The 72089-nt window shown below is 39.8% G+C and overlaps 1 protein-coding gene and 1 non-coding gene across 2 annotated transcripts; one reads left to right on the top strand and one right to left on the bottom strand.

Annotated features, from left to right (window-relative positions):
- Positions 1-40367: 40367 nt before the first annotated feature.
- Positions 40368-67378, bottom strand: RAP2A (RAP2A, member of RAS oncogene family). Its single transcript, XM_036456462.2, has 2 exons — positions 67064-67378; positions 40368-42283 (listed from the first exon to the last, which is right to left on the bottom strand). Exons 1-2 carry the CDS (start codon positions 67375-67377, stop codon positions 42046-42048), a joined length of 552 nt encoding a protein of 183 aa, XP_036312355.1. The 5' UTR covers position 67378; the 3' UTR covers positions 40368-42045.
- On the top strand, positions 50711-50814 carry LOC118730986. Its single transcript, XR_004991708.1, has one exon. It is a non-coding gene; the product is annotated as a U6 spliceosomal RNA (small nuclear RNA).
- Positions 67379-72089: the final 4711 nt, after the last annotated feature.

Below are 72089 nucleotides of genomic sequence, written 5' to 3'. Positions count from 1 at the left end.
ACCTCAATTTTATTTCCTAGGGGAAACCAATGTGTATCCCTTCAAGTGCTTTCTGTGCCTCTGCGAACATTTCTTATACATCATGCATGTATATTTTTATATACAAATTATATATTTGCATATTTTTGGTGTTATCTTATGACACAAATGCAACATAGGATCATCATCCAACCTTGAAATTTATTTTTCTTTGTTTTACTGCTCAACACAGATCATGCATTTTTGTGCTTACCTTTCTTGATTGAATTTAAGAGTGAAAACTAAACTTAGATTGGTAGACAACCAAACTTAATACAATGGAAACAAAAGCATGAACTGACTGAGTGTTTATAAATTCCTAGGGAGTAGGATCAAGGTCAACAGTTGAGTTGGCATTCATAGGCGATAAGAAATAGGGAGGAAAGAGGGCTTTCTAGGAAAAGGAAGCAGTGGAAACAAAAGCTTGGAAGCACATTGATGTGGTGTAGAATTTGGAAATGAAAATTATGGGGTTGTACAACTTGCATAAGTCAGAATGGAATTCACAGAGTTCACTCTTGGTTAATCATTAACATTTTCTAAGTGACCGAATGACATCCTCATGCAATAAAAAGTTTGCTTCAAGTTTTGCTTAACAGATTTAAGTTTTCTTGTTAAGCTTTCTCTATTTGTCCCTAAGCTCTATTTTCAGTGTGCATTATGATGAAGGAGCATGGGTGGAAAATGGATTCAGGGAAAATTTTATTGGAGGTATTTTTATCTTTGCCAATAACCCTGGAACAAATCTGTTAAGAAACCCCCCAGAGGAAGACAGACAGGAGTTTGTAATTTGAAGTAAGTTACAATATTTTTCTTTAATTCCAAACAAAGTATTGGGCTTTCACTGACCTTGCCATTTTTCTCTGGAATTTTGGTTAGGCTGAAAGCAACCCAGAGACTGTCTACTAGGCAATCTCCTTTTACAACTATGTCTGACTCTAAAGAATGCCCTCACATGTCCCACTGCTAAATAAATGACTTTCTGCTCCTGTCTTTATGGTTAATTTTTATTTATTTTAATGTTATTGTGTTTGGGGCTCCATTTTTCTACCATGGGATAATTCAGGGTACCTCTTATAAAGTAAGTTTGAATTTCATTAAATTACTGATAGTCCACCTTTTTTGGTAACTACAAAATGGCAGTTTCTTATTATTCAATCTAATATATTTAACCATATTATTTCTTGTCATTAAAATTGGGGTTCACAAATACTTTTATTTCACAAATACTTATTAGTTTTCTCATTTACAAAAATGATTTTAAAAATGAATTTTAGAGATAGAAGGCAGGAAAGGGAGAAATAAATATATTGATGTAAGAGAGAAACGTTGATTAGCTGCCTCTTGCATATGCCGTACTCCTAGGGATCAAACCTGGGTATGTGCTCTGACTGGGGATTGAGCCAGCAATCTTTTGGTGCAAGGCAAGGGATGATGCGAAACCTACTAAGCCACATGGGCCAAGGAACTAGTTGTCTTACTTTTAATTTCAAGGTTAATAAAAATGAATTTTTATGAACTTCAAAACATCTCTCAAATTCATCCTCTTTCTTCTATTTGATTGTTAGCATACTACTTCAAGTCCCCTTATTTTTACCTAAATTATTTGAAATGTCTTTCTACCTGACTCCCTGGCTCTTAAAAAAATTGTCAATTTTTCTTGTCAGTGTAACCTTTCTAAAGCACAATTTTTTAAATCCTCGCCCAAGGATATGTTTATTCCTTTCTTGGAGAGGAAAGAATAGAGAGAGGAAAGAGAGAAAAAGAGAGAGAGAGAGAGAGGGAGGGAGAGAAAGAGAGAGAGAGAGAGAGAGAGAGAGAGAGAGAGAGAGAGATGAGAGAGAAACATTGATTGGTTAACTGGGAATTGAACTCACAACATAGGTATGTACCTTGACCAGGGATTGAACCCACAACCTTTTGGTGTACAGATGACACTCCAACTGAGTCACCTGGCTGGGGCCCTAAAGCACAATTCTTTTTTTCTTTTTTTTTTTTTAAAGCACAATTCTTGATGACATAACACTTTAAGATCAGGTAGGAGGCTCTCATGAGATAATCCAGCTGCTTCTCTTCTCTGTTCCTCTTCCTTAGCCCATTCCTCTTATCTTGCAACTCTGAGTTCATTTTTGGTTACTTCCATTTTGCTACAGAGCTTACTTTACCTTGTATTACCATTGCTTCTGTGCAATCTTTTCCTCCCCCAGACCATGAGTTCTTTGAGGACAGAGTCTAGAATGATAGTCACCACATAAAGCCGTGCAGACTTTGGACAGCACAGTCCAGAGGAGGCCATTCTTAGAGACCATATTGAAATGGCTCCCCCAAAAGTCATGCAATGACGTGGCCACTTCTAGTACAGTGGCATGCACAGAGTAGATTCTCTATAAGTACTCACAGAATCTCAATTTAGATCCAGCCGTAACAAGTGCTTCCAAAGCACTAAAATCACCCACCTTCTAACCTGGAGTTCCACTCTGATGTTAAATGGAAACAGACATAAATGGGGAAGAGATGCTGACTGCAACATCTCCACTTAGTTCAAGAAGCTCCTGGATCCTCAATAAAAACCTGTTGAGCTTTGGCCAGTTTTTCAGTGGTTAGAGTGTTGTGGGGTCGAACCCTGGGTTCAAAATAAGACCACCGGAGGCTGATTAATTAATTAAAAAAAAAAAAAAGCAGGCAAGGATTTATTGAACTGGCCAGGACAGCCACAAGAGCACCACATGCAGGTGGACTCCAAATGACTGCACCGTTTCAGGGGTAGGCAATTCCTTTTAAAGGTTTAAACCGCAAGAATTTTCCTTTTGTTCCTAAACCTTAAAGACTAAATTCTAAAGACTGGGGACAGCCCTCAGGGTTAGTTCCCAGTCACATCCTGCTGGACATTGGAATGTGACCCTATCTTGCGACAGCGATAACACAGGCTATCTACAGTTTCTATCCCTGAAGCTACTGAGTCCGTGGGAATCATTCTCCTGTGGTCCTTGTCCCAGGCAAGGGAAAATTGCCTTAGCCTCCAGGTCTTCACCTGGAAGCTGAGGTAAGTACCCTGTGTTTTAATCAGATGCAGAGGCCAAACTAGAAGGGTTAAAATTCAAACAGCAGTTTTTACCAAAGTATGGTTGCCACTATATTTCATAGAGCATTGGCCCACAGACTGAAGGGTTGCAGGTTCAATTCCAGATCAAGGGCACAGACCTCAGTTACAGGTTCACTCCCAGGTTAAGCTGTGTGTGGGAGGTAACCAGTCTATGTGTCTCTCTCACAGGAATGTTTCTCTCTCTCCCCTCCTCCTTCCTCTTTTCACTCGCTCAAAATAAATAAAATGAATAAATGAAAAAATTATCCTTGGGTGAGGATTTAAAAAAGGAAAAAAAAATATGTTGACAATCTCTCCAAGATTCTAGGATGGCCCCTGGGCCTTAGGCATGTGGGAGAGGAACAATCTCAAGGTTCTTCTGGCTGCTCTAATAATCACCATGAGATAAATTAGCAAGTGAAAATAACCAAGCTTACTATATACATATGTATGGGAACCCCAAATACATCAGAGACCCCAGATGCAGGAAAGGTTAAGAGAGATAAAGGGGGATTGAGGTATATAAGCCATTCTGAGCTAATGATAAAGTAAGGAACCTTGGAGTTTCAAAGGGTCATTGCATTGCAGGATGATAAGAACAGATATTTAGTACAGTAAATAGAAGTTTGTCCTGCCCTATAATTTTTCTTGTTGTTAATCCTCACCCAAGGATATTTTTCCATTGATTTTTAGAGAGTTGAAGGGAAAGGGAGAGAGAGAAACATCCATGTAAGAGAAACACATCCATTGGTTGCCTCCCACACACACCCGGACCAGGACCAAGGATCAAGCCTGCCACCAAGGTAGTAAGTACCCTTGACTGGAATCAAACCGGGAACACTTCAGTCTGCGGGGCGGGTGTGCTATCCACTGAACCAAACTGGCTAGGGCTATCCTACCCTATAGATAGGTTAAAAGAAGTTATCTCTGAGAATCCCTTATTGTGGGCAAGTCTCCTGATCCATGCTCTTCTAGGTAGTTAAAGGGAGGGGCAGAAACTTCTTTTGAGCCTGAAGCTAATACTGCCTTTAGCTCAAAGTAATCTGCACACCACAGAAGCACGTCTTGCGGTGGCTCTTTCTAAAGATCCACAGGCTCCTCAAAACAAAGGGCTTTCCAGCTGCTGCATTCTGTTCCAGTTATCTGTTCTGCAGATATCTGCGGCGTTTTCCCGCTCACAGGACTGCATGACAATGTGAAGTTAAGAGCTGTAGCTCAGATAGATGTGCTTCATTGGATGATTCTGATGGCTGACAGGGCAGATATAAATTAGTTGGTTATATTTTCTGACTCGTCCTCTCATCTCCCCAAAATGAAGAATGAACACTATAAAATGATCCTCCGGAGTCTTCTCACTGGAACCACTTTCTGCGGGTATCTGCCACTTCTAGTTTATCTTGATCAAGTCCCTATCTCCTTTTGTTGCTGTGTTTCATGTATAACTAGGAAACACAATCTGGTAAACTGTTATTGGCTTTAAGAATTTCGGAGGTGGGGGTGGGGGTGGGGGTGAGGTGAGGGAAGAGTTTGTGGAGGGATGGGGAGCAAGCTGTATATTGGAGCTCTTGTTAAGGGAAAATGATGAGTTTGAACCTAGGGGAAAAAATTTTTTTTAAATGGAATCCAATTAGCTTTTGGAAAGGCTTCTTATGTGTAAAGAGGAGCCCTGAACCAGACAATAGCTGAAATTTACCAAGCAAATAAGGAAACGGGCTGCCATTGATGAAACCATGTGGTGCAAAGGAAAATGTCTTGCACTGCTATGAGGTGTCAAATAGGGGAAGGATATTAAGAAGTTAGAAAAATTCCTTAGCAAGTGGAATGAGGAAACTGAGACAGATAGCTGAGCAAACTGGCTAAACAATTTACAGCCAGATATAGAGGGTCACCAGGGTGGAAAGCCCTGGGTGTCTAGCAATGGGCAAATCTGGCAATGAACTTTGCCCCTAGGCTGGCCTTTCCTCCCCTTTCATATGGCTGGCCACATGATTTTAGAACTCCTGATTTTTTATCCCTAAAAATAACACCTAGGCCTCAGTTGTTTTTCAGCTCCTGGCCCAGAGAAGTAGCAAAACCAGGTAGGCAATGCCAGGACCAGCTGCAATGACAAATAACCCTATACCCTAGTGCCAACCAATCAGTGAAAACCACTTCCCTCAAAACAAAGAACACAGCACATGCTCTCCCTCCCAGGAGCACACACCTTCGCCTTCCCTTTCCATCTCTTCTTTCCCTTTCCCCTTTTCTTCCCCCACAGGGTGCATCTTCAAACTCGAAGGGTCCTCATGAGACTTGCAATCAGTGGAGCAATGGGCAGTGGCAGCTGGTCCTGGACTAACCCCTGAACCTGTCTCCAGGGTTCCTTTTCTCTGACATCCCAGTGAACTGACAGCAGTTCTGTCAAGGCTCTCTCTTGTTGCTTCCCTATCCTAAACTCTTCCTTGTTTCACTATCCCCAGCTTTAATAAATATATTTTCAAAATCACCTGGCCTTGTGTTGTAAAATATTTCTTGCACGAAGTCAAAAACCCACACACTACGGTCAGGCCCTAGGCAGACCCCTCTGGGAGGGCCCAGTACTCTTTCCAGTTAACAAAATTAAGAACATATCCATAATGAGCTGCCCAAGGACTTGCTAAAGAGGGCAACAATGGGGAACATCATGATTGATTTAGGAATGCACACTAACTGTAAAGTTTCCTGTGGGAAAAATAAGCAAATATTTAAAACATCAGAAAGAAAATGCCATGGGGAATTTCAGCCCTTCTTCAATACAGTGTGTCTTGGCACAAGTACAAGAAGAAGGCTGGAGTTATTACTGTTCCCAAACAGGGCAGATGTAGCCCACATGACCCTCTCAGGCAGGATCACATCCAAATGTTTAACTGGGGGATTGCAGGGCGGATGTTGTTGGTATACATCTTTACAATCTTAAGAACAATTTTAGGTAGCTTGTATTCAAACGTGGAGTGAGAATGGGGTGAAATGAGGAAGGCAAGAAGCTAGAAATAAAAAGAAAAAAAATTTTTTTCTGCCTTCAGTGTGGGAAAAGGCAATAGTCCATGGGAGAACAGCAGGACCAGGATGGGTATTCAGAGGGCTCTGAAGGCTATTGGTGGGACCAGCTGAGCTGGAGAAACCCTAAGTGCAGAGGCTGCAGGAAATTCTGAAGTTACCCTTGTTCACTTCTGGACTGTGTCCCAGGCCTGGGAAATCCTAGCTCCTACCCCCACACTGTGAAGGCTTGTTGGCTCTGGTACAAATCGGGGAGGTGGAGACCAGGCCTGGAAAGGGGCTGTAGAAACCAAATATTCAACTGGCTCCCATAGAACTGTGGGAGCCAGTTATCCCCAATCCTGTTGAACATCCTTCTCCAACCTCACCTCCACTCCCAGGAACATCCTTCTCCAACCTCACCTCCACTCCCATTCAGCACATTGCCTGGGATTCTTGGATTGAGGAGTAGATCATATAGCTCCTTTCCACTTTTCAAGAGATGGAAGTTTAGTTTTCATTTCAGTTGGCACTGAAGGCTCCTCTCATTGTCCAGAGAAGGGGAGATGGTCAGATGTTGATGCTATGTACTCATCTCTGTACAGTTGCTCCTGGAAGTGGTTTTCTGAAAGATTCAATCAAATTGGCCAAACCAATTAAGTTTTCAAGAAGATTATTTTTCATGAATTTCAGTGTGTTAAAAGTATTCTTTAGCCAAAACTGGTTTGGCTCAGTGGATAGAGTGTCAGCCTGCAAACCGAAAGGTCCCAGGTTCAATTTTGGTCAAGGGATTATACCTTGGTTGCAGGCACATCCCCAGTAGGGGGTGTGCAGGAGGCAGCTGATCCATGTTTCTCTCTTTGATGTTTCTAACTCTCTATCTCTCTCCAATCCTCTCTATAAAAAAATCAATAAAATATATATTTTTAAAAAGACTATACTTCAAATGTAAGCCCTGTCTTTTTTTTTCTAAGCACCGGGTCCTTCCATCTGTTTGGGAAATTCCTAATGGAATGAAGGGAGTGTGAGAGAATAGTTCTCTGGCTCACACAGGTTTCTGGTCCTGATAAGAAGCTGTCTACATCAGTTTGGCTAGACCAGTGGTTGGTTGCAAGCCACATGTGACTCTTTGGCCCCTTGAGTGTGGCTCTTCCACAAAATACCACGTGCTGGAGCTCACATACAGTGTGATTGAAACTATGTGGCCCATGTGCAGAAGTCGATTTTCGGCTCTCAAGAAATTTCAGTCATTGTACTGTTGATTTTTTGCTCTGTTGACTAATGAGTTTGCCGACCACTGGGCTAGGCTATCTCCAAATAGCCAGCATCAGGCACTGTCTGTGTTCTGTTTCCTGATTTTCTGCAACCAGAGTATAATCTCCACTTGGCCCAGTGTGTTATATCAAAGGTGCACACAAGAAGTTCAAGGCAGGGGATGAATTGCCACTATAACAGCATTGACAATTTTGAGCTCCAGCAAAGCTGAGTTTTCTATAGAAATGACTTTTCCTCTTTCCTCCCTGAAGTGAGAATCAAATAGCCAACTATTTTTTTCTAGTGGAATGATGATGTTTCTTCTTATAATATTAAAAAAAGAAAAGAGTGCATTTATTTACCTAACACCATGAATCAACAGGCATATACAACTTTAGATTATCAATAGATATTTCAAACACATCAAGAGATATTCTACTCAAAATTTCCCCCATTTGCAACCTAGGACCCTCTATCACCTTTTCTTGCTTAATTTTTCTCCATAGAATTTATTATCTGACATATTGTGTATTTTACTTATTGTAGACAAAAAAAAAAGTTACCTCTCTCCCTCTTACACACACACACACACACACACACACACACACACACACACCAGAATGTTCACAAAGGTAAAATTGATTCTTTTGTTCACTGCTATGTCTTCTGAACCTAGAAGAATGCTTGTCACAAAAAAATGCAGCCACTAAGTATTTGTTGAATGAATGAATGCCTCAGAAGACTGTTTTCTCTGAAGTAGATATTTTGAACTTCTTTTCTAACCTGTGTAGATGGAAGCTAGGTCACGTGATTGCAGTAAGAATTGACCCTTTTTATAGCAAAGTCTGAGAAAGACTTGGCAAATGGCTCAGGAATACAGTCCAGCCTGAGGGTCAGAACCACTGATATACCTTCTGGGCAAGCTTGGGTTTAGTCTTTATACACTAAATCAATACTCCAGACACACTCAGAAACAAAACCAGAGAATAGAGGCTGGATGAGAAATCCACTCACTCCATGCTAGACTGCCAATTGCTCCTTTCTCTTCTGCAAACAGTTCCAATCAGAATTTTCAAATAAAAAATGATAAAGAACAAAATTCCAAACAAAGCCATGAATGGACAATGCAATAACATTCCATGATAGATGGATGCTTTATGTTTATTTAAAGCAAGGGTGGGGAATGTCTGGCCCTCGGGCCGTATAAGACTTGAGAAATCACTTGGTCTGGTCCTCCCAAGACATTAGGGGTAAGTTAATTAAATGTTTTACCAAAAAGAGAAGGCTAATTTTTTGGTTGATGATTTTGTGTGGCCCACCAATGATGTTATAAAGATCCAAATAGACCTTGGCAGAAAAATGGTTCCCCAGCCCTCCTTTGAAGGAAAGTTTCTTTGGAGAAGGTGTTGGGTCTAATGCTGTCTGTTCATGTATACATGCTCTGCAAAAGGAAACATTCATTCCTTCACTCAGCAAACCTTCACTAGGCACCCTACTGCCCTAAGCCCTAAGAATCACACGCAGCTATAAACAAGACAGACGTATTTGCTGCCCTTCCCAAGTTGGAGTCTAGTTAGCCTACGGTTAACTGACAGTGACCTCAAACGCACCCATGATGTTACCACACATCACATCCCCCTGTAAAAGTGAACCTAATTCAGGGATGGCAAACTTGATTGTAAAGTGCCAGACAGTAAGGAAATACGTAAGGCTTTGTGGACCATACAGTATACGGTCTCTGTCACAGCTACTCAGTTCTGCTGTTGCAGCATGAAAGCAGACAACACACTGATGACTGACCATGGCAGCAGCCCAATAAAACTTTATTTGCAAAGACGCAGGCTGGATGTGCTTCTCAAGCTGCTTGCTTGGCCCTGCTCTCAATGCTTTTTTGCAGATAAAACTATTGTTTTGGTTTCAAATTTCCTTTTAGTTCGCATGCAAAGATTTATGAAAATATGGGATGATCAAGGAGTACAGACTTCGAATTTTCAGATGAATAAGTTCTGGGGAGCTAATGTACATCATGGTGATTATAGTTAAAAATACTATAGTATATACTTGAAAGAGAGTAGTAGATCTTGTATTCTCACCACAAAAAAGAAATAGTAGTTATGTGACATGGAAGTGTTAGCTATCACGCGAAGGAAGACAATCATTTCACAATATATAAGTGTATGAAATCAACTCATTTTATACCTTAAACTTACATGATGGCTTTTGTCAATCATATCTCAATAAGTGGGGGAAAAAACATTATTATTTCAAGAGTTTATAATTGCTCTCTATCAAAAAGTTAGTCTAAAAAAGGTAACTAAAGCATTAAAAAACAAAACAAAACAAAAAAAAAAAACAACAACAAAGAAAAAAATATAGGTCCATAAAATACTCACTGGTAATTTGCAGTTCCTCAGCAAGTATTTCTGTCAGGATGAGGAATACAGGTTATATGCAACTTTGCCTCCTTGATTATAATTGTCACATCTGCCTGTTTATCCCTGGACCCCAATAGAGATAGCTTTGTTTTGTCTCCAGATGTTTCCTATACATCACTTAGTGCAATGACCAGAGGACACACTGACCCACTGACCCCTAGCCACAGGCTGTATTTATAACTTGAGACTGCATGGCTATTTAACCATTCTCAGCTTATAGTTATTTTGGCAAAAAGAGAACAGGGCCATCTTGTCATGGCTCTTGATTCATGAATCATTGTTCTGACATCCCAGTCTCCTCTGCTGATTCTCTTTCTTACCTTCTATAACTGGTGTGGGCTCTACCTCAGCCTCTATCTATAAATAATCTACTTGACGCCTGGGTTGAATATTTTTTATTTTCCTCTCCAGACCTACTCTCCATCTCCTCCCACTGTTCTCTGCCCCAGAAGACTGACTCGTATGGATCAAAGGAATCTCAACCTCCCTTGCTTCCTTTTGGGTCCAGCCAAGGAGGATTCTTGGCAAGACATTGAAGGAAGGAAGAGAGTGAGGATGGGGTATTTATTCCTGTAAGGTCACCTCAGGCTGGCTGCATCCCTTAATTGAAGGTCAATGCTCTTTGTCTAATCAACCAATTGCCTTGAGATTTTTATCAGATGCTGTAGCCACTTCCGGGGTGTAGGGACTGGCACAACCACACTGCTACTAGCTCAGGTTCCTGTATGAACCCTGTGCTTCCCCCATGCCCCACCTTCACATTTGCACCTTAGTCACTTTGTAAATAAACCCTTCCTGGATTATCCTCATGTAATGGTACCGACTGTGCCTGTGGGGGACCTGATGGATGCAACAGCTTTGGGCTGTTGGCTTCACCATTGCCGTACCCTCTGGCAGAAGGCAGAAAAGCACGGAGAGATTTCTAGGAGCTTCTTACAAAAGCTCCCTCCCCTCTGATACAGTATCTCTAAGGGTTAAGTCATCCAGATGTTGAATTCCTCTGAATGCAGCGTTTTCCCTTCAAGCACAAGCCTCCAACTAGATGTCATATTGGTCTGCAGGGTGTGCCTCATGGCAGCCAGTGCACAGGGCTGTGAGTGTGACTGTGGCCACAGGAGCACCTCCTCATGAGGCTGAAGCCAGGAGCCTTCCCAACTCAGCACCATGCAGTCTCAGAGCCAAGCACGGTTCTCAAAGGAGAAGGTAGACCCTGGAACAGTTTCTGGAAACAACTTGTAGAATTTAGCTTAGCTGGATCTTAATACCAAGTACCCTATAAAGAGGTGGTGTGTGTGGTGACCAAGGACAGATTCTGGAGCCAGCTTAGTTCTGTCCCAGTTCTGTATGATGTGACCTTCAGAACACACCAGTGATGGGACCTTAAGCAAAAGGCTTAACCATGGTAGGTCTCTGTGTCCTCGTCTTTAAAACAGGGGCTTCTGCAAGAATTAAGAGGGCTCATAGTTGTAAAATATTTAGAGCAGTGCCTGCTACATAGTATATATAGCAGTCATTAGCTATTACTGTTGTTGAAGGAGAAACTCTCCCCACCATCTTCTGTGTTGGAATCTGCTTGGCTACTCTTGCAAGAATGACTCCTCACCCAAAATACACTTTAAAAAATAAATAATAAAGGGACCTATTATAAAGCACAATGACCCAATATGCTTTGCAGGATTTTTTAAATGGGGTCACAATTTCCTTGTTTAATTCAACCCTCTGTCAGTAAGCATAGAATGTGCTCATCCTCATGGTGTGTCCTGCATCATGCTATGTCTGACAGAATGCAGCCATGAGCAAGAGATCCCAGGCCCCACCTTCATGAAAGCGCTACAGAAAGATACAGCTCCGGCTGGCTGGGAGCCAGATGTCTTCACGATTGTATTTAATTTGAAATCAGGCCACTTGAGAAAATTCATCTGTAAGTTTGGCCTCCTCTCTTCTCTCTGAGCACAGAGCAACTAGGTGCAAACTGTGACTTACTCAGACTTTTCCCATCAAGATTCAGGTTCCTTTTACTGAAGAGTAAATAGAATACCGCAGGCCCTTAGCACCTCTACTCTGAAAGCATTTTCTGGCAGCACGAATGGATTTTCAATTTAAAATGCTTGAAATAAGCAGAAAAGTCTTCTGGCGACTTTTCTACAATGAACATGTGCTGTTTTTGTAGTGAAAACTAAAGATTTTTTTCATTTAAAAAGTTTACAGTTGCAATAGCTAGAGTATCCTTATTGAATTCTAGTGAAGCACATCATCCATAGACACACCGAAGGCAACACTAATCACATTGAATAATATGTCCAAAAACAAGAGGGAAAATTCAAAGGTGTTTATACTTTAAAAAAATATTTTTTTTATTGATTTCAGAGAGGAAGATAGAGGGATAGAGAGATAGAATAATCAATGATAAAAGAGAATCATTGATGGGCTGCTTCCTGAATACCCCACCTCCCACCCCCACCCCCTGCTCCACTGGGATCTAGCCTGCAGCCAGGGCACATGACCTGACCGAAAATTAAACCATGACCTTCTGGTTCATAGGTCGACACTCAACCACTGAGCCATGCTGGCCGGGCTATATATATATATATATATTTTTATTTTTTTACTTTTAAGTTGAGAATTGGGAACCCCAGGCAGAAGGGGCAGACTGTTGAAGACTACACAGGCATGGGATATATAAGATGATCTCCAAGGAAGTTAAAGGAGCCAACAAAAATACTTTTGTTCTTATAGTAAATCATATAACCTTCAGAAAATGCAGTTAAAATTGCATGACATTTCTTGTCACTTGCTTGGTTTGGGAACGCCTTGCAGAAAGTTGGACTCAAGAGCTGTAATCTAACTAAACTTGGTCCATTTTTCTTCCACTCTTGTTTTCTAGCAGAAGAGAAAATTCCTGCCTCTACCAAAAGGATCAATGGTGGGTCCTGGATTTCTTGGATCACCCTTTTCTTTCTGGTTCAAGGTCCGTTGAATCTTTACATCCAAAGAACCAAGTATAGTGTCTTTATATGTTGTCAATGCCAAATAAATGTTTGATAGATAAATAGGTAGATGGATGGATGCATAAATGAAGATAATAGAATTTGGGGTTGAGGAAAAAAGTTAAGGTAACTAAGAGAATGGTTTCACTACTATTTGACATTGGGAATATAGGAAAAGGAATAAATTTGCTGTCCCACATTGAGCTTAGTCTGGGCCATCGCCTTGTGGAACACCTATGAGTCTTGTGCAGTTGTAAAAACTTCAAGTTCTATGATAGTAAGTATACCGCAAAAGAACGAAGAAGAGTAGAATTTACCAAAGTTTAATCATGGTTTTAAAATGTGAGAATTCTTTATCATTAGCAAGAAGGCAACTGGGTGCTAAATTTTTTAAATGTTTGGTTTTATGATACCTTCTTCATAGTAATACGTTCCATTTGCATTTACACAAAAGTGAATTCAAATTGATTCAGCAGAGAGTTCTTTTTTTTTAACTTATTTATTTTTTATATATATTTTCTTGATTTTTTTACAGAGAGTTAGAAACATCGATGAGAGAGAATCATTGATCAGCTGCCTCTTGCATACCCCCTACTGGGGATGTGCCTGCAACCAAGGTACATACCCTTGACCAGAATTGAACCTAGGACCTTGCAGTCCGCAGACCAACGCTCTATCCACTGAGCCAAACCGGTTTCGGCCAGCAGAGAGTTCTTGACATACTTGTCCAACATGGTGCAAAACCTAGTCTGAAAGCTTTTCTTTTAATCTTTGCACTGGTTTCTAAGGGAGATTGAGAAATGGCTTCTAAGAAATCCTTCAACCAAGGCAGGCCACAACAGTGGATTGATTCATTAGCATCCAACAGATAAACAAGAGGATTGCTCAAATCTCTCTCAACCCTTGAATTGTTTGGTTTTTACAGTCTCCACCTTCTGCCACTGAGCCAAGGTTTTGGTTGTCCAGGCCCACTATTTTGCAAACTCTACAGCTCTTTCTGCCAAAACCAAATGCTATCTCTTTTCCCCCTTTAGATGATTAAATCGCACAACCTTGGACCAAAATATACATCCACATGCCAGCAGTCAATGTTTTAGCTCCTCTTCCTTCAACATTGTCTCTCTGCCCAGGGCCAAAAAAGTCAGGAAGACCAGTGCCAAATAGTACTGTGCTTTTATATTGATTCTCCTTCTTAAAATTAATTTCCTTAGAGACTTCTGAATATTTTGTTTACATTAAGTTTTTTTTTTTTCCTCTTGAGTTCTCACTAGAGGGTGTTTTATCTTTTCAAATGCTTTAAAGACAATGGGTGTGCATATAAAACATGTTCTTCTATGTTCCATTTATTAGCCTAGTTCCTGGAGATTTCTGACTTTCAAAAGGTCAATGTACACATTTACAACACAAATAACCAAACAAAAATGCCACAGTATTTGGTTTTTATTCACTTTTCAAGGCAACTGTCCAAAGCAGAGTCATTTTATTTTTTTTAAATAAATGATAGATTTAAATCCTCACCTGAGGATATGTTTTCATTGATTTAGAGAGAAAGGAAGACACACACATACACACACACACAGAGAGAGAGAGGGAGAGACAGAGAGAGAGACAGAGAGAGAGAAAGAAAGATAAGTGTGAGAAAGAAACATTGTGCCTTGAACAGGATTGAACCCACAAACTAGGTATGTGCCCTGACCGGGAAAAAAACCCACAACAGAACCAACTGGCCTGGCACAGTGGGGTAATTTTAAATATCCAAGACTTCTGGTCCTCTGGGTAGATCCACACAGTCACTGGGCTCAGCAAAATTTGCCTTCATTTGTTTCTGATTATATATAGGAGATTCCTAATGTGTTGAACATATCTTTTTCAATAGCTATATAAGCATAATATTTGATGTCACAAACTCCTATTCCAAAAGTCCACAGAAAGAAATAAAGTGAAAATAACTAGGTTTTTATTTATCATATTGTGCAAATGTTGTTGAATTGACAAGCCAGGACACTATAGGATCTTGAGTTAATGTTTGAATCTGCAGATATTCAGATACAATCTATGATTCACAATCTATGATTATGTTCAGAGCAGTTTCAGATGAAGTATCTTGGTTAAAAAGATTTTAGCTATTATAGTTTGGGGATGTTCTACTGACATAGTCTGGTCTCCCTCTGCAGGAGATGACAGGGCTGATCAGGAAAAAGTGCTGTCCCCATCACCCCGCTGCTGCTGCCACTGCTGGCTGCCACGGCCGCTGCTGGCCTTTGGCCTTTGCTTTTTAGTGCTGATCCCTCTCCCCATCCACTGGTGTGGGGGGACATCTGGGGCCAGGCCATCTGGGAAAGGGGCTGTGGAAGGTTGAGACACAGCAGGTCGCACCCCATCCAGCCTCTGCAGAGGCGTGGTGCTGGGAAGGCCCATGCTGCCACCTCTCCCACACCGCTGACCCTCACAGCCACTGTGGCTTTGTCTGGAAGGATGTCCAGTCTATCTGGTCTAATTAGCATATTATCCTTTTATTAGTATAGATGAGGGAATCAATTTACCAGAAAACTCAATTGCTAACTATCCTGAATAGAGGGAAGGAGTGAACTTGGGGCATGGTAGTGGGACAAGGAAGGATGGGGAAGGAAAGCCTTGAAGAAACTAAGCTAACAAATCTAGCTTCAAATATCTTTCTGGTCTCTTATTCCAATTTCAGTCATTTATTTTTGCTACCATGTTCTAAACTTAGGATTTTTTTCTGTGCTGCTATAAGAGCACGCTCTGATCTTAGAAATACAGCACTTTTAAATTGTACATTGTTTTTTGTTTAAAATTTTGACCTTTAAATTTGGCTCTCTGGGGCAAAGCCTAGCTTTTCCAATCCTAGCCACAAGTATGTTAGGAATTATCTCAATGCAACTCCTAAAATTGTCCCCATTGCTTAGCTGAGATAACAAAGGGCAGTAGAGGTAAAATACTTTGGACAAAGCCATAGAAGTAAGCAAGTGAAAAAACTGGAATTTTCACTAAGATTTGATATGTCATGAGGTCCATGCTTATTTTCTTCAATATTTCAGGAAATTATTATATATAGGTACTCAGATTTTCATTAGATAAACAATCTTCATTAATAAGAATCAAATGAATGTGATCCTCAATTACTTTTTAGTTGAATTCCTTTTTTAAAAAAGAAAAATAAATTACAAGAATGGTAACTCTATTAACAATAATTAAAACATAAACTTATATACATACAATTCCAGACACTATTCTGTCATTCCCCTAAACATATTAGGTTTAACATTCTACTTTTTAATACTGTAAATATTATAGAACAATTAATATATTCAGAGATAATCTCAGGGCTTTTTAAAAGCTCAAATAAATGCCAAAATACTAAACTAGTTTAACACCACTAAAACTGGAAAGTAGATTTATATATTTTATTTCATTTAAAAATGTTTAGAGCTCAGCCTAGCCGGTGTGGCTCAGTTGGTTGGACATTGTCCCATGCACAGGCCAGTTAGATTCCTGGTTGATGTCGGGTTGTGGGCATGATCCCCAATGGGGCTTGTGCAGGAGGAGGCCAATGGGTGTTTCTCATGGATGTCCCTATCTCATTCTCTATCTCTCTCCCTTCCTCTCTCACTCTAAAATCAATAAAAACATATGTTAAAAAAGTGTTTAGATCTTAAACTTCTTCAATGTTTTTATGGTGGCCTTGTTATCAGTTGGGTGCCCTCTATGTCCCCACTTTTTGCCTGTGGAAGTTAAATTCTTGGGGTGCTGCTGGAAAAGAATTTCCTAGGCCCCCGTGGGAGGATGGGGTATCATGGAAAGCTTTATTACTGGTGTAAAATTAAGAGGGGTCCCTTCCAAGGCCCCATTTCTCTCCTTCCTGCCAGGGGAAAAGCCCAATCTTGTCTTCAGCAGGGCTAGGATTAAAAGCCACTCACTGCTCAGAGTCTCTGCTCCATAATAAAGCACAGACCACCACCTGGCTAGCTTAGCATGTGTTCCCAGCTGCAGTCAATTGTGTGTGGGGTCTGCAAGACCACGGGTCATGTGACTGCTTAAGGTCTCATGGCTGTGGAGAGAGGATGGGCGAATGTGGTTGAAGGAGCAAGCGAGTGCAAGGGAGCGAGCAGGAGGGAAGCAAGAGCAGCACAAGAGCACGAGAACTCTTTATCTCTGATTATAAATAACCAGGAGCTTAACCAATTAACCCTCAGTATCTCTTGCACTTGCAGTGACTCTGCCCCTCTAGCCAATTATCTTTTTCCCAGGTTAGACTGACAGGCAAGCACCTTCCCTTTGTCACCCTAACTTCACAGAACATGTTCCCATCTCCCCGTTTGCTTTTTTCCTTTTATTGCTATTAGTAAACTAGCTAATCATGATGATAACAGCCTCACTGTTCTGAGATGTGTTGTTTTAAATAACCTATATTTTCTCTTATAAAACAAGTAATTGCTTATTGTAGAACATTTAGAAGATTCATAAAAACAAATAAACTCACCAGTCCAGAGATAACATTATATACTTTTTTTCTGCCATGTGCAGGTATAGATACCTACATGATTTTAATTTATAAAACTGAGCATTCTCTATTCTGCCATTTTACCATGTTATTTATAGTTTATTTGCATAAATATATATAGCTTTAAAATATTCTCATGAGGGTAAAGCATATTTTACTTAATAGTTTCTCTGTAGCATACCTGAGTTGCTATATATAACACAGCAATTATATTTTCTCATATCCATTTTTCCCCAGGTTAGATTCCTAGCATATAGTTATTGCCTCAGTGGGTGGAGGTATGTTTGGTGCTCTTGTAGGTGTTGGTAAGTCTCCAGTAATGTTGTACCATTTTTCACTCTAGGGTCTACCTCACCAAATTATAGCCAGAAATGGGTATTATTGCAGCCTGTAAAGATTTATAACATGGTTTTATCATAAATTATTTGCTTTATCAGCTTTAGAAAATTACCCTCTTTGTGTTCATAGAAAATGTTTCCCTAAAGTTTCTGTTGCCTAATAAAAATAAAAATATGACAGATCTTGTTTTAAAAGGTAAAAATAACTCTTAATTCTAATCACAGTTTATTACATATACTATTTGAATAAGTATATATAATTACATATTTTAATATATAAAAACCCAGGGTCCATAATGACCAACTGAAGGCTCAACCAAACACTGCAAATCAGTCCTGCAGTCAGTGCTGGGTTGCCATGGTAACCCAGCACTGACTGCAACAGGCGGGCACAGTGATCCTGCACTGACTGCTGTGGGGGCTGCGGATCAGGCCCAGAGAGAGGCCCAAAGAGAGAGGCAGAGTCTGATCCACATCCTCTGTGGCAGCTGTTGATCAGTGGCTGCCTCTCTCTTTCTCTCCAGGCTTCACCAGCAGCGTGCCTCTGTTTCTCTCCAGGCCTCATGGGGGCTGCTAATCAGCCCCACTCCTCTGATCAGGCCCAGAGATAGGCCCAAAGATGCTGACTGCCATAGAAACCAACCAATAAGAACCAAATCTGGGTGAACTGTGAGGAGCCAACAGCTGCTTGGGAGGTGGAGCTTTTGATGCTGAATGGCATGGAAACCGACTAATCAGAATCACATTGGCTGACAGAAGAAGCAGTTGGGGGCAAGATCAAGCCTGCAGGGAACGGTAGTTAGGGGTGTTCAGGCAGGCAGAGGCAGTTAGGGGTGATTAGACCGGCAGGGGAGAGCAGTTGAGGATGAGATCAGGCAAGCAGTGGAGAGCCATTGGGGGCAAGATCATGCCGCAGGGGAGAGCAGTTGTGAGTGAGATCAAGCTGGCAGGGGAAGGCAGTTGGGGTCAACCAGGTCGGCAGGGGAGGGCAAGTAGGGGTGATCAGGCAGACAGGCAGAGGCAGTTAGGGATGATTAGGTAGGCAGGCAGGCATGTGAGCAGTCCCAGTTTGCAAGAGGGATGTCCAACAGCTGGTTCAGGCAGACATCCCCAAAGGGTCCCCAATTGGAGAGGGTGCAGGCTGGGCTGAAGGAACCCCCCCTCTGTGCATGAATTTCATGCACCAGGCAACTAGTATAATTATAATAATTTTCTATATAAAAAGATTGTTTTAAACCAGTTTAGCTTTTTGCACAAGATAGCAGTTAAGAGTTGGCACAGTTTCAACCAGTTTCATCTCTAATACATATATAAAAATTTATTTAATTTTTTCACCAGACACTTTAAGATTTATCACTCCAGCATTTCTCATAATATTAAATATCTGATCTCTTCCTTTCCAATTTTCCAGATGAACTACATAATCATTTTATCAATTCCCTCAAAACTGACATTTTGAGTGTTGTTACATAGGGTATATATTAAATTCAAAAAAACTAACATCTTCATGGTATTGGATCCTTCAGCCCCTCCATGTCAATTGCCCATTTGCTATTTTCCTTCAAATATAGCTTCTTCATCTCTTTGTTAAGAATTTTTTTTGTTTGCTTTTTTCTTTTTTTATAATAATGAGTGGGAATTTTTCTTTATTATATTTTAATTGACTAAAGCAGTTAGCACTGATTTGTGTTCCTTAATAGTTCACTATTTGATTTCTTAAGGTTTCCAAATATACAGAGAATTGTGTATCTGCAATATTTTTTCTTAAGTTCTTATCTCTGTCTTTTTATTATTTTATTGAACTGGTGAAAACTTCTAGTACAGTGTCAAATATTAATGATACAGTAATTACATTTAAGGAACATCTGTTTTTGTCCTTTACCATACTGAGATTATTTCTAGTATTTTGCCTTTAAGTTAATGTGTGTGTGTGAAAATTGTAGTAAAGTATAGGAAGAATGAAGTTAGTGGAAATGCTATCTTGACTTTGGCAATTTGTCAGTTTTTAGTTTTCAGTATTTTTATGGATAATTTAATGGAAGCAATGTGTATGAAACTCCAAATTTGCTACTATTATAACTTTAAAATGAACACATTTTAGAAAGATTTTCAACAAATGGTATATTGTATTGCCTAATTAACTTTAAAATTCAATACATTTCCCTAAGCATCTCAGTCCTCTGAGATAAAATTATAATTGGCTTTTCCTAATTAGATTTATCTCACACTCTATTATTTTCCATGATACATGCTATTTCTACCTCCCATTAGAATGTATAGTTTTCCAGACCAGGACTAGAGAAAGTCAAACTTACAGTTAATAAGAAAAAAGCTCTTGAGCTGAAGGTCCATTATCCCCCCACCCCCACCCCAGTGCCCTAGAACCCACTGACTTAGGCTGTCAGACAGGAGAACTTGGTTCTGGCTATTCCCAAAGCCTGAGCTCTTGAAAACCTCATGAGCAAGCAAGTCTATCCACAGGACTCCAGGAACTGGGATTTCCTGAGAATAAAAATATATGCTCTTATCCATGGATGAATAAATAAATTAATTCCAATATATAGACATATAATGGAATTTTATTCAGCCATAAAAAGAACAAAACCTTGCCATTTGTGACAGCATAGATGAATCTTGAGGGCATTATGCTAAGTGAAATAAGTCAGACAAACACTATATGATCTCACTTACATGTGGAATCTAAAAACAAAAATGTAAAACATGTTCAGAAGTGCAGCAAACAGATTGGTGGTTCCCAGAGGTGAGGGTAGGGCTGAATAAAATGGGTGAAGGCAGTTAAAAGGTACAAACTTCCAGTTCTAAAACAAATGTCACAAGGACATAATGTACAGCTGGTGATTATAGTTAACAATACTCTGTAAGACAGTAGATCTTAAAAGTTCTTATCACAAGAAAAAAAAATCGGTATCTATGTCTGGTGACGAAAGTTGATTACTTTTTGTGATGATCTTTTTTTGCAATATATACAAATATAGATTCATTATGTTGTACACATAAAAATGAGTATAATGTTATATATATATCAATTAAAAAACATAGGCTCATAGTGGGGAACACATGCAATTTTACATTTGTCAAAACTCATAGAATGTACAATACCAAGAATAAACCCTCATGTAAACTATGGACTGTGGATGATAATGGCTTGTCAATGTAGGTTCATTGATTAGAACAAATGTCCTACTCTGGTGTGGAATGTTGATAGTGGGGGAGGTCGTGCATGTGTGAGGCAGGAGGTATTTGGGAACTCTCTGTACTTCTCACTTTTTCTGTGAACCTGAAGTTGCTCTAAAAATTGTATATGACATGATACATAAAATTTATATAATATTCCATATCATTATCTATTATAATAAAAGTGTAATATGCTAATTAGACCAGGCATCCTTCTGGATGAAGCCATTGGAAGTGGGGGCTGAGGCAGAGGCAGCATGGAAGTGGGGACCAAGACTCTTGCAAGAATTTTTTACATCAGGCCTCTAGTACCCAAATAATATAAATTAAAAAAACAACAACACATACACAAATACATATGGGCTTAATGGTCCTCAAACATTAACTCAATGTCATGCCCAAAGAGCCCAGGGACTCCATCTCTGCCTCTTGTTGAATGCCTAGTATCTTCCCACAGGACATCCTCAGTGTTACCATGTAGGATTTTAAATCCTCCTGGGCTATTTTTCTGCCCCTATCTCCTTTTGTTTCTTCTTTTATTCCTGCACTTTCAGCCCCACCATTCCCCTTATTATGGGGGATCTGAAGAGGGTCCTTCTATAAAATAACTTTGGCCCCTAAACTCTAAGACAACTTTTGAGAGTCCTTTTCTTATTCACTTCATTTTTAAAAGTTTACTTACCTGCCGGAACCAATTTGGCTCAGTGGATAGAGTGTTGGCCTGCGGATTGAAAGGTCCTGGGTTCGATTCCGGTCAAGGGCATATACCTTGTGGGGGGTGTGCAGGAGGCAGCTGATAGATGATTCTCTCTCATCGATGTTTCTAACTCTCTGTCTCTCTCTCTTCCTCTCTGTAAAAAATCAATAAAATATATTTTTAAAGTTTACTTACCAGCAACTGGTATTATCACTGGCTCTGAAATCTGAAAGTAATAAACATCTTCATCTTTTGATAATACTCTATGCAGAATATTTCAAAACCTGCCCTCTTGCTGAAAATCCACAAAATTATTCCATAAACATTAAGCATTGGGAAAAATAAATGAGTGACAGGGATCACAGGACTAAACAGGACATGCAGTTCTGTGGTGGATAGTCTGATTTGCTACATCATACTGTGCTCCACTAACGGGGATCCATGGGAACATCTGGAACAAACCTCCAGAGTTGTCTTTGTCTTAAGGACATTTGAAATCCTATAGTTTTGTTTTCCTCTTGACTTTGGCTGCCAGGGAACTCAGAATCAAGTGTGAAGAGCTCAGCTTTCAGAAATGCAGGATATTTGGCATGTGTTGTAAACAATAATGTTATCCCTGTTTGGGGGGTGGGTTTTTTAAAAATTTTAATTTGTCTATTTTATATTCCTTTTGCACCATTTCCTGGTCAATTTATGCAGTGTGCTTTCCTGCAAGCCCCCAAGAGATTGAAAGGAGAAATAAGTACTTTTTAAAATGACATTTCAATTCTCACTCTGAGTGTCTCTGGCTTTGCAAATTTCATGCCGTTTTCTCTGTCCTGGAGTACATACCTAGGTTATACAAGCTCACAGAACACAACACCAACACATACTCTAGTTTAACGCAAACATAATTAAGCATCAAATTTTTCAGAAAAGTACCTCATGTAATGAATTCCCAATGTAAGCAAAAACGACTTTGGCATTTACTGTATTATTATTAACACTGTTATAGTCTGTGCTATTTTTTTCTTTTTCTGGCAGTTACATTCAAAAAACCTAACTAAAATTTTCTTGGAAGAAAACTTTCTCCTTCATGCCACAGTACATGAATCAGTCAGAATTGGTGCTACATTCATCCTGTTTTTATTATTTTTGTTTTAATTGGATCATGAAAACATGGTGAGTAACTAATAAGTCTTGGATGATACTCGGGTTGCATTTGATTTTTCCTCCTGTATCTGCTGTTAGTGTTGGGTTGGTCACAGCATGCAATTTATCGGACAGCAACAGTAGGTGTGTGCCACATAATTTTTCATTCACACCTGTTACAGTGTCTCGTATAAAACAGATGTGTCACATTTGTTGAATACATGATTGTGAGAATAAAGGATTGACTGGATAATGAATAAAACTAATCAACTAAAGCTCAAGATGGGCTCTGGCAAGACTGTTTAAGGGGAAGGAATTCTACTGTGAGCGACTCTGAATCCAGGTTAGAAAATGCCTGTTCATGAGAGAATCCAATTCTCCCTTAATACTGGAGGTGCCAGTCTACAGCTGTAGGCTTCTAGAGTTCCTGGGAATAGATGTTATTAAAAGCCAAATCCCCAATAAAGATCTCTGTTGAGATGGTCTGAAGGATTCCAGGCACTTTCATTTTATCCCATGTGCCAACTGTCCTTTCTTATTTTCTACAGATGGTAGGAAAGGAGGTGGGAAAAACAGTAATTGCAAGGGAAAGGAAACAAAAAACTCAGCACCCAATCTATCTCCCATGTGCAGACTGGCAACGTAATTTGAAGAGCCCACTATATAAAGATAGAGTCTCTTGTTCATTACGAATAATTGTCATCTTTCCAAAAATCGGGACTTTTTTCAAACCCCGTGGGACGCAGGACAAATTGTTAAAAATCAGGACTGTCCCGCCAAAAGCGGGATATCTGGTCACCTTAATTTCAAGTTTGTGACAACAGAGTGTTAAACTAAGCATGGGGTCCTCCTTAAGTGCGAGCTATTTGTGACTCTACAGGTGACACACTTTTACAACTAGCCTCGCACGAGTGTTCTTAATCTCTTGTTTCTGAGCAAAGACAGTGTAACACATCAGATACAAGCAGTTTTTCTTGTCACTTGGTGTCATTCAATAGAACTTTCCTTGATGATGGAAATGGTCTGTCAATACATAGCTGCCGACTACCGACACTTATTGAGCACTTAAAATGTGGGCGGTGTGACTTGAAATTTGAGTAGTTGTACTGAAGAATTACATTTGAACTACATTTAATTTTAGGTAACATAAATTTAAATAGCTACACGTGCATATGGCTGCCATATTGAACGCAGAAGGTAAATGAATTAAACAACCCATAGACATGAAAGAGAATAGTTCCTTATAGTATTTGGAACAATTTTATAATTGTTTTATAAAACTTGTAGCATTTTGTAACAATGAACAGCAAACAATGCCTTCTATGTTAACTGCTTTGAGCAACTGACAACAGCTAAGTTTGCATGTTATTCCAATGGAAGGTTGGAGCATCACTTCTAAACTCATAAATAGAACAAGAAGTTTCTTTAAGACACAGAAGTGTGAAACATGGAGGAGATCCCTGCCTCCAAACCTTCCTAAGGATAGAGAGTTTCTATGGCAACGAAGAACCCATCCAAATGTAATTAAATGTGAGTGACTAGGGTACTGTGTATTGTTTAGTTCTAGGACATTTTACCTTTCATTATGTTTTTCTAAGCCACTGACGTGCTAATACGTCAGAGAACATTTTTCCAGGACTGAGGCAGACTAGTCATTGTACGAAGAAAGAGGACACCGTCATCTTAAAGCCACATTTGGAACGGAGCAGGTAGAATAGAACAAGAAGAAAAGATTCATTCTTTTGTTACTTTTTGTAACCCCATAGAGGGGTGACGAAAAGGCCAGCCACTATTTTAGGGTTTCCACTTTTAGTATCACATTTCCCCATCAAGGACACCTGCCAGAAATCACCCATTAAGCACTCTCCCTTGAGCCCCAAGAAGCACCCACCTGTTCCCTATCCAGTTTGGGTTCCAGAATCTGAGCCCATCCTGCACATGCATCTGGGCTTCTTGTGCCCATCCCACCCAGCCCAAGGCCATAGCCCTGGGCAGCTTTGGGAGGTCCTGACAGAGAAGTTCTGGCAGACACACAGCAAACATTAACCATCACTGTCTCCTTGGTTTAAAGTCAATGACCAGAAATTGGTTCTCTTATATTGATATTGGGGGGGGAGGGGGTCTTTAAAAAAAAGTTATACATTAGGGCATTAACTTATGAACAAAAAGATAGATACAGAGACAGTAAAGCATCAGACAGACTGTCAAATTACAGCGGGAAAGTTAGGGAGATGTGGGGGAGATAAGAGATCAACTGAAGGACTTGTATGCATGCATATAAGGATAACCAATGGATGCGAAATTCTGGGGGGTGAGGGTATGTATTGGAGTGGAGTGGGGGGGTGGGACAATGGTAAGATATGTACACATATAATACCTTGATAAAAAAAAAAGAAAGAAAGAAAAAAAAGAAAGAAAAATTATACATTAGGGGGTGAACATACAGATGATGTATTATAGAATTGTATACATGAAATCCATATAATTATATTAACCAATTCACCCAATAAATTCAATAATATATATATATATATATATATATATATATATATATATATATATATATATATCACCAGTGGTTTGAGTGATAAGAAGAGGTTTTTATTTTGTTATGTTTTACTTGCAAATCACATGTCCCTGAATGGTGAACGTAAATGAAGGCAGTTGCTGAAGTGAGCTGATTTACTGCTAGAAAAAACAACCAGAGCCTGGCCGGCGTGGCTCAGTGGTTGAGTGTTGACCTCTGAACCAGGAGGTGACAGTTTGATTCCTGGTCAGGGCACATGCTTGGGTTTCAAGCTTGTTCCCCAGTAGGGGGCATGTAGGAGACAGCAGATGGATGATTCTTTCTCATCACTGATTGTTTCTATCTCTCCCTTTCCCCTCATCTCTGAAATCAATAAAAACATATTTTAAAAACAACAACAAAAAGAAAATCAGAGCAACTACCTATTCACATAAGAAATGTCCAAACCTGTGGAGAATTTTTATAAGTTTATTTGAGCCAAAACTGATGACAATTCCTGGGAAACAAGATCTCAAATGCTGTGGAGAGTGACAATTTTGCAGTGTTGTGCTTTCGAAATCAAGGAGGGAAGGTAAGGAAGATGACAGAAAGATGGGAGAAAGTGAGGCAGGGATCTGATTACAGGGAAGTTATCAAAACTGGGCTCTGCTGAGGGTCACTTTAGGAGGAGGGAAAAGAGGTCTTTCAGAGGTGTGTTAACGTTGATGTGCAGGGCTTGCTTGAGGCAAAGATAAACCTTTTAGCCCAGCCTGCTGTAGCTCAGTGTTTGAGTATAGACCTGTGAACCAGGAGGTCAAGGTTCAATTCTCAGCCAGTCTACATGCCTGGGTTGCAAGCTTGATCCCCAGTAGGGGACGTGCAGGAGGCAGCCCAATCAATGATTCTCTCTCATCATTCATGTTTCTATCTTTTTATCCCTCTCCCTTCCTCTCTCTAAAATCAATAAAAATATTTACACACACATACTCCTTTTACTAAAGAAGTTGTATGCCTTGCGCATCACTACCCACCATGACCTGCCCAGTTAGGAATTTATGGTCAAATCATCCTGTGAGGTTATTTCCATTGAACATATAAAAACATATGTTCCATTCACACACCAAGTGAAAAATCATTCCTAAAAGGAAATAATGTTAATGATTTAAATAGCAATTGTCCATATTTAGGCTGTGGAGAAAGCTCAGCTATCTGGGCTATGGAAGCTACTGCTGGCAAAAAGGAAGGGATGAAAGAAGGAAGGGAGGGAAGAAGAGTGTAATGAAACTGAACTGGTTTAAGGTAGAGTGGGGAACCTTCTTTTCTGCCGAGAGCCATTTGAATATTTATAACATCATTGGTGGGCCATACAAAATCATCAACTAAAAAATTAGCCTTGCCAAAACCGGTTTGGCTCCGTGGATAGAGAGTCAGCCTGTGGACTGAAAGGTCCCAGATTCGATTCTGGTCAAGGGCATGTACCTTGGTTGCAGGCATATCCCCAGTAGGGAGTGTACAGGAGGCAGCTGATCGATGTTTCTCTCTCATCGATGTTTCTAACTCTCCATCCCTCTCCCTTCCTCTCTGTAAAAAATTAGCCTGCTATATGTGGTCAAACATTTAATTAACTTCCCTCTAATGCCTTGGCAGGGCCAGACAGAATTATTTTGCTGGCCTTCTATGGCCTGTGGGCTGGACATTCCCTACCCCCGGCTTTAGGGAACAATTGGTATCTATCCTACATTTTTCATTCGGGTTTCACAGGGTAAACTCCAAAATTACCTACTTGCTCTTGCTTTGGCCACAGGGCAGCAGAACCTGGCTCTCATAGTTCACTTTGGTCAGCCGTAGGGTAGCTAAGAATGAGAAGTCCAGCTCTCTGAGCTGTGAGTAATATGAATATTATGTCTGCTCAAGAACAAGCCCTAACGTAACCCAGGGATTCTCTGCAGGAAGGAAGTGGAGGGCAATCTGCAGGGGAAGGATGTTCGAAATCAGCGGAAAGACTACATTTTTCTGCAGGGATCCACAGGGAGATTGTGATGCAGAACCTTCAGGGTAGGGTCCCTTTTCCTTCTTTTGAGACTTTCTACCTGCAATAAAAATGTGCCTGTGGAGACACGTTGTACATGAGGATGAGAAGGCAGAAAAATGTTGGGGCATTGTTTCCTTTTTCCCCCCTTAAAGATGCCTTTCAGGCCCTAGCTGGTTTGGTTCAGTGGATAGAGTGTTGGCCTGCGGACTGAAAAGTCCCAGGTTTGATTCCGGTCAAGGGCACATGCTTAGGTTGCGGGCTCAATCCTCAGTGCGGGGTGTGCAGGAGGCAGCCAATCAAGGATTCCTCATCATTGATGTTTTTCTCTTTCTCTCTATCCCTCTCCTTTCCTCTCTGAAATCAATAATAATAATAATAATAGTAATAATAATAATAATAATAAAATGCCTGATAGTTTCTTTAAATGTATAACAGCACCCCACTCCACCCCACTAGTTTTATCTGTCTACACAAACATGTTTATAGCATCCAAACCTATTTTTGTGGACTGTCCCACAATGTGGATTTGAGTGATTCTGGGGTGGGAGGTAAGGGGGGAGGGGGGAGAGACAAATTTTCCCCTTCCCTCAAGGTTCATCTGGCCTGTCTAATAATCAAATGGACATGAGGCAGGTTAGCAAGAGAAAATAACAAAGTGAAATACATACATGTACATGTATAGAAACCCCACATACAGAGTCACAGACAGAAAGAGGGACTGAGGTATAGAAGATGCCCTGAGCTAGGGATGAGGTAAGGTGCCTTGAGGGCTTTCATGGGATATTGCAGGATGATGGCCCTGCCCTATAGATAGGTCAAAGGAAGTTATATATGATAATTCAAATTTTTCTAGGTAGTTAAAGTGAGGAGCAGAAGTTTATCTGGAGCCTGAAGCTAACATTGCCTGTAATCTGCATACCACAAGGCACATCTTGGGATGGGTCCCTGTGAATCCCAACACTTCCCAGTGATTAGATTCAGGTTGGCTGTTCTGGGCCGGAATACCACATTGGTGACATGAGGTGCTTGTCATTGTGTCAGAGCAGAGTTCTGTGAGAGATTCGGTTCACACTTCTGGTGGTGCTAAGTTGGATCAGTTCGTTCAGTTGTGGTCAGCTAGATTTTTCCATTGAAAAGCTACTTCTTACCCTTAACAATTAAGAAGTAATTATCACAGGCCCTAACCGGTTTGACTCAATGGATAGAGTGTTGGCCTGTGGACTGAAGGGTCCCAGGTTCAATTCCTGTCAAGGGCATGTACTTTGGATGCTTTGGTTTTGGGCACATCCCTAGTAGGGGATGTGCAGGAGGCAGCTGATTGATGTTTCTCTCTCATTGATGTTTCTAACTATCTCTCTCCCTTCTTCTCTGAAAAAAAAAAATCAATAAAATATTATTTTTTAAAAGAAGTAATTATTCCAGTTTCCTCATAACTTTTCTATCCAATAATCTTAGCAACCTTGCCTAAACTTAATTTTATATGGAGGATTGCAAAATGACGATTTCCTGATTCTATCACTCTTTCTATATTTGTTAACTAGAATCCCTCTATAGCAAGGTATACAAATAAATATATAAAAATGAGTTATTCTTAATTTTAGTACTATTTAAAAATGTAACTAAGGACTCTGGGATTCAGTTTTGTGACCTCCTTTTATGTTGAACATCATAATTTTATCTTAGATATATTTACTAAACTAGAGACCCATGAAACACCAATCCCGTGAAATACTCTGAGGAAAAAAGCATTCTGTAGCCAGATAATTTGGGGGCAGAATGCAACTACTGTTTTTGTGTGGTTTGTTTTTTTTGTTTTTTTTTGTTTTTTTTTGTTTTTTTTTTTTTTACAAATAATAGTGTACATTAGGATACTGGAGACTCCAAAGGGGTTCTATAGTAAAGAACATGCTTAATTTTGTTTAACCAGGGGTTTCTCAAACTCATTTGATCATGGAATCCTTTTTCCTATTCAACACAGACTTAGTACTTGGTGACATACATTTAGGGAAACACTGGTCAAGAACCAAACTTGTCAAGTAAAAGTTTCAAATTCAAATCAATAATATGAAATAAAGACTAATTCATGATGATAGTGGTATCTCTATTACTTCAAAAACTTATATGATTAAATTAATTTTTTTATAATTATTTTTTATATAAGGTCAACTCATCATATTAGAGGTAAAAAAAAAAATCCTAAATTTTCCTGGCCAGTGTGGCTCAGTTGGTTGGAGCATAGTCCCATGCACTGAAAGGTCACCAGTTCAACTTCTGGTCAGGGCACATACCCAGGTTGTGGGTCCCATCCCCGGTTTGGGGTGAGCTCAGAGGCAACTGATCAATATTTCTTTCTCTCTCTCTCCCTTCCTCTCTTTCTAAAAAATCAATTAAACATATTTTTTTTTTTAAAAGAATAAGTGAAACTACCCAGCGAAGCTATCATTTAGAATTGAAGGTAAGGTAAAGAGCTTCACAAATAAGAAAAAGCTACAGTAGTTCTTCATCACCAAACCAGTATTATATGAAATGTTGAAGGATATTCTTTAAGAAGAGGAAGAAGAAGAAAAAAGTAAAGATAAAAAATTATGAACAACAAATACATATCTATCAATGAATAAAAATCTAATGAACAGAATAAACTGGTGAATGTAATAGAATCAGGGGCATGGAAATGGAACAAACTGACCATTCTCAGAGGGAAAGGGATGTAGCGGGGAGTGGTGCATGAAGAGATTAGACAAAGATCTTACATGCATGTATGCAATTCCTATGGACACAGACTGTAAAGTGGCGAGGGCCTGGGGTCGGGTGGGACCTGGGTAGAAGAGAGCTATGGGGGCGGGAATATTATCTGTAATAATCTCAACAATAAAGATTGAAAATAAAAATAAAAGAACAACCCTGAGGTGAGGAAAGATTTCTTTAAAAGAATACAAAAATAGCTAATCATGAAAGAAAAGATTGGTACATTGACTTCATTAAAATTAAGGACTTTTATTTATGAAAAGACTCCAACAAGGTAAAAAAAAAAAAAAAAAAAAAAAAAAAGGCAAGCTTCAGGCTGGGGTAGTATATTTACAAATGCAGATTAGAAAATATAAAGAATCCTACTATCTATTTTATTTGGATGGGCCTAGAGAATATTGTGCTAAGGGAAATAAGCCAGACAGGAAAAAAAAACACACACACACACACACACCATATAATATCATTACTTATATAGGAATCTAAAGAACAAAATAAACTAACAAACAAAATACAAACATATGATACAGAGGAGACCAAACTGATGGAGGCCAAAGTTGGGGGTGTTGGAGGACAGGGTAACAAAAGGTGATGGGATTGGCAGTTACAAAATAGGCATGGCGGTGTAAGGCAAGGCATCGGCAATACAGTTAGCAGCAATGTAATAAACTGTTGTATATATGGTGCCAGCTGGGCACTTGAATTATCAGAGAGAGCACTTTGTAACCTATGTGAATGTCTCCTATCTGCTATGCCATACATCTGTAACTAATACAAAGTAGTGTTGAAAGCAAACTGCAATTGAAAAATAAAATTGAAAAGAAAGGATTCCTACCAATATACAAGGAAAAGACAATCCATTTAAACAGTGGGCAAAAGACATGTTCTTCACAAAAGAGGATAACCAATGGCCAACAAGCTTATGAGTTCTACTGACCTTAGAGAAATATGGAGGAAATCCACAATGACATACCACTACACACCCACCAGGATGACTAAAATACAAAACACTGACAGCATAAGGTACGGGTGTGGGTGTGTGGTAGACACTGCCTGGAGCTCCTTTCAAGGAAGTAATTGTTGCCCCCGCTGCCAAGAGTGCTGACAGCCTCCATCTCCATCCTTCAGTAACTGCCTGGCTGCATCTTATTCAAGGTCACAGTGACAGATGGCCCAACGAGGAACAATTCTGAGAGGCCGTTCTAACGCCCCACCCCAACTCTACTTCCTCTGTCCAATCTTACTTCCTACTACTCCCTTCCACAGGAGTTGATCCCAAGGGCACTCCGTCATAAACATCCTGCACACTGAGCTTTGACCCTGCTCCCTATGGAATCCGTCCTGGGACATGGTACAGTGAGTTCTCACATATTGCTTGGTATTGTGTAAACTGGTTTCAACCACCTGAGAACATTACCCATTGTGACTTAGCAATTCCCTTCGTAGCTAATTACCTAGAAGAAACGAGCATTGTGCCTGTCCATTAAAAGTCATCTGCAAGCATGTTCACAGCTTTATTCATAATAGACCCAAACTGGAAACAGCCCAAATACTCATCAGTTGTAGGCTGTATCAATAAATGTATGTTTTTACACAGGAATACTATACAGCAATAAGAAAAATCAAACTACTGTTATAGGTAATAGCATGTGTAATCTCACAGACATTATACTGAACAAAATATTCTAGACACAAAAGAGTACAGACTTTGTGATTTGATTGATACGAAGCTCAAGAACTGGCGAAACTAACCCTTGGTGATAGAAGTGAAAACAGTGGTTACTTCTGGGGTGTGGCTATAGACTGAAAAGGATCACAAAGGAGCCTTCTGGATGACAGAAATGTTCTCTCTCTTGATGTGGTTGGTGGTTTGGGCATCTTACTTACTGGAAGCAACCGATTAATGTTTCTCTCTCTTTACCAGATCCTCTTTCTCTAAAATCAATTTAAAAAATATATCCTTAGGTGAGGATTAAAAAATAACAAAAAACAAACCTTAAAGGTAAACTCTTTATTAACCCACTAGAGGCCTGGTGCATGATTCTTGCACTGAGTGGGGGGGAAGGGGGGGGTCCCTCAGCCCAGCCTGTGCCCTCTCACAGTCTGAGACCCCTTGGGGGATGTCCACCTGCCAGCTTAAGCCCGATTCCCCTGGGGATCTGGCCTAAGCCGGCAGTCAGACATCCCTTTTACAGTCTGGGGCCTTCGCAGTCCTTGCTCCTTAACACCTACCTGCAGCAGAGGTGGGAGAGGGTCTTGCCACTGTTGCTGTGGTCACCAGCATGAACCAGGCTTCTGGCTGAGTGGCACTCTCCCTGTGGGAGTGCACTGACCACCTGGGAGCAGCTCCTGCACTGAGCATCTGCCCCCTGGTGGTCAGTGCCTGTCATAGCAACCAGTTGATTTGCATATCCTTTTACTATATAGGACTAGAGGACCCATGCACAAAGATTTGTGCAAGAATGGTCCTTCCTTCCCCTGGCTACCAGCACTGCCTTCACTCCAGCTTGGAGCTGCCTTTCTGCCTTCCCACCTTCCCATGCTCCCAGAGGCCTGGAGCAGCCAGGGGTGTGGAATGTCTGTGTTGTTGCCATGGTGATGACATAGGTGTCCTGCCCTATGTCCTGCTCAGTGCCTGCATATGCAAATTAACTTTCCATACTTGTTGGGTTAATTTGCATAATCACTCCTGATTGGCTGATGCAAAGATATGGTCAATTTGCATTTTTCTCTTTTATTAGTGTAGATTGCAGATAAACTGATTTATAGACTAAATTTGGTTGAGGTGATACAGTAACCTATGGTCACATTTCACAGATAGTGGGGTTACTAGTCCTGACTAGCTCATTGACTGGCTCCCTGCAGCAGAAAGAAGCTCTGGTTGGGGAGGAGAGGAACATTCCAGGTTTCATGCTCCTCAAAACAGCTCCTCCCATCTGGGTATCTACCACCAGGTCTTATCAGTTGCCTCTTTATTACAAAGGCTCTCTGGGAGAAAAATCTCTCTAGGAAGAAAGATAATCTCATTTCATTGGCCTGTTAAAATAATCCATAAACCAAATCGGTTAATGGGCAACCAGGTCTGCTTCTCATTCTAGGTTCCTTGGCAACCTGAGTGTGTGAGAGTACAGTCAATGCACTTGTATTCGTCACTGCAGTTCTACAGTGAAATCTCCAGCAAGCAATTGCTATCCCCTCATCCAGGTGTCTCCGTGTGTGTGTGTGTATGTGTGTGTGTGTGTGTGTGTGTGTGTGAACGTGGTACACAGGAGTTTATATCTCTCTTACGGATGACATGGGGATGATCAAGGGTAAGATTCAGGGATTTCTTGATGTCAGTGCTTTCTTTTTCTTTCTTTTTCTAATATATTTTATTGATTTTTTTTACAGAGAGGAAGAGAGGGATAGAGAGTTAGAAACATCAATGAGGGAGAATCATTGATCAGCTGCCTCCTGAAAACCCCCTACTGGGGATGTGCCCGCAACCAAGGTACATGACCTTAACTGGAATCGAACCCGGGACCTTTCAGTCCGCAGGCTGACGCTCTATCCACTGAACCAAACCGGTTCCACCAGACAGTGCTTTCTTAATGGTATCCTCTCATCATTTCCTGACATTGGCCAAGGTCAAGGACACTGTTGAGTCACAATGCAATGAGATGGGTACACAGTGTGGGGAGTAGGTCCAGGCTGCTATCTCCTAAGAAAAAACACTGTTGTGAATTGGCCTAAGATTAGTCATACATCTTCTTTTTTCTTAAAAAAATATATCTTCGTTGATTTCAGAGAGGAAGGGAGAGGGAGACAGAAACATCAATGATGAGACAGAATCATTGCTCAGCTACATCCTGAATGATTGAGGATTGAACCGGCAATCCGGGTATATGCCCTGATTGGGCATCAAACCGTGACCATCTGGTTCAGAGGTCAATGCTCAACCACTGAGCCATGCTGGCCAGACCCATTAGACATAAAGACCAGCCACTATAGGCTTTAAGGAGAAAATAGCCATTGTTTAGACGTGACTTTTTTCTTTCTTTCTTCCTCTTCTTACCTTTTTCAAGAAGGTAAGCTCTGAGGGCAAAGGTTAAGTATGAGTCTGAGGAAAGTGGACAGAGGCCTTAGTGTGCTCACCATCTCTCTCTATCCGTCACTCTCCTCACTAGAGTCTCAGCTTCACAAGTGACGCAGGTCCGAGACCCGGACAGGGTCCCCACAGCCCGTTTTGGAAGGCAAATATCTACAGCACCATTTCCCAAGTTTTGCTCCAGAGCACACTACTATGTATTACATGAAGATAGTGTCCCAGGGTCAGGTTAGTTTTAGAAACATCAGTAGATCTTTCCAGGCCTTTTCCAAGAAGTGAGGTATATTATGTAGTTTTCAAACTTATTTGACTTGTCGAATAATGTCCTGCAAAGCATTTCATGATATAAGACCTCTTCAGAACACACTTGGGGGAAAAGTTACCCAAAGAAATAAAGAATGTCCACGTGCTAGAATGTTCCATGGCAGATCTCCATCCAGAACCAGTCTCACAGACTGTAGGTCATGGCTTTTTCACTTTCTTACCACGGAGACATGGCTGAGGGCTAAATAAATGAAGTCCCAGTTACTTGGGTTTACACTTTTTTATTAGCTGTCTGACTCAGATTTTGTGATTCTTTTCACAGAAATTCTGTCCTTCCACTAAGAGTATATAATTTCTTGGCTTTCATAGTGTTCCTCACTTATAAAATGATTTATTTTTTTTCAATTTATTTCAATAGCTCTAAGTATATGTGAATCACCCCTCATTTTGTAGGAGCAGCCTAGAAAGTGCTTTCCAATCTGACATTTTTAACTAAAAATCTCACTAAAATATAAAAATGTTGCCCTTAGCTGGTTTGGCTCAGTGGATAGAGCATTGGTCCTTGGACTAAAGGGTCCTGGGTTTGATTCCTGGTCAAGGGCACATACCTGGGTTGCAGGCTCGATCCCGTACCCTAGTGGGAGGTGCATGCGAGAGGCAACCAATAGATGTTTCTCTCTCTCTCTCTCCTCCTCCTCCTCCTCTTCCTCTTCCTCTTCCTCTCTTTAAAAATTAATGGTAAAATATTCTCAGGTGAGAATTAGCAAACAAATAAATTTTTTTAAAAAGTCTAATTTTTAACTGCAGGCATGGGCCCAGGATTTATTCTTCATTGTAGTATCTGATATATAAATCCCTCTGACCCTCAGCTTTGCTACTGTCCCAATTAGCTCAGTGCCCGGCTGTCCACCCTCCAGGAGCTGGCCCCTTGCAGATCCCATTGTTAGCCTGAACACTTCCTTAGGAAGTAGACACATCCTATAACAGCGGAGCCCTGGAGCTCTGTTGCATTGCCATCCACCCCCACCCTCCAGCATCCAGATGCCTCAAATTCTCAGAATGGAAGAGCTCATGCTAGTCCTGCTGGCTGATGAGAGAACTGAGCCAGCAGCAGCCTCTGTGGGCTGTGCCCAGGACTCCGGCTTGGCCTGCGTTACTGGAGTACTGGTAGGCAGAAGTAGAAAAGGTACAAATGAATGATTTCTTGCCAGTAGGGCTAATTTGTATCTTCTTGAGGTAAAGGGAAAAGCAAGGAGACAAGACTAGTGCCATATACTAGTATAGAATGAATGGCTGAATCCCCTCAAAATTCATACCGTGACACCTAACCCCCAGTGTGATGGTATTGGGAAGTCACTAGGCATGAGGGTGGGGCCCCACATGGGTCTAGTGTCATCATTAAAGATACCTCAGAGAGCTGTCTCTCTCTTCCTCCAAACGAGGTTACAGTGAGAAGTCAGTCTGCAACCTGGAGATGAATCCTAACCAGACACCAGATCTTTGTCACTTAAAAAAAATGTATTTTTATTTATTTCAGAGAGGAAGGGAAAGGGAGAGAGACAGAAACATCAATGATGAGAGAGAATCATTGATCTGCTGCCTCCTGCACCCTTCCCACTGGGGATGGAGCCCACAACTAAGGCATGAGCCCTGACCTGGAATTGAACTGTGCCCTCCTGCTTCTTGGTGGATGCTCAAACACCAAGCCACACCAGCAGGGCTACATATGTCAGTCTCAATTATAGACTTCCCAGCTTCCAGAAGTGTGAGAAATAAGTGTTTGTTGTATAAGCTACCCAATCCATGGTATTTTGTTATAGCAGCCAAAACTAAGCTGTATATCAGGGATTATGTATTTCCTATTTGTGTATTGCTGCATCATGTTAAACGGAGGTGTAACTCTCAATGAATAAGAGCTGAATGAGCCTGGGTTAATTCACTATAACAATTAACAGTGAGGAAAAGATGATTTAAAGTTAGAAGCTTGGGTCTGCACCTTAACTCTGCAACTTTTTTAGTCAAATGACCTTGGATGATTTATCGCCAGTTTCTCATGAGTAGCATGGAATTATTCATCCTTCTACCTATGTCTGTGTGTATCTACATAGAAATATATTTGGAATGATTTACAAATGTTAATGTTTTGTTTTGTTTTCACTAATATATGATTTTTTAAAGATAAAAATCTGTTATAGCCCACATACTGTCATTGTAAAATTGTAATCATATGATAAAGCAATGAAACATGATACCTTTGAGTGTTTTTTGTTTTTGTTAATCCTCACCAGAGGATATTTTTCCCATTGATTTTGAGAAAGTAGAAGGGAGGGGGAGAGACAGAGAGAAACATCAATGAGAGAGATACATCAATTGGTTGCTTCCCGCACCCTCACACCGATGATCAAGCCTGAAACCAAGGTAGAAGCCCTTGACTGGAATCGAACCCGGGACCCTTCAGTCTGAAGGCCTGAGCCAAACTGGCTGGGACTGATACTTTTGAGTTTTTGAAATGGGAGCTTATAAAAAATTCCCCTAAACCAAGTATCATTTCTTTAGCTTCCGTTTTTCCTACTTTGTGTGTACTTAAAAAGGTGTTTGTATTTAATTTTTTAAGCAGATAATCTTCTCCCTTCTCCACTAGTAAGTCCTGGGAGGAATTCTTAGACACTAACATGAAGATCAGTTCTAAGAAAATATCACAAGAAATAACACATCACCTTACACCTGGAAGAGCGGATCTTTAAGAATCTAATACCATAAAAGATTTAAAACTAACAAACACCAGAAAAACAAAACCAAACCCATTTAACCAATGAAGTGCCACTACGTCTTATTAGTACTTATATGGAAACAGGGATATTTGAAATTAAGAAAGGTCCCAGAGGTCAGATGGGCTCCAAATCGGGTGGCACCTTATTTCTTCAGCTGCTTGTATGTCCACTCATGGACCTCTAACAACCAATAAACTGTGTAACTTGAATTTCAAAATACTATTTTTTTTTTTTAAATTTTTTGTCACAAAGAAATTCTTCCGCAGAAACCGGTTTGGCTCAATGGATAGAGCATCAGCCTGTAGACTCAAGGGTCTTTCTTGGGTTCAATTCCGTTCAAGGGCATGTACCTTGGTTGCAGGTACATCCCCAGTGGGGGGTACGGGAGGCAGCTGATCGATGTTCTTCTCATCGATGTTTCTAACTTTCTATCCCTCTCCCTTCCTCTCTGTAAAAAATCAATAAAATGTTTAAAAAAAAAAAAAGAAATTCTTCCAATTGAAAGAATTTGATTAATTTAAATACTTGACAAATTCTTCAAATGAGAATATAAAAGCTAACCAGCAGATATTTATCTACGGTGCTAAAACATGGGCAACATTTTCCTTTAAATATTTGAGGTTCTGTGGACAGTACCTCTGTTATCTTCGTTCAAATGATTCTTATATCCTAAAACAATAGAGCTTCTACACTGGTGGAATGTTGCCAGGGGATTTCAACAGAGATTGAAGGCAACATAACCAAAAGGCGTAGTTTAAATTGGCTTGGGAATGAATGGGCTGCTTATCAGAGCAGCTGAAGCTGTATATAATTAACAGCATCTGTCCACGTTCACTGGGAGGGCCCGTGTAGAACAGGCAGGTCCCCAGCTCTGCAGGGCAGCTACTCCAGCTTCTGGCCCCTCAAACTCCTCAAGACCAGAAAGATAGCTCCGATCCATCACTGGAAGGACACTGATAGTTTTGGTGACACTTGCAGGACCATAAAGCAACTGCTAATTAATGTTACCATTACCTAGAACAATTCTGTTAAGATTAGCTTTGAGATTTCAAGTTAGCCAGATAGCATTATTTTGTGTTGAATAATCTTGTGGGCAGAAAATGAAAATAAAATATGTATATCGATAAAACTATTTAGGAGATAAGTTTACTTGTATTTGTGATTACTGATTTTGAAATCTTGTTACTTTTTTATAAAGGGTATGAAAATTATATCCTAACCTCCCTTTTAATATGATGAATTCTCAATTTTATTCAGCTTGAATATCTCTGTATGAAAAGTATTAATTTCATTTGGTGGCAATTTCTACTTGTTTTGTATGTGGCAAATACATATCAATCATGAACTTGTACAAAACCAAATAAAATCCAGAGAAAATTTCATTAAATAAATTTATTTGTTAAAATAATTTAACTCCAAATACAACTGTTGAATTTGCATTGAGTTGTAACTACAATTCGTGTTTTAATTGAAATGTCAAGGTTTAACAACTGACATTGTTACAAAACAATAAACTGTTGTTAAATTTTAAATGGTCAGTTGTATTAGAGCTCAACAATTAACTGTGAACTATATTTATCTCTGGGAAACCCCAAAATAATAATGTTAAGTCTGTTTCCAAAATCCACTGCAGTCATTCTTGAAACCCTGATCAAGATTTAATAGATGCACAATGACACGTTAATTAAAAAAAGAAAAGACCCCCTATAGTCTTTAAGATTTGATTGGCTAAGGAGACATTTAAAGCTTACCCAGTGCTAACATAGGACTACTGAGAAGAATAAAAAACTAAAAAACAAAAGAAACAAAAACCAACAGCAATGAACAAAATAAGCACTTTTATATTGACATATAAACTGACAACATTCCCACTGGACAACTCTTAAAAACAAATAGCAGACATCCTTAGGCAACATTTTTTTTTTTTATATAGAAAAGCAAATATCAGTAGTTTTACCACAGAAAAGTGATGGCAACTGTAGTAATTAGAGTCACGCTCGGTCCTAATTCTACAAACCAAAGGAGAAAATCTTCAAAGCACCTTTCAATTGTGTAAGGAAGAATTTGATGTAATACTTTTGATCAGATGCTGGCTTGTTTTGTGTAAGTTGAACAAAATGAAAAGCATCAGTTACCGTCACTATCACAGTTTAAAGGAACCAAAAAAAAAGCTGCAACATAAAACAACAGAAAAAATTTAACAAATGTTGCCTTTGTATAAAAGTAAAACAAGACAAAACAAAACCAACAAAACTTATAACTAAAAAAAAAAAAAAAAAAAAAAAAAAAAAAAAAAAAAAAAAAAAAAAAAAAAAAAAAAAAAAAAAAAAAAAAAAAAAAGTGGGTCTTTGGATCAAACCATAATATTTTTAAGGCATGTTAGAAAAACTCCCTCTTAGTATCTACAATAGTTGCTAGTCTGATCAGGGCATAAAATAATAGTGACACAAGGTCACCAACTTTTCTCTGTAGCCAGTATTATTTCATGTGCCAACAAATTTAAAACTCTTGTTCTTAAGCTTTTTATTAATATCTCAACAAACACATTCATTCCAGCTGGAATGCCAACAGTAAGAGCACACGAGGGTTTCCACCTTTCTGGATATCACTGCTGACGTTCTGTCACCAGGTACAGAGGAAACACTGTGATCAGGCAGCCAAGCCAGTTACTATTAACATCTTTACAATGAAAGCCCACCTTACTGTCTGACATGAACACTTCTAAATCCCCAATTTTAAAATAATTTTTTCACCTTACATTTTGCCATACCTTTCATATTATTAAACTTATTTTTCTTATCTGTGTAGCAATCTTACTAGGTAAAACTGTAGAATCTTTATAGATGTTTCTAATATTGAATCTTAGTTGTCATAAATTGCTGTTAAATGTGGAATTCTATCATTCTGAGAAGTTAGAGGCTTCAGAACTCAACCAATTCACTAACAAATATTTATATTTCAGTAGAGAAATTACACTTCTTAAACCTTTGATTTCTTTACAGGTTGAGTCAAATCAACTTTTTTGCACAATGAAATCTGCTTCAATGAAGTTAGTTAGCACTTTTTGTCCTATAAACAAGGTGCTTCATAATGGGGGGTTCCTAAAAAAATCTATATTGAAGAATGGGAACATTCATAATTCAAAGACTTAATAACCCTGGCCTGGTTTTACCCACACACTTGTTTTCTTGTCTATAAGAAGTTACTATTCGCCTTTTTTCTATCCTTTAAGCTTAATGCCAGTTTACTAAACACTGGGGCCTACCAATAATTTCAATGATGTTTAATAACACGAAAATAATTTAAAAGAAAAAGATGTTTTTGATACATTATATTCTGCAGCACGGATTCTCAGTATAGGCAATCATCTCTGACTTGTGCCAAATTCTTAGGAACGATAAACACACATGCACACACAACACACACTATTCTCTCAGTTACACACGTAAGACCAGAGGTTACTCGCACAAGAGTGTGAAACAAAATGTGGGGAGGTATGTAGGCCACAGGCTCAGCGATATTGCAGCTCCGAAGGCCAAATTTACCTTTCGAATCAGCTTAAGGTATTCTCTTCAGCATTTATAACTCTGAGGTTAGGTAAAAACCCTTCCTATGCTTGACTGTATAGGTTCTTCCTGTGCCATTAGTCATGCAAACGATAAATACTTCACGGCTATGCAAATCAGAAACGTTGAAGCTTGAGCACCTTTTCAAAACAAAGTATTCTCTAGCTTTATTTGCCACTTCAGTAGTCAGGGCAAAATTGTTATAGGAAAATTTTTAAATAATTCTCCAGAAAAATTAAAGATAAAAGATTTTTTTTTTTGTCTCTTACCTTCCATTTTATAATTTATGTTCTATTCTTAAGCCCAAATTATTTCACATGGTTATTCAATCTTTTTAAATGCCTGCAATAAAGCTCTGCTACAAGCCAACTTGATTTGGAAAGCAGTTTAACCAAGAATCACACCACAACCATAGCCCTTAAAGGCAAGAAGGAATTTGCTGCTTTAACAAACATAAAAATGCAAAATACTTGTACTGTCCTGTGAGGTTTCTGCAAACGGGAACATGTGGATGCAACATGGCTTCATTTTCCTTACATGATGGTACTAGTTCAGCTACTACTAGAACGCTTCTGGTTAGTAAGGCTGCGCAGTCTCTTTGCATCACAGTTGTTTCCTTCTTGTTCAAAAATGTAATAAAAACCATTATCTGCTTGATTACCAGAGGGTGGGTTTGGGGTTTTAATTCAGATCAAACCCTTGTGAGAGCCTCCATTTTCTGTGGCAAAGCAGGTGACTTTACACTTCTAAAGTGAGATTGAATGTTTTCAAAACCTGTTTTGACTTTTGCTCTAGCAAGGACTGATGCATCAGTTAGTTGTGTGTCACAAATTAGGATAACATCTACAATTAAGCATCAATTTTGAAAAACAGAAATGTGTCAGTTGAGCAAAGAATCTCTCCCTGTAATGCTGTTGGCAGGTCGGCTGTTATCTTACTTGACAGAATACATTGATTAGAAGCACTATCTCAATTCCTGAAATTCAGTACTCTTGTAGGAAAATATTTCTCCTTTACTTATTTTTTTTTTACAGAAGATAAAATATTTTAATTGTAGTGGTCATAGGAATTCTTCCGGTTTCTCTCTCATGATTACTTTTAATTTATACAATAGTTGCTTCGGTCAACTCAGCGACAATGCCATCATTGCTTTCAACGGAGATCACCCTGTAGATCGATTGGCTAGGCCTCAAAGTTGCAGGTGCGTATAGGAGACTGAGGACAATGGTGAAAACTGTAGGTATTGAACCCAAATGTTACTCAGAGATATCAATGGACAATCACTGCTGAATTCTGAGTGAGGGCTGCTATTTCACCACAGATTCACACCACACATCCTGCAAACTCTGCCATCGGGCAGACGAGGCTTGTATCGCCCATGATGCTGGGCGAAGCCTGCCCAGGATAGGCATTTCTGAATGCTATTGTATGTTACATGCAGAACAGCACGGGTCATCTTTGTCAGGTTGCGCAGCATAGTTCATTTGCCTCACGATTTCTGCGAAGAGTTCGTCCACCATTGTTTTGCTCTTAGCAGAAGTCTCCATAAAGGGGCAGCCCCACTCTTCAGCAAGGGCTCTGCCTTCACCGGATGACACTTCTCTCTCACTTTCCAGGTCCACCTTGTTCCCAACCAAGATGACTGGCACTTTCTCATACCTAGGAGAGAATAAACAAAATACACATATACTGTAAAAGTTAGCACAAACTTCAGGTAAAATATATTTTCTCTATATTCTACTACAAATATTCTCTTTTGTTACATGAAAAATTATCTGCCCACTGGCTTGACAGATATCTACCTCAGGGCATTCAGCAGAGGCTCCCACAGTGAATCATATACAGGTTTTTTAAAATGATGTCTTTTAATTAATTACACACCCTTTAAAATCAATTTACCTTTCCAGATATATCTGGCAAATTATTCTCAGAAGAAATCTTCTTAGATGGATTAATTTAAACTTTTTTTCATTATAAGAGATGCTTTCTCAATATTATTTAACATTTCAGTTGATGAGGTAATATACTTGAGTAAACAATTTATAATTCTCAGCATTTTACTATTCTCCATAATATACAAAATCGATCATGTTCTACTAGTTCCAAAATAAGAAAAAATCTCGTTGAAATCAATAGATGAAAAACATTCAATAGAAGCTACACTCTATCCCTTTATAAAACTACTAGAGGCCCGATGTATGAAAGGGGGTTGGCCCTCGCAGTTCGGCTTCCTCCAAAAGGTCGTCCAGACAGTTGTTCCACTGTTTGGCTGTCCAGTCTAATTAGCCTATTATGCTTTTATTATTATAGACTAGAGGCCCGGTGCACGAAATTCAGGGGCTCGGCCCTCACAGCCCCAGCTTTGTCCAGAAGGTCGTTCAGCTGTCCATTCTAATTAGCATATTATGCTTTTATTATTTTATAGTTTAGCCAGTTGAAAGATAATTAGGATTCTTTTCAGCCTGACAAGGATTAAGCATTTCAATTTGATGTTATCTCTTCTTTTCCTTCCTAACTAGAAAGGTGTGTTAGAAATTGAATGTGTGTGTGTGTGTGTGCCTCCCCGACCCCATTCATATTCTGAAATCTAATACCCAATGTAATGGTATTTAGAAGGTCAGGCTGTTGGGAGGTCATTAGGTCATGAGGGTAAAGCCCTCATGAATGGGATTAGTGCCCTTATATATTAATAAGAGACTCTCTTGCCCCTATAGCCAAGTGAGGACACAGCAGAAAGATAATGGTCTGTGAACTAGGGAAGTGAGCCCTCACTAAACACTGAATCTACCAGAGCTTTGATTTTGAACTTTCCAGCATCCAGAACCGTGAGAAATAGATTTCTATTGTTTAAACCACCTAGTCTATAGTATTTTTGTTATAGCAGCCAGATTAGACTAAGATAAGGTGTCTCTGAATGAACATGTCTGGTAAATGCTAAACTAATAAAGATAACAAATGACATGAAAAGAATAAAGCAAAAAGATCCTAAATCACTTTGGAACCTAAAGATGGTTCTTTCTACAATTCACTGTATAACAATTTTACTTTAATTGTTATACTGTTATTCACTATACAACAATTTTACTTTAAACATCATTTTAAAAGCTGTTGTGATTGCAATATAAACCAGTGTGTGTGTGTGTGTGTGTGTGTGTGTGTTCTTTCCCTTAAGCAGCATGCATCTCTAATTTATAAAAGAAGTAATCTGCAAAACTGCACACAAGTGATAACAAATGTGACAGGACACAGCTAATCTATCAGAAGAGAAAACTACATAGCCAAGCCTTCACTGAAGCAGGAGTCGTATAGAATTTTTATCATTCAGGAAAAATGGGCAGGAATGTTAGCAACAATAATTCTACAATTTCATCATCCTTTCAAGATGGTTCTCTCACTCACCCTAACATGTAAAACAAACTATATTCCCAACAGAATCTCTTTTTCTTCCTTTGGCACTAGATCAAACTTAGAGTGGTCTCAATATGAGGGCATATTCTAGGCAGTGAGCCATTTAGCAATCTGAAATATAAAAACAACTTCAAAATGAGTGGGGAGAACAACATCCACAGTAAAAGCTAGAATTTGGATATTACCATCTTGCAGGAAATGGGTTTGGAAAATTTATACCAAAGAGCTTTATATGAATGTACTCTTTACCAACTGTGCCTATGCTTGCTGGTCTCAGGTCACACAGAGACCTCTGAACACAGGACACAAGGGTTTTCCACATCCAGGACTCTGACAGCATCAATTGTGTGTATCCTTGGCCTCTGGGTGGACAAATGGCAATGAGAACGAAGCTGCATAACAAACCTACGCATCAGCTGCTTCACACACAAGCCTTCTTGACCTGCTGTACAGAGAAGCTCTGTGGGGAGCAAACACTGCCTATCGTGTTAGGACAATGTCAGTTCCTAATCTGTTTTAGTTGCAAAGATATAACTGCATTTTCTTTTTCTCATGAGAATGAATATATATATATATATATATATATATATATATACACACACACACACATATATATATACATATATATATATATATATATATATATATATATATATATATATATATATAACAGTATGCTTTAGAATGCTTTGTTTGGTAGGGAAGTAAAATAAACATTAATACAATTCAGTAAAACTGGTTGAATTTAAGTTAAAAATTAATTTCAATCTGTTTACAATATGTAATAAAAAAAGTGATAAAACATCACTTTATATTATTAAGTGGTAAATATTGTAACAAATACTTCTTAGTTTCAAGAGTATTATACGTAAAGAATATTTATTACATTTTTATTAAATATATTTTATTGATTTTTTACAGAGAGGAAGGGAGAGAGATAGAGAGCTAGAAACATCAATGAAAGAGAAACATCGACCAGCTGCCTACCGGGGATGTGCCCGCAGCCAATGTACATGCCTTTGACCGGAATCGAACCTGGGACCTTTCGGTCCGCAGACAGACGCTCTACTGCTGAGCCAAACCGGTTTCGGCTTATTACATTTTTAAATGAAAACTAAAAATACGTAGATTTTTCAAAACTTGTGAATTGGTATACTGTTTGAATGAAGACTGAATAAATATTACCAACAGATTCTCAGAAGGGCAACAAAATACTTCAAACATAAGTCTACATTTAATAACATTTAATAATTGTTAAATAAAGATGGCAATTTAGTCAGTATCAGAACCTAACCTGTCCATTAGATCACTAGCCAAACTCAGTGGTCTTTTTTTTTTCCGTTCTGATTTTGAGAGTACGTTTACTAAAGCTGGGGACAGTGAAACGAAAGGTTTTGGATAGAAGAAGCAACAGGAGAGAACCCAGGCAGGGCTGCTTTGACCCTCTAGAAACAAAGAAGTGAGCCACCCAGGTCAGTGTGGACTCACTGAGAAGTAACAGTCAAAGTAACAGAAGTGAGCCAAGGTGGGGCTGCTGTTAGTGCACTGAAAAGTCAGAGGAAAGGGTGCATTGCAGGCAGGTTCAGGGGTTAGCCTGGGACGAACTGCCGCAGCCTGCTGCTCCTGTGATTGCAAAGTCTCGTGTAGATACTTAAGAGTTTGAGAGAGAAAAGTAAAGCTGCACACCTGAGAAGGAAGAAAGGCGTGGGCATGCTTCACAGAGAGCCCCTCCTCCCCGAGGTCTTTTCTAAAACCAACGAGCTATAGATAGAAACTCAGAGTCACATCCTCACAATACTTTACAAGACTGAATAAGATCTCCAGGAAGAAAAGACATTGTATGCATTTCATAATACTGATCAGCGATACATTTTTGTCTGTCAACCCTAAAATAGGGTACTGTAGAAAAGATATAAACTAGGATTTGGAGGCTCAGTTTCCAGTCCAGCCACGCAGAGTTTGAAAGACAGAGTAAATCATTTACTCTACTGATCTGTATTTCACTTTCTTGTCAGTAAAAAAGGAAACAAGAATATCTGTTCCCACTTAACACAAAGGGGTTCTGAAAAGGTCAAAGGAGATAACGGAGGAAAAAAGTACTCGATAAAGGTAGGGTGGTGTTTCTTTCCCCTTCTGCACACTGAGACCACAGCTTCAGTAAGTTAAGACGCAGGAGATACTAATCAAGGGAGGTGAAACTCCTGAGGAGAGATGAACCAAGTCAGGGTGCTGGTGCGGCGTGGTCAGACAGGCAAGAGAGAAAGGAGTCAAACGGAGGACAGCAGCTACCTGATGTCAGTCTATCCCTTCTCCGGTCCCCAAGCTGAGGATCACAGTAATGAGGAACTAGAAAAGTAATGGGGAACTGCCTTCCCCAAATACAGATACCCGTGGGGAAGGGTTAGAGGGCTTTAGGTTGGGATGATGGAATAGGTCCTATACGTGGAAATAAGATTTGGAGAAACCGCGACCCTCCTTAAGAAGATGAGTGAGGAGAAGGGAAAAAGCAACGAGTTGTGTTGACAAAATAGAGAGGGCATGAGGAAACCGGTTTTGCTCTCTGATGTAGAAATGTGGTAAGTTAAAAAACAAACACTAATTTGAAAAAATATATGCACTCCTATGTTTACTGCAGCGTTGTTTACAACAGCCAAAATTTAAAAGCAGCCCAAGTGTCCATCAGTAGATGAGTGGATAAAAAAGCTTTGGTACAATAACACAATGGAAAAAAGAATAAAATCTTGCCTTCTGTGACAGCCTGGATGGACCTGGAGAGTAGAAAGCTTAGTGAAATAAGCCAAAGAAAGACAAATGCCACATGATTTCACTTATTTGTGGAATCTAATAAACAAAATAAACTGACAAACAAAATGGAAACAGACTCATAGACAGAGAACACACTGACAGCTGTCAGAGGGGAGGGGTGTTGAGGGACTGGCTGAAAAAGGTGAAGGGGTTAAACAAAAACAAACAAACAAACAAAAAACAGACAACAGTATGGTGACTGCCACAGGGCAAGGGGGTTGGGAGAGGTCTGAAGAGGGCAAAAGGGAATAAAATGGTGGCAGAAAATACTTTGGGTGGTGAGCACACAGTTCATTATGCAGATGATGTGTTGTAGAGTTATATACTTGAAACCTGTATGATTTTATTAACCAATAAAAAAGTTAAAAAAAATAAAAATAGAAAGGACAGAAAACAAACAACAGCAGCAAAACATCCAGACTAAGTATTCCAGTCACAGAACTGCTTCTAGCTAGTTTTGTGAATTTAGAAAATTAATTTCTTGGTTCTTCAGTTTCTTGAACTTTAAAATGAATTGGACTACAGAATTTCTATGATGTTCTTAAGCTCTGAAATTAAATATCAGAACAGACACAGTGGGTCACTCCTGTCATCAACAGATACCAGAGAATTTGCTCAGAGCTTCTGGTCTGAGAACAACACCAATAGGCCGATCTTTACAAGAGATATGAAATCAGGAGAAAGGCCAAAAGGTAAGGAGAAAACCTCAACAGATTCCGTGGGGCCAGGACACCAAGCAGCAGAGATTTCTGACTCCAACCAAAGCAGCTACAGCTAACATGCTGACTCACAGGCAGAAAGTACTCAGGACGAAGGCAGTTCTATTTCACTGACAATACTATTCAAATACAAAAATGTGGGATGCTTTTAACTATGTGAATACTGAAAGCTCTATTGAAAACTGCCTGTCGCTGCATAAGTAACTAGTAATAAACAATCGTGTATCATATATTTATTCACCCATTTAATGCATACTATTTGATAAGAGACTACTATGTGCTAGATACTACTGTAGGCACCTACAGATATATCAATGAATAAAACAAAGATATCTGCCTTCAAATAATGATAGTCTAGCAGAGGAAACAGACATCCTATATAATAAAAGGCCAATACAGGCAGTTCTCGACATTTTTTCATAAGTACAATGTATTTAATATGAGCAAGGAGAAAAGGAAAAAAACCTATTTTCATTGCTCCATGTGAGTGACGCAGGTGCTTGTGTAGGTGGGTTCCGACTTATGGGAAAATTGCATTATATTGCGCCATAGCAACGATCTCCATGTAACCCGAGGACTTACTGTATGCAAACTGTCCCCTTAGGAGTTTGACCAACTGGGAATTTGACCGCTCACTATGACGTGTGCTGACCACCAAGGGGCGGCATGGAACAAAGGAAGTCCTCGGCCTAGGGACCCTCCCGGATTTTTTGCCCCGGGCCTCTAGTCAACAGTCAATTATAGGTTTATTGCAAGGTGTTAAGTGCAATAGGAAAAAGATAATGTAGATCAGCAAAGGGGCTGTTGGGCACAGGTTCAATTTGAAATTACAAGGACAGGGGAGGCCTTGTTGGAAAGGTAGCCTGTGAGCAAAGACGTGAAGGGAGCAAGGGAGTTTGCCAAGCAAGAATCTGGGGAAGAGTATTTCAGGCAGGATATGGACTAGACAAGTGAAGCTGGTGAGAGTGGGTATGGTGGTTCAAGAAATAGCAAATGGCCTGTGGGTTGGATAACATCCTGCAACTCCTGCAGCCAGCAATCCTGCAGCGTAGGAAACTTGCTCATTTGAGGCTAAATGGGACTGAGGAATCTGGGTAGCAGACGTAGCCTCAGCAGACGAGTGTGACATACGTGACAGGGCCAACTACACTAGGCATTTGGTTGTGGGAATGGCAGTTACTTTTTTCCATGTCCTATATTTATTAATAGTTTTGTGCGTTGTCTTCATTTTTTCCCTTCTCTAAACATTTGGGAATAAAGTTGAAGATGCAAAATTCTAAAAATATTTATGGATTATTGTTAACCTGACCATGAGCAGGATAGCATCTTGTCCACATCTTAAACATCAGCTGGTTTCTCATCAACTTTAGTGCATCTTCCTTGATATTTCCTTTAAGAGCATGACCAGGGTCATACAGTGGCTGCTGTTTATAGTCTGTGAACAAATACTCGTGTCATTAACATGAATTTTCATATTATTGTACTCATGAGCAGGATTACATAATGTATTAATAAAGAAAACTAGTTCTTTTAAGCAACTGCTTAATATATCGAATGAAAATTTCAGAAATATTGGCTTGAGTATCACTTAGCTCTACAATGTTGATGGTGTTAGTGAGGCAGCTTTGTAAATATGAATAGGTAAAAGTATTTGCTGTGTTATCAAGGCAAAATGTCAAGAACACTTGATGCTGAAATCACTTCCATGAAAATGTGACTAAAGTTATGTTTGAACTTCTTTAGTGATTGCAATGAAAATAGGTTTTCTTCCTTTTCTCCTTGCTCATATTAAATACATTGTACTTATGAAAAAAATAGTCTCTGGGAAGAATTAAATAGAGAGAAAAATAAAAAAAAATATTACTCTCATCATCATGAGAATAATCACTATAACTATTTTGCTTATATCTCTTCAGACTATTTTCTTACACACACAGATATACATTTTTATTTAAAAAAGTAGCTTCAATTTTCATGTACTATCATGGAGCTTTCCATTGCAATATATGCTATGACTACATAATATTCCATTTTATAGAATCTATGCTATAACTATACCATAATTTAATTACTCCCCCCCTCCCCAATAATGCATATGAAGGGCTCTCATCCCCTCACTTTTTTTCACTACACGAACAACAATATGATGAACTATACTAGAAGTGTAATTTTTGTCTCAAAGGTGCACAGAATATGTGTTTATGTGTCTGGCATACCCTTTGAACCAGAAAAGCCTTATTTCTAGGTTAATTCATCAGATTGCTGGGTGTCTGCGCGTTCATCACCACACACACACACACACACACACACACACAGTCTCACTGAAAACCAAGAAATGGCCGAAACCGGTTTGGCTCAGTGGTAGAGCATCGGTCTGTGGACTGAAACGTTCCAGGTTCGATTCCGGTCAAGGGCATGTACATTGGTTGCGGGCATATCCCCGGTAGGGGGTGTGCAAGAGGCAGCTGGTCGATGTTTCTCTCTTATCGATGTTTCTAGCTCTCTATCTCTCTCCCTTCCTCTCTGTAAAAAATCAATAAAATATACTTTATAAAAAAAAAAGAAAAGAAAACCCAGAAATGTATACTAAAAACAAGAGTGTTTAAGTTAAAGTTAAGAGTGCTTATTTCCCCACCCTTGGAATAGACATTTTTAAACTTTTAGTAAAATATTATGGCAGTTCTATGGAAAGTACTGTTAAGTACTGTTTTTGGCTGGGAGTTGAAGTCTCCTACCTCAGCATGCTTGCATAAAATATCAATACTTCTTGTAAGAAAAACATGAGCTAAATAAGGCTTCTTCCCTAACGAGACTTGTTTTGACATGACTAAATATTTCATTTTTAAGGGAATTTCTGGTAATTTAGCTTAAATAATGAAAGGAAACCGCAATCTTTTGCTCTTTCTCTTGGTTTCAGAATATATTACATACTGAAGAAGACCAGAAAAAAATTGTAAATGTAGTGTAAAAATTAAGTTAAGGAGGGTAATGATACTAAAAAGACATTTAAAGCTTGTAAATGAAAATAATCTGCTTTCTTAGAAATCAAGAGTTGACATTTTATCAGAAGATTGGATTCCTAAATGATTGTGAGGGATCAACTGATCACAACAATGCAACTCAGGACTTTTAAATGTTTTAAAAACCATTAAGGGTGCTCGCTTTGGCAGTACATATACTCAAGTTGGAATGATACAGAGATTAGCATGGCCCTGGTGCAAAGATGACAGGCAAATTCATGAAGCATTCCGTATTTTTAAGACTATCAGCTGACTTCTCAACAGAAATTTGCCGCCTAGAAGGGACTGGCATAAAATATTAAAAGTGATGAAAAGGAAGGACATATAACAATGACTGCTCTATCCAGCAGAGCTATCATTTAGAATCGAAAAGACAGATAAAGAGCTTCCCAGACAATAAAAAGCTAGAGTTTATCATCACCAAACCAGTATTATGAGAAATGTTAAAAGGTCTTTTTCAAAAAGAGAGAAAAAAAAGGATTAAAAAATGAGTAATAAAATGGCAATAACTATATACCTATCAATAATCACTTTAAATGCAAATGAATGAAATGCTCAATCAAAAGACATAGCTGAATGGATAACAAAACAAGACCTTTATATATGCTGCCTAGAAGAGACTCACTTCAGATGAAAAGAGACACACAGAATGAAAATAAAGGAATGAAAAAAAGATATTTCATGAAAATAGAAACAAACAAAATGCTTAAGTAGCATTACTTATACCAGACTAAAAAGACTTTAAAACCAAGGCTACCATGAGACATAAAGAGACCCAGCAATTCTACTACTGGGTATTTATCTGAAGAAACCCCAAAAAGACATATGCACCCATACGTTCACTGCAGCATTATTTACACCTGGAGGCCCTGTGCTCCACGTTCATGCACTGGGCCTGTGCCTTCTTGCAGTCTGGGACCCCTTGGGGAGCGGGCCTAAGCTGGCAACTGAACATCCCCTGAGGGGTCCTTAGCACTGCTGGGGAGGAAAGAAAGGCTCCCACCACCACCACCTCTGTGCTCCACAGACATGAGGCTGGCCTCCTAGTGGTCAGTGCATGTCACAGCGACTAGTAGATTGACATACTACTAGTGTAGGATAGACAGATAAGGTGTTAGTGATTACTTTCAAGTTAGGGAAAACACAAAAAACAAATAAACAATATAAGGACTGTGATAGCTGTGACAAAGAAAGCAACTACTCACTGATTAATATACAATAAAGTGGGCAAGCCAATATTACATGAGATGATCAAAAAAGGCATCTCTAGGGAAATGAAATCCAAGCAGAAACTCGAAGTTGAGAATTGAGTTAGCCATAAAAAAACTAGGAACATTTTAGACATAAGGAACATAAAATGTAAAAGAGAGGCAGCAGGAAAGTGCTAGGCTTATTCAAGGAAACAAAAAAAGACCAGCATGACTAGAACATAAAGAGCAAGGGGAAGAAAAGCATGAGCGATGGCTGAAGAAGAACCAGGGGGTGCTGTTCTAAGAACAGAAGAAAGCCATCAGAGGTCTTTCAGCAGCGAAGTTACATGGCTTATGTGTTAGAGATCAGTATGGGTAATATACAGAAATGGATTTTAGGGGCACAACAGCAGAAGCATGAAAGTAGTTAGGCGATAACTGTAGTGTTCAATCTAGGCAACAAAGATGTGTGCTGAAAGGCAGAGGCCAGAGGCCAGAGGCTCAATAACAGGCAAGATTCATATGTGTTGGTCTTTGAGCACAAAACTGTCAGGGATGCAACATGCTGTGTTGCTTGAATGTCTGTCCTACATCTTCACCTGGGATTTGGTTACATGTATCCACCTTAAAAAAATTTTTTTTGAAGCAAGAAAAAAATTAGTAAGAATTATCTAAAGGATTTCCTCATTAAAATAGGAATAGTAAAATAACCTTTTAAGGCTAACAGAGTGAACATGTATATTGATATAGAGTTTAAATCACATGAAATGCACGATTAAACTGATCAGTTTATTACTCAGCCAAATACTGCTAACAATTTCAAATTTCTGGCCAAGTCCTATGCTATTTAATTTAAACTCAAAACAGGCTAAAGACTAAAAATGTAATAAATACTAATACCAAAGTATATATTATTGAAAATAAAAACAATTAACAATTCTGAACATTTTCTTCTTCACTATCAGATGTATAAATTGCATCTATTTGACCACAATTTGTTTCAGCATATCAAGATAACACAGTACTTCAAATACCCATGCAAAAAAGAAAAAAAATATAATGATGACTACATCTAATCAGCTTTTATTTATTAGAAATGAAGATTATCCACCCAACTAATGCATTATTTGTGAGGAAGTGTTTGCAACTAGAAGCCCAATACCTTATCATTTAAGAATCAAATGCAAACGTTGTCTAAATAAACCATTTGAACCTTTTTTTTTAAAGCAAAATATCTGCGATACCAGAATAAGGTAAAGCAGTTATTGGTCTGTATTTAATGTGTAGTTAACTTTCAGTCTGCATTTTAATGTACATTCAGTTACCAAATCAAAAATACATCATTTTCAAATCTGTCAATAAACTATGATCTTCTTATGTAATTTAAATAGCAGGGAAAATTCAAGCTTGAACCCATATATGAAGAATACACAGCTTCAACTTATCAAAGGAACAAAGGTTTTCAGACATATCTTTAAAGAGAGTTGAAATCTGAAACCTGTGCATTAACAGGTCCCCCTGCCCTGGCTGGTGTTACTCAATGGCTAGAGCATCAGCCCATGTACCGAAGGGTGGAGAGTTCAATCCCTGATTAAGGGCATGTACCTGCATTGCAGGTTCAATACCCAGCACTGGTTGGGGCCTGTTAGGGAGGCAACCAATCCATATCTCTCTCTCTCTCTCTCTCTCTGTCTTATACTCCCTCCCTCTCTTTCACTCTCTCTAAAAATCAATGCAAAAAATATACTAGCCGAAACCAGTTTGGCTCAGTGAATAGAGCATCGGTCTGAAGACTGAAAGGTCCCAGGTTCAATTCCAGTTAAGGGCATGTACATTGGTTGCAGGCACATCCCCAGTAGGGGGTGTGCAGGAGGCAGCTGGTCGATGATTCTCTCTCATTGATGTTTCTAGCTCTCTATTATTCTCCCTTCCTCTCTGTGAAAAATCAATAAAATATATTTTAAAAAATATATACTAGTATATTCAGGCGAGGATTAACAAAACAAAAAGAAATTATTATACTTGAAAAGACTAAATTGAGTCGACTGTTCAGGAGTATGCAGTTTGAACTGTTATCTAAATTCATAAATTAAAATACACATATTCTCAGCACACCTTCATTTCAGAACTCTTGGCAAAAATGTTTATGAATGAAAATTTATATGTATCTGGTATACAAAGTTCAATTACAAATATTTTTTAAAAGCTACCTTTGAATGAAGAGTAATTAAAGGATGCATAAAAGCTGTAATGAGCTAAGACTTCTCAGAACTTCAAAAATTATTAATAGAAGAGCTTTGTACTAGAAATTTTTCTACTTTTGATAGTAAAATCTTAAAATATTTATTTCCAAATTACTAAATACAAACAGCCCTGAGTAAAAGTAAAAAACATACAAAACAAAACAAACAACAAAAAAACAGCCCACAGACACAAAAAACTATCAGCTTTCAAGAAAGCTCAGGTTATAGTACCAAAAGAATTAGCATTTTTCTCTCCAACAATGAACAGCTCGGGGGAAGATGACATCAAATATATATGACATGTAACTGGTTGGTTCTCCTGGCCTGAGATTGATTGATGTCTATTAAAAAGGTTTTTCATTTGAACCAGAGTAACAGGTGACAGATGGAAAAGGCAAAACAAAAACAAATGCACAATAAAGAAAGGAGCTGGAAACTATCATTATTGGCAGAGATTAGGTGCCCAGCAGCTGCCAATGGAGAATGATGAACTATAGATACTTTCACAGGTTCCACTTTTACTTCAATACTGAAGTAAAAGAAGTTGGAAACAGTTATAAGAAATCATGGTGGAAGCAAGGGAGAATGGGTGTAAAGCAAAAAATCTTCCATAGTCTCCAGTAGTTAATCAGGTTAAGATGAGAAGTTGTAACAATAGGTCTAGTATATGAGTGATTTCAGGGGATGGGCAGAGCAAGAATTGGATGTGAGAAAATATGTCCCTTTGTTTTCATTCCCACTATAAAACCACTTTCATCCCCTAAATAACTCATATCTGAGACATCTGACCTATGCAACAGTCTCCTAACTGGTCCCACCTCCAACTTCTCACCCCTCTCCCAGCTTCCCCCCTAATCCACTACCTTGGAAAAATGTGGAGACTCTAGAATGACTAGATCAAGTCTATCCCTATGTTAACAGTCAAGGCTAACCACACTTTAGTCACTGGCTAAAATCAAGACGGACTGCACTACAAAGGGGGAGAATTGGATTTGGATTTAGAGGACATAAAAATAAGATCCAAGTTGGCTCCCTTGAATGTCATGAAAGGTCTTTCTGAGCCTCAGGTTCCTTATTTGTGAAACAGAAATATTAATGATACTTAGTATTATGTTAGGAAGATGATGGTGATGACTTGACTAATAATAGCAAGCTAGCATCAGTTGTTTTAGTTACTGCCAGATACTACACTAAGCAGTTTAAAGTATTATGGATAATGTAAAATACTACAGAAATGCCAATTATTCTTTTCTAAGTTTTCACAAACCATCTGTTAGCAAATCAGTTCTACAACCATAATTGTGGTGACATATCTGTAAAAGAGCACAAAATTTTTTAATTAGTTTCTTATCTCCTATCTCTAGCTTCCATCCACCTAAATCTAACTATTTAGCTGGAAGATCATTAACCCTTGTGAAAAAGATTTGAGACAAAACAGGATATACAGTGTTCCTTCTATTCAGAGGCTAAAAATTCCTTAAACAGAAGTATCTTTCTTTATCCTATTCATGTTTTCACTTCAAACAATGCTAAGGCAAGTCACTAGACATGAACCATGGCTCTGAAGTTCTAGTAAGGTAACGTGGGAAAGTTAAAAAAGAAAACAAACTCCATAAAACTAGTTCTGAAATAGTTTTGTTTCTGCCTTGAGCATGCTATGCTACCTTTGCAGTTACATCTGGGCCCTCAGGACAGAAAGGGCCATATTTTTCCATGTAGCCATATGTCCAGTGCTGGAATTAATTCTTGATACTTATAGGCATACAAAATAGAATGAGTTAATGAAGTGGGCAAAAGGGGACAAAAAGGGAGGAAATGTGTGTGTGTGTGTGTGTGTGTGTATACCAAAAAAAGTTTACGCTCACTTTGAATAATTATTGTATAAAGGGATGGTTTATTAAAATGTATTTCATTTTTAAAGTGTATAATTTTTTGGAGACAGCCTGCGTAGATATATAATTAACTCCACACTGTCAAATATATATTTATTTTAGTACGTTTTGTCAGATAGTTATCTTGTACCTAATTTTGTATAATGCCCAGGGCAATGTTATACAAATGATGTGGTTATAGCTGTAATATTTGATGCTGACAGTGATGACTTATATACACAGATAAAACTTCTTCTGGAATCAATTGATTAAAAACCCTGTCAGCACATTACTATATATATCCATCAAGATGATTAAAATTATCTTTATTCCATGCAATTTTTGGAATTTATAAAAAGGTCTATAGTTGCCCAGCTGGTGTGGCTCAGTGGTTGAGCATCGACGTATGAACCAGGAGGTCATGGTTCAATTCCTGGTCAGGGCACATGCTGGGGTTGCAGGCTCGATCCCCAGTGTGGAGTGTGCAGGAGGCAGCTGATCAATGATTCTCTCTCATCATTGATATTCTCTCTCTCTTTCCCCCTCTCCTTACCTCTCTAAAAATAAATAAATAAATAAATAAATAAATAAATAAATAAATAAATAAATATATATGTGTGTGTGTGTGTGTGTGTGTATCTGTAATCAACATTTTTAAAAAGAAAAATGTCACCTGGAGTGGGATGGAGGTTGGGCAAAGGGGGACAAAAAGGGAGGAAATGGGAAACAGCTGTAATATCGATACTATCAACAATTAAAAAAAGAAAACTGTCATTTAGCAAATATTTAATATTTATGCCTGATTGCTTTTTATAAAGTATTTTTAGTATTTGAATTATATGTATAAAAATCATTACCATTTTCTGTGAGTAACAAAAACATATTGTCACCACTAAAGCCAACATAGTCTCCATGTGAACAGAAAGACTCAAAGCAATCAGGGTCTGTGCCCTAAGTTCTCTAACATACTCTACTATCATTTCAGATAAAGAGGAGAAAGCAAAGGAAAAGATGGAATTGAAATACTAGATTAGCTATATAATCCTGAGTCTCATTCCTAAGAAATCCTGAGGTAGCACATTGTTTGATAAATGCCTGGACTTCTATTTATGTAAATTTGGGTGAAACATTTTTTATTGCTATTTTAGAGTTCCTACTTAAAAAAAACACTTTACATTCTGTACCTCATTATATTATACTAGAGGCCTGGTGTACAAAATTTGTGCATGGGGGGGTGTCCCTCAGCCCAGCCTGCACCCTCTCCAATCTGGGACCCCTCAATAAGATCGGGCCTAAATGGGCAGTCGGACATCCCTCTCACAAGCCAGGACTGCCGGCTCCCAACTGCTTACCTGCCCGCTTTCCTGATTGCCCCTAACCTCTTCTGCCTGCCAGCCTAATCACCCCTGACAGCCTGATGCCTAACTGCTCCCTGCCAGCCTGTTTGCCCCTAACTGCCCTCCCCTTTAGGCCTAGTCACCCCTAACTGCTCTCTCCTGCAGGCCTGGTCCTCCCTGCAACTGCCATCCCTTGCTGGCCATCTTACATCCACATGGGGGCAGGATCTTTGACCACATGGGGGCAGCCATCTTGTGTTGGAGTGATGGTCAATTTGCATATTACTCTTTTATTAGATAGTACTAGAGGCCCAGTACAAGAAATTTGTGCATTCGGAGGGGGTGGGGGTTCCCCCAGACTGGCATGTGCCCTGTCGCAATCTATCACCCCAAACAGGTAGGCCCTGCCCATCCACCTGGGGCTCCTTAATGGATTGCCCCAAAGAGGTAGGCTGGAGCCTGGGGTCCCTGCTTTTAGGCCACACAGAGCCAGGAGAAGGTGGAACTCCCAGGCAGGCCCTGCCACCGTGCAGCCAGGACCCCCAGGCAGGCCTCACTGTACAGAACCAGGGGACCCCCAGGCTGGCCTCGCTGGACCCCCAGGCAGGCCGTCTCACGAAGGCAGGACTCCCAGGCAGGCTTCGTGCCACACATGCAGCTTCAAGCCCAGCTCCGCTCACCTGTGTATGGGCAGCTATCTTGTGACAGTGTTACAACCACTTAGGCTTCTATTAGTAAGAATTACTGATGAGGCCCTAACCAGTTTGGCTCAGTGGATAGAGTGTTGGCCTGCAGACTCAAGGGTCCCAGGTTTGATTCCGGTCAAGGGCATGTACCTTAGTTGCAGGTACATCCCCAGTAGGGAGTGTGCAGGAGGCAGCTGATTGATGTTTCTCTTTCATCGATGTTTCTAACTCTCTCTCTCTCTCTCCCCCTCTTCTTTCCTCTCTGTAAAAAAATCAATAAAAATAAAAAATAAAAAGAATTACCAATGAGGAAATTGAGATTCAGATGATGTTGACTTGACCCTAACTACATAATATGTACTGGAGCTCAGCTTTAATGATAGTAACATTTAACTGTCTTTAAAGATGAGATTAGATCAATATGAACAATTAAATAAAACACTGAATTACAGAAGAAAAAAAAATATATATATAGGAGAACTAAGTTAAGGGTAGGATTAATTTAGAACAAAACTCTCCATCCAAAAACAGAGAAAAGCACTCTTAAGATTTCTTATTTGGAGAGTTGTAAAGAAACCCTGTAAAGAAGAAAATACTAATATGTACTAAATTATTAATAAAATGTAAGATTTCCACATTTGAATTATTAATCTTTAAGGGGATACTCCTAGGAAAGCATGATAATACTAAATGTTTTAAGTAAAGGTTTACAATGTTTCTCTTAGGTAATTTTACTAATTGATTTTAAGACATCTGTAAGAATAGTTATCTTTATCTATTTTTACTATCTTATAGGGAGAGCTGAATCAATATTTTCCTGGACAGATGCAGCAAACCACTTCAAAACATCAGTTTCCAAACCCTCCTCAACAACCTTCGGAGTACTAAAGGGTCCTTCCAATCACATACTAGTCTGAACAAGAGCCCATTCTCTGTCTTAAATTTTCACGAGGCAGGTGCTATCCTCATCAGAATAAACAAAACTACAGAAGTATGTCCTTATATTTCTAACATGCACAACAAACAGTAATACTTTCTCAAAAATCACACTTTAGCCCTAGTTCGTTTGGCTCAGTGGATAGAGGGTCAGACGGCGGACCAGAGGTCCCAAGTTCGATTCCAATTGTTGCTTTGTTTCTGGACTTCCCAAACTCTTGCTTCAATATAGTATGCTATTAGTATTTGATTCAGAACCCGGTAACCTTGTTTTGACTCACAGGCTTAAAAAAAAAAAATTTCATAGCAGTTACCCTTAATTTAAACTGAAATTTGTTAAAAGTCAGTGTAATATAGATGTGTTACAGTTTTCCTACAAGAATAAAAGGCAAAATAATTGGGCTATTGTATTAGGTATGATAGTTTAAAAAAGGTTTCACTCTTTTAGAAGTCTCAAGTTAAATATATTCAAATATTATGTTCAGTATATGCCATGTTAAAATCTTAGCAATAAGATAGTAGCTATTCTTAAATATTTTACAACCTTAAACTTTACCAATATATTCATATTTTACTTATACCTTTTATTAAAATGCAGATATCTAAAATTTTAGCATTACCATTATTGATAATATTTTTTGAAAGACTCAATTTGATCTGATAAAGTATAAAGGTATGTTTATGAAACTTTTCCATTAGGCTCAGAATAATTTTCAATATAATGAACCACAACTGTCAAGTAACAAGTAAATAAAATGGCTAATATATATGGCAAATTTTTGCACACCACTAAAATTTCATGATATATTTCCCACAAAAATACTATCTTTAATTTTTACTTTTGTTACTATTCTGTGTCCATCAGTTTGATCTCATTTGAAAGTCTACTCATATACACTCTCAAATATTTTTCCAAAAATAATTCAAAGAATTTACAATTCTTGTTATAACATAGACCAAAAAAATCCTATATAATAAAGTAATATGCAAATTGAACATCACTCTAACATACAAGATTGCCGCCCCCATGTGGTCCAAGATGGCTGCCACAAGATAGCCAGCAGGGGAGGGCAGTAGGCACAATTGGACCAGCAGGGGAGCAGTGAGGTGTCGATCAAGCTGGCAGGGAGTGGTTAGGGGGTGATCAGGCAGAAGTAGTTGGGGGCAATCAGACAGGCAGGTGAGCAGTTGGGAGCCAGCAGTCCCGGATTGTGAGATGGCCAGCAGGGGAGGGCAGTTAGGGACAATCAGGGCCTAAACGGGCAGTCAAACATTCCTCAAAGGGACCCAGATTGGAGAGGGTGCAGGCTGGGCTGAGGGACACCCCCTCTCTACCTCCATGCATGAATTTCATGCATTGGGTGTATAGTAAGTACATAAAATCACAACAACAACAAAAGCACACATAGTAGTTCAGAACAGATGGAGGGAAACAGGTAACAGGGCAAAACTGAAACAGAAACAAAGGAAACCCTAAGTATAGAATCATACAGGGACTTAGGTTCTCAAGACAATGGCTAAGAGAACTGTGTAAAAATAAATTATCCTTGAAAAAAAACACCTTAAGTTAAGTATGGTATACGTTTTAAAGATGACTGCTTAGAAATGTATATGAAAGCATAATCTATGCATTTTTATGTGCCATATGTAATTTCAAAGAAAACAGCATATAAAAGTTAAATTACTCAAATGTATTGAAAAATTTTCCAACTTTGTTGGCACTTCCTTCGGTTGCATCCTCTAGAAACATTTTATCAGTTCCTCCATCTCCTCCTTAATGTTTATCTGTTAATTAGTTACCCAACTTTTTCCTAAAAGAGAACTAGAAAGTCAGCATTACCCAACTTGCTTAGTGGCCTGAATATTTCTCATTCAATGGTCAGCCATGTCACCTTTCACACTTTACCGCCTCTCTCATTGAATGGATTAGGTAGAAGTACTCACAGAAGGTCAAAGGTGAAAGGAGACCATCTACTCATCTGCAAAGTAAATTTAAAAAAAACATTCCCTTTCAGGAAAAAATTGGGCTGTAAAATGTGACTCTTGGCTATTATGCTCTGTACCTTGGAGGCCCAGATTTTTCTTACAATTTTGGTAACTGGAGATATCAAATTGGGGAAGGAGGTGACTCTGGAGGAAGGAATGATGACAGATTCCAGAAGGTTCACTTACTTAAAACAAACATCATTTGATGGGTTCCCAGGTTTTGGCTCATAGCACAAATCTGTTGCCGGTCAAGATTTATGTGTAGCAATTGGCAATCTGCCTCTATTTTAAGAGTATGTTTTTATATGGTTTCTTATTTTGAAGAGCAAAAGTGAAATCACTTGTGCCATTTGAAAGAAATCACTTAAATGATATAGAAATAGTAATAATAAAAAAAAATAGAAACTTATTCACTTTCGGTAGTACAAACCAACCACGCTTTTCCAGACTTTTTCCTAATGTTAAAATACCCCATGCCTTCTAGCCTATTGCTAAGTATTTAGTCTCTGTATAGCTTACAACTTTCAAGTTCTATCCTTGGCTATACTCATTTCTAATTTCTATTTCTGGCCATATTCATTCATTTCTATGATGCTACACAACATATTTCATACCTTCTACAAATCTGAACTACACAGCTCATCCTGAGTGTTTATATTCATACATAAATGATGTTTCAGGCTTTATTCAAATATACTAATTATTTATTAGGTGGATCTATGTGGATGATTACTACTCCAAAGCTTGAAATAATCTTCCCCAGCTATTCCGCCATAATTCTATTTACACATTTTCAAGATGTCAGTTACTTCTGACCTTTCACTCTTCCTCCCATTAACTTTGATTAATTCATTCTTTACAACATTAACTTCATCCATTCTTTCTGCTACTAAAAATACCATGCTAATCCAGAACCTTTACACTTCATGTAGAAACTATAGAATATTACAATTTTTACAACTATTCCTCCTGACTATTCTATTGCCACTAAGCCATATATCATATTACCACGTTAGTATTTCTATAATAATTTTGATAATGGTCCTTGACTTGTAAGATCTAGTCCAAAGTCTTCAACCTTATTATCATTTAACGTCACATTTTTAAGCCTTATCTCCTTTCACACTTCTATATTAATTCCTGGTTTAGCCAATTTGGTCTATTTCATTAATAGCTAACAACATATTCTATGTATTTCCCATGTCATTTCCCACTTTTCAGTTTCTTAATCCTCACCCAAGGATATGTTTTACTGACTTTAGAGAGAGGGGAAAGGAGAGAAAAAGGGAAACATCGATCCGTTGCCTCCTTGACTGGGGATTGAATGGCAACCTAGGTATGTGCCCTGGGCGGGAATCAAAGCTTTAGGTGCATGGATGATGCTGCAACAGAGCCACACCAGCCAGGGATGTGCTCCTGATTTTTTTTTTAAACATATTTTTATCGATCTTTTTTTTTTTTTAGAGGAGAGAGGAGAGAGAGAGAGGAAGAAAAATTGATGAGAGAGAACACTGATTGGATGCCTCCTGCACACCTGTCATCAGGGATTGCACCTTCAACCCAGGTGTGTGTCCTGACCAGGAATAGAGCCAGTAACCTTTTGATGCGTGGGTTGGTGCTCAACCACTGAGACACACTTGGCCTGTCTGTGCTCCTGGTTTTTTATGGTTCGTATTAAACTTTACCTCTGATCCTGTTGCCTTAATTAGGTACAAGAACTCCCACAGAATGTTAGAGCTGAAGGGAGATAACCTACTCCATCTGCAAAATGAACTTTAAAGAATCATTTCCTCCATCTACAACAGTGTTTCCCAAAGGGTGGTACGCGTACCCCCAGGGGTATGGGAAGAGTTTGGTGGGGATACGCGTTGCACCAGAGTTTGGTGGGGATATGTACTACACCATGCTTCGCTGCGCCTAATTCTACGTTCTCATGAGTACAAGGGGTACTCAGCGTTACGAAAATGATAGAAGTGGTACACGTATGTCAAAAGTTGGGAAACACTGATCTACAAAATGAAAATGTTTGGGGAAACTGAGGCCAAAGGACAATAAAAATACTTTTCTCTCTGAACACTAGTTTTTCCAACATATTTTTCTTGATTGTTTCTATGTACTAGTAGCTGTGCTGCCCGCATGGGATCAGAGTTTAATGATCAACAGTATATAAATCAACACACAAATAACTAAGCTCTATGAGTGCCTCAGAAAGAGGGAAGTACAGGTTGCCACGAAGTCTGAAGTGCCTGTGGTTGAGAGATGGGTGAGGCAAGAAGTTAGTCTAGAGGGGGAAGATGGGAAGGTTGTTACTCAGTTGAGGAGGAGGAGGAAAGCTTCCCTGAGGGGGAAGTCTAGGAATTAACTCTGCAAAAGGTGGAAGATTCCCACAAGTAGAAGAAAAGCTCAGAGACAGACTCTGAAAGGAATGAAAGAAGGTCTGGGTGTTGGCCTCTAAGGGATGGGGAGTGATGCAAGAGGTAAAGTTGCAGAGGCAGGAAGGCCAAGAGCACTCTCTGCATGCCTGGGAAGGTCACATTGCGGATTCCTGGGCTTTATCCTAAGAATAACATGCCTTGTTCAAGGATACTTCAAGTCTGGACCATGGCTTACCCTGGGAGGAATGAGAAAAGCAGTTATGAAATCAGAAAGAATTCTAGTGTTATTGCACTTGAAACATTTTCTGTTTCCCTATCACTCTTCCTTGTGTGATCTCATGCAAAGTAAAAAAAAAAAAAAAAACACACACAAAAAACAAAACAAAAAACCCATATAAATTATATAGTAATTTTTAGTTAGCCCACTTGGTTTGAAAAAAGATTATGTATAGATGTATATATCTGTGCACTTGTAAATATTTAGAGTATTGGCCTGTTTCACATTTTTTTAAAGCAAAACCTTCCATACAATAACAACTGAAAAGCTCTATTTCACTGTTTGGCCATACATTAGCACTAGACTTGAAGTTAAATGTTCATTCTTTTGCCCCTTCCTATTAAACCTTAATAAGAAAAAGTATTTAAGAGAACACCAACAAAACCTTTTGTGGGTGTGTGGGTGTTAATTCTCACCTGAGGATATTTTTACGTTTGATTTTTAGGGAGAGTGGGAGAGACAAGGAAAGACAGAAACATAAATGTGAGAGAAGTACATAGATTGGTTGCCTCCTTGCATGAACCCAACCAGGGCCTGGGCCGAGAAGGAGCCTGCAACCTGGCTATGTGCCCTTGACTGGAATTGAACCCAGACCCTTTGGTATGCATGCTGATGCTCTAGCCTAGGGGTGTCGAACTCAATCAGAGAAGGGGCCAAAATCTAAAATCCAGCCTAAATCGCGGGCCGAATGGTTTACTGAACAGTCATAAACTGTCATTGTGATGGAAACGCAGCGGAGTGCAGTGATGACAGCGCGGTGCGGGCCACATTTCAAGGCCTGGCGGGACGGATTTGGCCCTCGGGCCTTGTGTTTGACACATGTGCGGCCACTAAACCAACTGGTTAGGACCAACAAAACCTTTTTAAGGATTGTTTTCATCTTAGCTGCTTTTTAGCCTCATCTTGTCTACACTAGGTAATGAAATTAAAGATACAATCACAAATTTATTTTCTATAACATTACATTTATATTAAGGATAAAATTTAAAGGTGACAAAGTTATTATTAATAAAAGAACAACTGGAATTTTAGAGCAATTTCTTTGTTCAAGTATTATATACACTTTAGACCTGCACTATCCAATATGGTGGTCAGCAGCCATATGTAGTTATTGTTCAAGCACTTACCACATAGCTAGTCTGAATTGGGATGTTCCACAAATGTAACACACTGGATATTGAAAAATTAGTATGGTTTAGCCTGGGTGGCTCAGTGGTTGAGCATTGTCCTTGAACCAGGAGGTCACAGTTTGATTCCAGTCAGGTCAGAGCACATGCTGGGGTTGGGGACTCAGATTTCAGTAGGAGGCATGCAGGAGGCAGCCTATCAGTATTTATCTCTCACTGATGTTTCTATTCCTCTCCCTTCTTCTCTCTAAAATAAAAAAATACGTTTTTTAAAAAACAAAAATTAGTATGAAAAAGTAAAATAACTTAATTTTTTAATATTGATTACATGTTGAATAATATATTTTATAGATTTTATTTTGTTAATCCAACCCAAGAATTGGGTTAATCTCACCAAAGAATATTTTTGCCATTGGTATTTAGGGGGATGGGGGTGTGGAGAGACACATTGATTGGTTCCCTCTCTATGTGCTCAGACTAGGCCCAGATCGAACAGGTAACCCAGGTACTTGCCCGCACGCAACCCAGGTTCTTGCCCTTGACCGGAATCGAGCCACGCTCCAACCTAGAAACACCGGCCAGAACTAAATTATAGTATTTTAGATTCAGTGGGTTAAATAAAATATATTGTTAAATGAGAATGGAGAAGTAAAAAGCTATCAGATTCATATTTTAGAACAGCAGTAGAGGCCATGAAAATGTCTACTTTATTCTAGTTTGAAGTTTAATAGAAGAAATAATACACAAAATTTAGTTTAGGTATTACAGTATATAATCAATGAGTTCATGGGGATGGTGGTCTTGGGGAGAAGACCTCCCCTTTGATCCATATGTTGGATTAAAAATCCACCGCTGGTGCCCAGTAGTGTGGCTCAGTGGTTGAGCATTGACCCATGAACCAAGAAGTCACCAGTTGGATTCCAGGTGGGGGCACATGCCCAGGTTGGGGGCTTCATCCCCAGTAGGGGGCATGCAGGAGGCAGCTGACAGATGTTTCTCTCTCATCAATGTTTCTCTTTCCCATCTTTCTCCCTTCCTCTCTCTCTAAAATCCATAAGAACATTTTTAAAAATCCATTGCTGATAATGATTTCTTGACCACCCCTTGAGTACACACGACTTGATCCTTGCTCTTTCTCAATGAGTAAACTCAAACTTGTAATGCGGTTGTATCTACAGTACACCTACAACTATCTTTCTGTAAATGTCGCCTAATTTTGAGCTACAGGCAGAATTATGTGGGGGAAAATATGATACTATATCAAAATCATAAGCAAGTATTAACTAATTATAAGAACCAGACAAAACAGTAATGTATAATTAAACAGTAATTAGAAAAATTTGCTAAAACTTAGAACTAAGATATTATTACACTTCTAATGCTTGAAATAAGGAAAAATGCAGTCAATTTAAGAGAAAACAAATACGTTAAGCCATTTAAACTACCAGCCATATTTCCAAAGTACATAGGAAAACCGTAGCTGCATTCACTTTACATTAGATAATATACTTTTAAAACAGCAACAAAAAATTAGGTAATATACTTGTCACAACTTTGAAGAAACTTGTTTTGTTTCCAGGAATGCCTTCTCCCCCCCCTCCCCCCTTTTTATTGAGGTGGGTAAGGCAGCTACATTTTTTTAAAAAGTTAAGCCATATTCTTTAATGTGAATGGCATATTTGATCTCCTACATGCTAATACTCTCTCAACCCCACTGCGCTGTTAGGATGTCTTCAAATAATTTGCTAATCTGTCTTTAAAGTTTCATTTTAATTGAAGAGTTCATTTTTTTTAAAAAACACATCTTGGCACCATCCAATCGTTCACGAGATGAGCCAGGTCTCTTTCCCCTCGACTTGACATGTGTACAGTACCTACACTCTGTGTGCAATGTTCGCTGTCACATATCGCCAAGGTAGATTTTTTTTTTGCTTCCGTTCCAGTCTGAAAATGTCTCCGCTATTCCTTGCACCGCTGCCCTCTCTTCCCACCACAAACCAACTCACCCCCCCCCCCCCCCCCCCCCGGCCTCTCTGCAAGTTTTAAACTTTGTTTCCTCTGGGGCTCTGCACAGGCGCTCCCAATAGTGTCCACGAGACAAAGAGCTGCCGCGGCTGGGTTCGCGGGATGCAACATTCGAGGAGTGACACACACAAAGCACTCACAGCTGAGACTCGAGATGATGGGGATGAGGATGGGGATGCAGGCGAAATGGGAAAAAAATTATATATATATATATATATATATATATATATATATATATATATATATATATATATATATATATATATATATATAATAAAGCCTAAGACCCCAGAGACATAATCCCAGACAGCTCCCTGCGTCCACGGCCACCCCCCCGCCCCCCAGGAACACGAGCGGGGAGGAGGGAGCTCTGGCCCCGGGACGGCGGCCGCCCGCCCGCCCGGCTGCAGATCCCAAGCCCCCGGCCCTCTCACCGCTTCACGCGGATGATCTGGTCCCGCATGGGCTTGATGTCCTGGAAACTCTGCTGGTTGACGAGGCTGTAGACGAGGATGAAGCCCTGGCCGTTCTTGATGTACAGGTCCCGCATGGACGCGAACTGCTCCGTGCCCGCCGTGTCCAGGATCTCCAGCACCGACGGCGACGAGTCCACCTCGATCTCCTTGCGGTAGAAGTCCTCGATGGTGGGGTCGTATTTCTCGATGAAGGTGCCGGTCACGAACTGCACGGTCAGGGCGGATTTGCCGACCCCGCCCGAGCCCAGCACCACCACTTTGTACTCGCGCATCGTCCCTCCGCCGCGGCCGCCGCCGCCGCCGCCGCCCGCGACATAGACCTACGCCCGCCGCCGCCGCCGCCCTGCGTCCCTGGACCCTGCCCCGGCGGCCGCCCCCGCCGCCTCACGCGGCCGCTCGCGCCTCACGGCCGCTGCAGCCCCCCGGGCGGCGCCGGCGGAGGGAGCGGCGGGCATGGGCCGGGCCCGAGCGGCAATGCGGCTTCCGAGGACGCCCACAGGCACAGAGCGCCAACCGTGAGTGGGAGCCGCCGCCGCCGCCGGAGACCGCGGGCCCGCAGTGCTGTCGTCCCGCCCCGCCCCTCGCGCCTCCACGCCCAGCTCTCTGCCGGGCGCCGCTGCCGCCACCGCTTTCCCGGGCGCCAGAGCGCGCGCCCGAGCCCACGCTCCAGCCGCAGCGCTGCCGGGGGCGGGACCCGGTGCCCAGGGGGCGGGGCCCGGCGGCGCAGCCCCGCCCCTGCTCTCCCGTCGCCTAGGCGACCGGCCGCGCGCTCCCGGGAGGCTCTGCGCGGCGGGGCGGAAGCCTCTGCCCGCACTTAGGTAAACAACCACCTTGGCCACCCAGCAACATCCTGGCCCGCTCTCCCTGGCCACCCCCAGGGCGGGCATACTGAGCGTGCGCAGTTCGTCCGCCTGAGCCGGGAACCGAGTCAACCCGAGAATCCCACGCTCAGAATTTGGCGGAGACGAGATGCTGGAGGGACCAGAGCAGTCTCCAGCAGCGACATCTAAGGAGGGAAGTGAAAAGGAGAGACGGACAAGGTCCAAAAAGGAGAGGCCTCGGCAGGAGGGGCTTTCCCGACACCACCCAGTCTGTCAGCATGCCTGAGAGCTTTCATTTTAAAGTTGTATAAACAACAGCGAGCTTTGTTTAAGGGGCCGAACATAAATACAATAAAATTAATCTTTGTTGTAAGGGTCAGGACACTGAGTGAGAGGTGACAGATTACTACAATCCTTGCCTAGACCCAGGCCAAGAAGAGACTAAGGAAGCCGGGCCCACGCCCGGTGACGTCGCCAGCCAGCGATCGGGCCCCCTTCCCCTCGGCCCCGCCCTCCTCCAGTGCTGGGCTGACATGGAGCTCTTCCCACGCCCTGTCAGCCACGGGCGCTTGGAAAACCGGGAGCGCGGAGCCCAGGACCTCGGAAGAGGGCCTAGGGACAATCTCATAGTAACAGCAAGCTAGGAGACCTAGGAGGAAGCTGGGGTTCATCCCAGCCAATCAGACCACGTCTCTGGTCCCCGTGCTACCTTGCTTGGCCAATAGAGGTTCGCTTCATACCACGTGTTTCCCATCCCTTCCCCCCCCCCCCCCCCCTTGCCAATAGGGGGAAAAGAACTACTGGCAGGAACAGCCCACCCCCCTCCCACGGGCCAGGCTGGGCGTGGCCTGGCTGGGCTTTTGCTTCAGCGCATGCTCCGCCAGCCAATCGTAGGTGAGCTAAGGTATGACGAAGCTTGAGCTGAGCCAATCAGAATTCGCGATTCCCCTGCCACCCAGGCCAGGTAGTGTAGAGACACCCCCAGGGCCAAGTAGGGTTAGGGAGGAGTCAGAGCTGAGGACCTAGTGGCTGAGCTCTAATGCTGGCACTGGAACAAGATGCTTTTCAGGCGAGGGGAATGAACTCCGCTTTTAACTGTTTTCGCGGCATCCTACTTAAATGATGAGCATGAAAATCATGCTGAGGGATGTGGACTGAATTGTGGGATGAATGGAGAAAACAGGGACTTTTTTCTGTTAGGGTGAGGCATTTTTCGGTGCTTAATTTAAGGAGACACACTGCAGCAATTGCATGGGTCCTCCGTGCGTGCGTGCGTACCTTCTACCCTTCAGTTTTAAACTTACCTTCTGTTTCCCTGCATTGCTAGATCTTAATTACACACACTCTCTCTCATCCATAACGTCAAAATTAGAAGTTATGTCCTCTAATATTTCTGGATTATATTTTGTATTTGTAATTGAATTTACCTTCCGTAGACTATGTCCTTCTCGAACTAGTCTACATGCATCCATTGTTATGTCACATTTCTTGGGAATAGTAAGTTTCTATAGTTATGATGTTTTATCATGGCATACCTCTTCACTCTTCTTACTCACAAGGTCATCTTGAAGAGGGGATTCAGTTCCCTGAAAAACCAGGTGTTCTTTTATCATCTTTTCTGTCACTTATCAAACTTCTACATAGATGCACTCCAATTTGGCAGTACCCCTTTTTGCTTCATTATATTAGAATGGATAACTTACATTTACATTGTTTTTCTATAGTATAACGCACATCAAATTTTTGTTTAAAATAATGGAGGGCAGATGTCTTGTCAAAATAGGTAGTAAAATATAACTCAGTCATTATTTCTTGATTATATCACATATGAAAAGTTATATCTGAGCTGCCAGAATTAGCAATGACGGCAATTTGCAAAATAATGTTTTAAGATAATTGAAGCTAAAGAGGATCTGATATCTTATTCTAGTCTATAATGTGAATAAGTGAATGAAAATTAAGAGAGCTCACATAGATATGAAATGAAGCTTCATATCTGAGCCTTCTTTGGCAGGGATATTTGAAGAGAACTTGTACAAAGAACACAGTGTTCACCTAGGTTTATAGAAGCCTCACATTTTGTGCAAAACATATATGCCCATTTATGGTTACTTTAGCTTAGTAACAGCTGCAAACAAACAAACCAACAGGATGCTTCTTTTTAAATTCAAATTGTGCATTATGATAAGAATTTCTTAGGTTTGTTGGTGGAGGGGCGGGGGTAATAAAGTCAAAAAGCTCCAAATTTTCTCTCTGTTTGGTACCTGGGTAATAACTTACATTACAGTGCAGCTGAAAAACCTTTCCCTTGGCAAGGACTAAAGGTTTAGTGATATTTATTTTATTTTAGAAATTTGCATTTGGAATTCTGGATCCAGAATATATAACCTTAAGCAACTAGTTTCATTTCCTAGGTCCCTAGAAGTTGAGAAACTCTGGATTATAGTGCATTTGATAGAAGCTCTCTTGCTTTCTCTCTCTCTCCCACCCTCTCTCTGCTCTGGATTATAGTGCATCTGATAGAATCTCTCTTCCCCACCCCCCATCCCCCCACCCCCCACCCCCCACCCCCACCCCGTCTCACACACACACACACACACACACACACACACACACACACACACACACAGTGAGTTTGCTCCTTTGTCACTCCACTTAGGTAATAGAGAATAAAAGAACTTTTTGACCTTTTTCAGGCTACCTTCCCTGACCTTTCATCAATGCTGATTTCCTTAATTAGGAGAAGTGTAGAGACTGTAGGTCTCAAGATAGTTATATCTCTTACGTCTGATATTGACAGGCCTCAATTTTCATTCACAATGCTGCCATAAAAGTGGGTTTTTCATCACTAAGAGGCAAAAGAAAGACAAGTAGAAACACATCTTCTCACCTACCTTGAATAGTGGCCTGTATGTGAAATGCTGGGTAAAGGTTTAGCTGTGATAAGAAAGGATATCAGGACATGTAGAGAATTTTGCAGATTTCGGTGGGAGTTGGGTGTTTGTCTCCCTATCCTTAATCATTCCCAGCATTCTGAGAAATAAAAATTTGTGTCAAGAGCCAAAACCGGTTTAGCTCAGTGGTAGAGCATCGGTCTCCGGACTGAAAGATCCCAGGTTCGATTCCGGTCAAGAGCATGTACATTGGTTGTGGGCATATCCCCGGAGGGGGGTATGCAAGAGGCAGCTGGTCAATGTTTCTCTCTAATTGACGTTTCTAGCTCTCTATCTCCCTTCCTCTCTGTAAAAAATCAATAAAATATATTAAAAAATAATAATAAGTAAAATGTTAAAAAAAATTGTGTCAACATATTTATGAGAAAGACAAAATACAAATGAGATGAAATGAAATAAAAATTTCCTCAAGCGCTGTAAATCTGTCTGATAGTGAAGACTTAACACTGTACACACTTCAGAGTCTCTTTAGCTTCTGAAGTGCATTGCTGGGAGAAAAACAAACAAACAAAAAAACTTTATTTCTCCTCTTCCCACTGAATCTGAGAGTTATTTCATTTATGCCCAGATACCCTCAACTATCACACTTCTGTTTCCACGGAAACCCAGCTCTTTTCTTTGTCTCTGTGAAAGATGTTAGAAAAGGTGAAATGATGCTGCCATAAAAAAGAAGGAATTCTCATCATTTGCAGAAACCTGGATAGAATTAGAGAACATCATGCTGAGTGAAATAAACCAGTCAATGAAAGAGAAATACCACATGATCTCACTCATTTATGTATATTAAAGAACATTATAAACTGATGAACCAAAAGACAGATATAAAGACAGTAAAGCAACAAGCAGACTGTCAAATTACAGCGGGGAGGGGAGGGAGATCTGGGGGAGATAATAGATCGACCAAAGGACTTGTATACATGCATATAAGTATAACCAATGGACACAAAACTCTAGGGAGGGAGGGTATGTATGGGGGAGGGGGACCAATGGTAAGATATGTACACAGATAATAATTTAATTTTAAAAAAAGAAAAGGTGAAATGAATTACATGGTGTTCTGGGACGTTCTAATGACAGCAAGTGCTGGAAACCAAATCAGTTTCACTGAAAAAGAGATGTTGACAGGAAGCCAGGAAGGCTGGTCAACAACCTTAATTGCTCTAACCTTTAGTTGAGATTTTGTTGGCTAAAGCAGAATCTACCTTGTTT

The sequence above is a fragment of the Pipistrellus kuhlii genome, unplaced genomic scaffold (assembly GCF_014108245.1).
Source record: "Pipistrellus kuhlii isolate mPipKuh1 unplaced genomic scaffold, mPipKuh1.p scaffold_m20_p_3, whole genome shotgun sequence".
NCBI classification, from domain to species: Eukaryota; Metazoa; Chordata; class Mammalia; order Chiroptera; family Vespertilionidae; genus Pipistrellus; species Pipistrellus kuhlii.
The sequence above is the reverse complement of the archived record's forward strand: the minus strand, read 5'-3'. Positions and strand labels throughout refer to the sequence as shown.

Coding starts and splice junctions, on each gene's coding strand:
- RAP2A (XM_036456462.2), bottom strand. CDS start 67,377: ATGCGCGAGTACAAAGTGGTGGTGCTGGGCTCGGGCGGGGTCGGCAAA. Junction 42,284..67,063: donor CAGATCATCCGCGTGAAGCG/GTGAGAGGGCCG, acceptor ATTCTCTCCTAG/GTATGAGAAAGTGCCAGTCA.